General features: G+C 43.8%; 3 protein-coding genes across 15 annotated transcripts; 1 reads left to right on the top strand and 2 right to left on the bottom strand.

Moving 5' to 3' along the window:
* Positions 1–328: 328 nt before the first annotated feature.
* Positions 329–18,767, bottom strand: NME5 (NME/NM23 family member 5). 4 transcript variants are annotated; one of them, XM_064458391.1, is made up of 6 exons: positions 16,143–18,767; positions 8,577–8,743; positions 6,742–6,947; positions 6,281–6,381; positions 5,129–5,247; positions 329–2,025 (listed from the first exon to the last, which is right to left on the bottom strand). In XM_064458391.1, exons 1-6 carry the CDS (start codon positions 16,252–16,254, stop codon positions 1,939–1,941), a joined length of 792 nt encoding a protein of 263 aa, XP_064314461.1. In that variant the 5' UTR covers positions 16,255–18,767; the 3' UTR covers positions 329–1,938. The 4 variants fall into 4 exon arrangements, with proteins under 4 accessions (XP_064314461.1, XP_064314462.1, XP_064314460.1 ...); XM_064458392.1 differs by having other exon boundaries at positions 13,146–16,260; XM_064458390.1 differs by lacking the exon at positions 16,143–18,767 and adding an exon at positions 10,005–10,211.
* A 159-nt stretch (positions 18,768–18,926) lies between these two features.
* Positions 18,927–50,318, top strand: HNRNPAB (heterogeneous nuclear ribonucleoprotein A/B). 9 transcript variants are annotated; one of them, XM_064458384.1, is made up of 9 exons: positions 18,927–19,080; positions 19,209–19,509; positions 22,621–22,789; positions 22,874–23,032; positions 23,481–23,612; positions 25,609–25,717; positions 25,811–25,963; positions 26,042–26,126; positions 49,751–50,318. In XM_064458384.1, the coding sequence occupies exons 2-8, from the start codon at positions 19,247–19,249 to the stop codon at positions 26,110–26,112; spliced, it is 1,056 nt and encodes a 351-aa protein (XP_064314454.1). In that variant the 5' UTR covers positions 18,927–19,080; positions 19,209–19,246; the 3' UTR covers positions 26,113–26,126; positions 49,751–50,318. The 9 variants fall into 9 exon arrangements, with proteins under 9 accessions (XP_064314454.1, XP_064314453.1, XP_064314451.1 ...); XM_064458383.1 differs by having other exon boundaries at positions 49,854–50,318; XM_064458381.1 differs by lacking the exon at positions 49,751–50,318 and adding an exon at positions 45,442–48,260.
* On the bottom strand, positions 28,762–37,978 carry PHYKPL (5-phosphohydroxy-L-lysine phospho-lyase). Of its 2 annotated transcripts, none has more exons than XM_064458378.1 (13): positions 37,877–37,978; positions 35,956–36,074; positions 34,957–35,116; positions 34,166–34,240; positions 33,228–33,315; positions 33,019–33,135; positions 32,712–32,794; positions 32,200–32,425; positions 31,809–31,963; positions 31,211–31,300; positions 30,862–30,992; positions 30,381–30,433; positions 28,762–28,943 (listed from the first exon to the last, which is right to left on the bottom strand). In XM_064458378.1, the coding sequence occupies exons 1-12, from the start codon at positions 37,933–37,935 to the stop codon at positions 30,381–30,383; spliced, it is 1,356 nt and encodes a 451-aa protein (XP_064314448.1). In that variant the 5' UTR covers positions 37,936–37,978; the 3' UTR covers positions 28,762–28,943. The 2 variants fall into 2 exon arrangements, with proteins under 2 accessions (XP_064314448.1, XP_064314449.1); XM_064458379.1 differs by having other exon boundaries at positions 30,377–30,433.
* Positions 50,319–70,677: the final 20,359 nt, after the last annotated feature.

The raw sequence follows: 70,677 nt of genomic DNA on the forward strand, positions 1-70,677 counted from the left end.
GCTGGACATGTACAGGTAGAGTCAGGACAGTGCCCCACAGACGAAGGTATCTTCTCTCTTTCTACCTTTCCCTTAGAAAAACAGAAGTGAGCACCACTCAGCAACTGAAGGTGTTAGCTCTAGTATTAGAGAATAAATCCATGACTGGATTTATGGAAACACACACTTGAATGACTGAAGCTTTATGGGTTATAAAGGTGACATTTGCAACATCAGCAACTTTTGCCCTCTCCTGGTAAGGACCCACGTACTCTTTGTAGAAGTTATGGGCTTTTATAGGTACAATATAACAGGTCTGTCACAAAAGCAAAACTGAAAACTCCAGCAGTAACATATAGGAGATATTTATTGTCAGGCACTATCACATCAAAATAAGTAAGCAAATGCCATAGTAACTAACAAAACACAGGAGAATGTCTTGTGAATTCACTGGATTTTAGTTTCTGCCATCTTCAAAGAAGAAATTTTTGGGGTTTGGCTGACAGGAAACCACAAAGCACAACTGTCCTGTAATTGGAGCAATCAGACACGTACAGAAACAACAATTATAGGCAAAGTAAATCTGTTGTAAACAGATCTGTTTACTGTGTTTCTAACCACCTCACATATTTTTCTGAATATTTGAGGGTATAAGCTTGTGGGTTTTTTTCTTCTGCTAAAAGTCCCAAGATTTTTAGGACTCAGTACTATAAAGATCAGTTTTCTAAATGCTTATTCTCTGGGCTGGCAATAGTGGTTTATTCCACTGAGAAGATAAACAATTAGTTTAAAGTTTAATGTTACAGACAAATGACTTAGGTTTCTGGTAATTACTGAAGTTGGGGGAGCAAGTTTTTTGATGAAAAATTATGAAATTGTTTGTTTAGTATTAGTCAAGCATATTAATATTTCAGAGTTGTGAGAATGACATTGTTTTCTCCATCCTAGCCAGTCAAACCATAAGATACAAAGCTTGAAGTTAACAGTGCAAATACAGCTCTTAAGAAAATTAAAAAGCTGCACCCCCCATAAAAAACCAGTCCCAGTAACTTTAGGAAAGGTAATAGTGTGGGATTAACTCATTGCCTGTTGAATAGCATGGACCCTAACCCATTCTCTTGAAATTCTCAAACAGAACACATTGAAGTTCAAGGGTAAACAACAATACAGGGAAAACAACAGAAACCAGCATACTTTTAAGAGCAGGAGAATACAGAAAACACCCCTAAGGCACCTTTCTTTCAAACAAATGTTGGAAGACAGCATTAGTCCTTGACTAAAATACACCTTCTTGTGTCTTCTAATGGAAATCAAAGACTGATTTATAATCAGTGTGCCTTTTGCCCCTGAGATGGGAAAGGTACATTCAATGTACCTTCAAATAAATCCTTCAGATTACATTCTGAAAAAATACATTAGGCTCAGGTGAATCCTCTTCAAAAGTGACCTCAGCTGGATGACGTAATCAGCAATTAAAATTCTACAGATGCTAATAGGCCTCCAGTAATCGTTTTCTAAGTTACATCCAAGTACCTCCCTTCATAATGGAATCTGTGTCTGCTAAAAAAATGCTGAAACACCACTCTCAGTTTCACAAAGCAGAGCCCAGCTATACTTCATTTCGGAATCTGCATTGGCATAAGTAATTTTGCTCTCCCCAGACAGCCAAGCCAAGATAAATGGGGAAAATAGCAGTTAAATCACACCTGTTGAGAATTTTGTCTTTTCCTGATCAACTGACACCATAAATTCATCATGTGATTCTACATTCACTTTGTCAGTAGAAAAGTTACTAGAACTGTTACATCCTGGTTAAGTGTAGGGTTATTTATCCCATGAAGACACAGGTAGTTATGACAATAACATTTACTTCAGATAATAGTGATTACATAGCCAAGGCACACACTGAAAATTGTAGATCTGTAGCTTGGAATGCTTGAGATGGTTTCCACTGAGCTCTCACCCCTGATGCTCTTCCTCAGTGATCTGATGTTGTAGCCTAGGTTTATTAGGATTGTGTTCAATCAACCAGTCAGCAAGCCAAGTCTGTGGAACACAAAACCACAAACATTTTCAGTTTTCTGTTGTTTTCTATTAAGTGTATGGGAGAATATTAAAAGCATTACTTGAAACGTCTGATACAGACACTCTCCTGCTGTGCTGAGAAATAAAGATCTTTCAGAAGAAACGGACATATGAATAACCTGTTTTTTAGAAAGGTTCTTTTAAATCTTCACAGCTTATATTGCTTCTGAACAATTCACACTGACCTTTAGAGGACAATTTTTCCTGGCAATGTCTATCTCTCTGTCTGTCTAAGAACATTTGAGCCATGCTTCAAATAATCCAGACAACTCTATCTTGGAATGAGGATGTACAATATGCATGAAACTGCTGAATGAAATATTATTCCTGACAACACCTACAGATACTTTATCTAGTAATCACTCATTAGAAGTATCAGTCTTCTGCACTGAAATCACCTGTCAGTTCCTAAAACTTAAAAACAAAGCATGGTTACTTTTTGAAATTAATCTTGTAAGTTTTCCAGCAAATTATATTTAAATAAGAACGTGGGAGGTAGGAATGCCTTGAGTCCTAACTTAATCTGCCAATGTCTCAGCCTGGCCTTAGGCAAAATAACCCTCTGCCTCAGTTTCTCCACTTCTAAAGAGAAGTTTTTAACACATCTTTATTTACTTCACAAGGCTGTTGACGATTAGTTTCTGGAATGCTAAGTACAACAAACTTGATACCATACTGTGAAGTGAAAGAATTCATAGAATAGTAGACCAGTAAGGTAGGCAACACTCTCCTTTTATTACCAGGCACAAAAAGATTGGTTTGCAAAGAAAGAGACAACAAGCAGAGCACTATGACAATCCTCACAGGTTAGTCAGCAATAGCATAAGAACAGTAAGAACTCAAGACAGAAACGGAAGACAAACAAAAAAAACCCCTAAATCCCAAAATGCAAAAGCCCTTAAAAAGACTACTTGGGAAAAAGACATTTTAAAATCATTTGAGCCTGACTAAATTTATCCTGTGTTACTCAGAGAATCAGCTGAAGCAACCTCTGTGGTGCTAGCAAGTATTTCTGAGTCTACAGATAGTTTTTGATGTCATCTTCAAAAAGAAAAAGGTGGGGGGGAAGGGGGGAAAGGAAGAGACAAATCACGGCAACCTAAGTTATTCAGTTCCTGGAAGGATATTAGGGGGAAGAAAAAAAATTCATCAATCTCCCTGTAAGTCACCTGGCAAATAACAAACTGAAAAGCAAGAGCCAACATATATTTCTGAAAAAAAACCAAAAGTAGTAACAAATCAACATCATTATCCTTCTGTTACAAGGTCACAGACATTCTGGACAGGGAAGAGGAGCAAACGTCATGTTTTCATTTTAGTACGGTTATTGACACTGCTTCATACAGCTGTTTTACAAGCAAGGAAGGCATAAATGGTTTCGATGAGTTACTATTAGTTACCACATAACTGGATAGAAAATTGTCCTCAGAATGCAGAGATTAATTGGAAGCAAAAACAAACAATGAGCTAAAGAAATGTGACTTCTAAGGTAAGAGGAAAAAGGTCAGTTTTTAATATAGTGAAGAGATGACCAAAAGGAAAAATAAAAGATGGTAGCGCTCTTCAAGTATGCAATAGGTTGCTGCAAAAAAAAGAGACATTACATTGTTTCCAATGTCCTCTGGGGATAGTAAAAAGGAAGGAAAAAAAAAGTAACGGGCTTAAGATTGGAGCACGGGAGATTTAGGCTAACTTTTAGTGAAAGCTTTTTAACTAAGTATAATTAAGCACTGAAACAGACTGTCTAGGGAGACTGTAGATTCTCCATCATTTGGAGTGCTAAAGAACAGGCCAGACAAACATTTGTTAGGAATGGTTAGATACAATTGGTCTGACCTTTGGGCAAAGGGATGGATGAAAAGGCTTCTTCATTTCTGTTTTCTAGATTTCTATAGTAACAGTGCCAGACATACAGATAAAGAGAACAGGTTATAAAGCTGGAGCAGTCAAAGTATTTTTAATCTGACCTCATCTATACCACATAGTTCATAGCAACACCCCTGAATTATTTTCAGTCTTTTTTTCTGAAACGTATCTTTTAGAAAAATGCAATGTTGATTAAAAACCTGATAGTGATGTAGAATCCACCGCAACTGCCAGTAAGTTGTCACAGTGATTAATTATTTGCATTCTTGAAGAAGTACTAGTGTGAATGACTTGAACTTTAAGAATACAAGAAACATTTACCATATTTTTCTAGATGAAAGCAAGCTAATTTTGCTTAGGGACTCAAAAAAAAAAAAACAACCGAGCCACCACCACTAAAAAAAAAAAATCAGGAAATTAACTCTAGTCTTTCCATGAAGAACTGTAATTTGAATGACATCCGTGGTTAAAAGGAACAATATGTGAGAGGAGGGCAAGAGGCGTCAGCCTGATAACTAGAAAGGGGTCACAAGAAGACCGAAAAATTTTCTGTAGGTCAGTTTGACTATTCAAGACAGGTTTCACTCAAAAGAATCATAGTTAATTTTCCTGGTGAACGTGGAACAACCCAAGTAAATGCTAATCAATGCTGTGCAGTCAAAATAATAGCTTGTCCTAAAGAAGGATTCATAATATTAATCTAAATAAACACAACAATGACAAAATATAGACGGCCTTGTTAAGAACTCTACAGTATTTTACTCAACTGTGTAACTACTACCAGTGTGGTTAGCATCTAATCTCACTTAGTGCCTATTTTATGAGAGCTGTTTCATCTCAAACTCACCTCAGAAAGAGTAAATAAAGTAAAAACTTATACTTGACAACATATGATAGTACCCATTTACCTTTCTAGCCATCTGTAACAACTACTTGTTAGAAAGAGTTTTACAGAAGTCACCTAAACCCACTGTCATTTCATCAAGGCTGATTTCATTTAGGCCTGGCCCTCATTTCGTCTGTTAACAAACCAATCACCTTCTTGAAAGGCAAATGTTATTTGATCAGTTCGTTAGCAGGTAGCTAAAACAGCACAGGTCCTTAAAAAAAGAGTAGCTTTCCTATACACAAAGACTTCACTAATGAAAAGTAAATGTATCACAAAGCATGCAACACAGTACTGACAAACTGTACGTACCATTGGATCTGCTGGCTTCTCTTTACACAGTGCAGTGAGCCCAGCGAGTAACGTAGGCTTTACATAAAGGTTCAGGTAATCCCTAGCTCTTTGTCCAGTCGGAATTGGCTCCAGAATCGCTGTAAAGAGTAACCACAAGTGTTGGAAAGCAGCTTGTAGAGTCATTTTAAAAAGCATTCTTTCAAAGGTTGATTATATATGAGAGCTGCTGTTTTCCTTAGTAAGTTAATAATACATAATGGTTTTTACAGCTTCTTCCACAACAAACTGCAAAGAAACTACCTGAACCCCTTTACAATGACCCTGAGGTCATTTTACTAATTATAGACAATTATGAAAGGGGAACAAATCACACCACCTGGGGGAAACCTATATCCTTGAAGATGCATTAGGGCATGAAAGAAACTACATCCCATGCTTAGTGCTTCCTTCTTGCAGTATGAAGCTTGCTTCCAAGACCCTAAAAATCTCACCTTAAGTCCAACTTTGTTGTTAGGGTGAGGAGAAAAGACAGATTACAATGGGTAAGGTTTGTAGGGAAGTGCATCATCTTTTATTAAACTAACTGATACAGTTGACAGAAACAGACAAGTTTTTCTAGCAGTTTCCCTTGCACCTTTCTGTCAGAGAGCAAAGCCACCTTTCAACTGTTACATTACAAACAAGAGACCTTCTCCCAGCTTTTCCAGGTTCTACGGCCCATTCCTCTGGCACTTAACTTCGGAATTGCGCCAACATGTGAGCATCCAGCTGCGTGGAACTGGAATTACTCAACCTGAGCGCAAGAAGAAAGTCCGTATTCTCAAGCCAACAGGAGTCTCCAGGACTGACAGTGCCAGAAAGACATGCTGGAGTGTAATAGCTTCCCATTTTCTCTTCTTTAGCACCTTTGTCTGCTCCAATTCCCAGACCACAGATTTTGAAAAGTAGAAGCAATCCCTGTAACTATAATGGCTCTTTAGATACATTTTGATATGCCTTTCATAACAGAAAATCTCAGCTTGTACATAAAGAGACTCATATTCTCATAAAGCAAACAAACCCAACCCCTTTTAAATCCAATTTTATCTAGAGTCTGGACAGAGACAAGTAATAACAGAGAAGGTCACCTTCCTCCCAAAGACTGGCAATGTATTATTTGCACTATTTTACCTTCTGGAAACATGAATCGAATTTCTCTTTCCGCTGAGGAAATGCTGAGACTGCCGTGAAGCGCATTCCTCAGATCATCAGTCCCATAGATTGCTCTTAAACTAAAAACAAGATAAAAAGCTGCTTGGTAGGCAACTGCAAATCCCTTCCAAGTCTCTGCAGTCTGAGAGCATATAAAAGCAATATATATGGACTAATTAACAAGGCATTGGCTTGATTTTGTTTTTTTTAAGAAAATATGTGGCTACCTAAAATTTATGTTCATAAGCTCAGCATTCTCCGTATTATTAAAAATCAAAGGTGAAAAGCTATGTTAGACAAAACTGAAGAGATAACAGGCCACCCCAAATCTCAATCTCTATTGCAAAAGAGAAAAAAAAATACAAAGGAGCAAAATTCTGGTCTCAGTTAAGAGAAAGACAAAATCCAACTGACTTCACCAAGGCCAGTCAGTGAGTTACCTGTGAGGGTGAGTTCTCCTAGCTCTTATGCTGTTTGATGGTCCAAGCAATTCCTTCCAGTATGAGACTGCGCAATGTCTGGCAAGCACCATAGCAACTAAAGGTCCAGAACTCATATAGGCTGTTAAATTAGGAAAAAACACTTTTCCATATTGGTCTGCATAAAAGTTGCTACATTGCTCTGGGCTTAACTGGAGCTTCCGTTTCTATAGAGTGTAAAAGAAAAAAAAAGAATGAAAAAAGCTTCCCAAATTAAGATAGCTTGCTACCTCAGGTAGGACACAGTCCTCTGATGCAGACATATCTTCAAGTGCAGAACAGAGTAAGGTCCCAGCCTAATCTGATTCTCCCAGCTCTGATCCTCTTTGAGATACAGAGTAACAAAAAGCAAGAGTTTTCCAAGTTAATTAAGCAGACAAACAGGTCATTTGAGTAAGATGTAATTTTAGCCTAAGCAAACTACAGCATTTTAAAACTGCTGGATGACTTAAGGTACAGTCAGGGCACATAACAGAGAAAGTGAAGAGCATTACAAGGGCAGGATTTAATTACTCAGCTGCTCCAGCATAACGTTTTACTTTAAAACAATTTTCTCTTCAGCCCACACCGTTATTATGCAATTGTTCTATTTTTCATTCAGTTCTCATGCTGTACGATTGTCAGGATAACTGCCTAGCCTGCAGGTGCCTAGGATTAGGACAAGTCTGGGAGGTTATCAGAAGGCATAACACTCACAAAAAGAGAATATTTTTTTTTATTTTTTTTAAAAAGTGCATTCTTTGAGCCTGAACTTACGCGACACAAGAGTATCGCAAATTCAGATTCCTAATAATAAGCGCAGCCGAGGCTCACGCCGTGCCACAGAGCCGGATACCACGGCCAAGGGTGCCGCCGGGGGGAGGGGGGGGAGGGGGGGGGGGGAGGAGGGGGAGGAGGGGGAGGAGGGGGAGGAGGGGGAGGAGGGGGAGGAGGGGGAGGAGGGGGAGGAGGGGGAGGAGGAGGCGGCGCCGCCGGCGGCAGGCGCGAGCGCAGAGCGCCCCCCAGCGGCCGCCGCCGCCCGGTGAGGCGGGAGGGGGCCCTGCCGTGGCACGGCCCGGCCCGGCTGCGAGCGGCACTGAAGAAGGAGGGAAAAGGCCCCGCCAGGCACGGCTGGCGCCGGCCGAGGACCCTGCCGTACCCCTCCCTTCAAGCGATCTAGTTTTATTTCCCAGATTCTGGCTTATGATTCTTTTCCCAAGTGCTCGTGTAGAGCGAGTCTATAAGGAGCCCCATAGAAGAGGGCTGAGAGATTACATTTCTTACTAGCTAACAGCAAATCTCCCCTCAACGCAACCTCTGCTGAAAGTCACGCTCTAGAGCCTTTCCCAGCATCACAGGGTCTGACTCCCGTGCCTGCATGTCAGGTTCCATTAAAAACAGAGGAAACAAAAAATAAGTCAGAGCGCAACTAGCCAGCTATCTGATTCAACTAATTCTCTAAGTATCCACTTGGCAAACGCATGTGTATGAAACCTTGTGATGCCAGAACATATGCTCTCCAAAGAGTTACTTCGGAGAGTCCAAATAACTGCTACATATGTCTGCTAAATCAGAGTTTATTAACAAAGTCTGTGCTTCCCTGTGGTCAGCAAAAGTTGGTCTGTTCTGTTCCATTCCATCCCATGCACCAACAAAATGTATCCCTACAGAATCTGGCAGCCGTGGTTGATGACATGAAAAATACAGATTGATTTTGGGGCACACTATCTTTTAGTTACTGGCTTGAGTACTGAAAGTTAAGATAAATCTTGTTCTGACTTACAAACTGTTTTCTTTTCTGGAACACAGCCTATTACCTGAATGATCAGGAATCCTGATTTGAGAATGAGATCCTCTATTTCTTCTTCTTTATCAACAACATCTGGTTTGATGAGGGCCAGAGTTCTTTCCACAAAAATCTGAGGTTCCGGCATTAACATCTGCATCTTGGCTTCTAAACTGGAATTCATGTGCTCCTTTCGTACTGCAATGACACCAGTTCATGATATTTGGAGTCTGTTCAGCACACAGTCACCTGCAGTGACATTTTCCGTGTACTCGAGGAACAGAGACGGTCGCCCCCATTTTACAACAGCCACCTGAGATTTTCTCTGGACTAGTTCAGCACTCTGTAGTTCACGCTCTCTTTTTCAGTGCAGTAACATTTTGTGGAAAAGAAGCCAAAATGTTGTTAGCCAGTCATAAAATGTAAACTATTCTATTTCTAAAATGTCACTAATTAACTCAAACGATGCATGAGAGAGAAAAGCGTTATCATATACTTTGCTACGTGCCAGAATAAGCCAGGCTCACTGTGCTCTCACATCCTCCATCCACCAACCACGTGTTCCACCAAATCCAAAATCTATATTCGCACACATGAAGACTGTGCTGTGGGACTTACTACTTGGAGCTAGTCCATCTCTAAGCCTCAGGGTATTTCTCAATTGTTATTTCATTCTTACATTTATGGACTTAAGACAAAGTGCAGGTTTTCTAACTGATGGGATCAGGCCATTAGCAAGCCATTACAATACAAAATTGTTCTGTGAGTAGAGGAACTAGTGCAGGCAGGTGTCTGACAGACTTGTGACTGCTGTCCTTTTCCCCACCTCCATGCTCACAGCCCTAGGTCTCTCTCCATCTGCACTGGACAAGACACAGGTACGCAGCCGACGGGCCAGCACACTGCTGCAAAAATCGTACATAAATGCTCGGTTACACCTGCCTTCTCAGATGGGATGATCTTTTCCACACCTATACCTTTGAGGCTTCTCATTCGCTTTCAAGTTTGGTGGAACAGGCCATGTATGGCCTCCATCGAGCCAGCCGCCTGCGCCCCCAGGGGAGGAAAGATGGGAGAGCTGAGAGGGGGACGGCTGGGGGCTGCCTTTGCCTAGGAACCAGGCGGAAAGTACACACACCCCGAGCAGCCAGCCCGGAGCTGGAACACCCCGCCACAAGCAGCCCAACAGGCCCAGGGCTCGATGGAGGCCCGAGGAGACAGGCGACTCCCTCCTCTCCTCAGGCCCCTTCCCGCCGCCCGACCCGGAGGGCTCAGCCCCGCCTACCCTGAGGGACACGCCGCCACGCCAGCAGCTCTGCCTGCTTCTGCCCCCACAGCGGCTGCCACCGCTCCCCCCGCCCAGCCCGGCTCGGCTCGGCTCGGCTCCGCTCGGCTTGGCCGGGCCCGGCCCAGCGCGCCGCTGCTGAGCCCTTCCCGCCGGCAGCGCCATGCCACGCACCTTCCCGCTCCGCCGCCGTTGCTAGGCGACAGCGGGGCCGGCTCGCCGGGTGGAGCGGCCACAAGATGGCCTCCGCGCCCCTCGGCTGTTCGCTAAGCGGGGGCGGAGGGCGGGGATCAAAAATGGCGGCCGGGGAGCGGCGGGAGCGGCGCTGTGCTGGCAGCCAGAGGCCGCCGCCCTCGGAACGCGCCTCGCCGCCCGGGACAGCCGCGGCCTCCGGGCAAATTACCGAGGGCCACATCTACCGGTTTATGGGCACCTTGGCAGTAACGAGAATAAGGAAGGGAGCAGCGTGATCTGGAGGGGAGCTATCAAAAATCTCACTTCTCCTTGACAATAAAAAGCTTTATGTCAGTTTTACCTCAGACTCGGGACTGCTGAGAGAGGCGTGATCTCACAGCAGACGTTCATAAACTTGAGGTAACTTGGAAAAAGAATAAGCACACAAGCCCTTCTTCAGGTTATTTAAATACCACTATTTATTGTGGGAGCAGGCACGAGGTTTCCTGTTTATGTGCCTGATCAACATCAGCAGGATCGGGAGCTTACAGTCCGCAGCCTTCTGGCATACCGGACGTACTGACCTGAATCTACAGCTCTCTAATATTGTTATTCAGCATTTTTTATTTAATTACAGAGTCTACCCAGTGCTACCTCACCTTTATCACAAAAAGAAACATGTAATGGGTAAGAAACGGTCACTGTTTTCCAAGTTAAACTGTAATGAGGTGAGCCATAAACAGAGCTGGGGAAGCCACATTCCCTGGGGATTTTTACCAGGTTTTCACCACCATCATGCCAATAACCTCACTCCCTGCACACTCCCTATTTCCCTCACTCTCTGGGGCTACTCCCGCTTGGAGCAGTCACAGTACAGCCATCATGGGTCCGACACGACCCTCCATGCCATAGCCTGGCCTATGAGCTAGAAGCCAAAGCATTGGGTGCTGGCAGCCTCCGGCCCCGGTATCGCCTCCCCGTCTGCCCTGTTTACCCCGGGCAGGGCTGCACGTGCTGCCGCTGGCTCCCCGGGCTGAACGTGGGCCAGCAGGCCCGGCACTATCAGGGTGTGGGCCAGCCAACGGCGCTGATAACTGCTGAGCTCACTCTGCAGCCCTGCCTCTCCTCATCTGGGCCTTATCCCCTCTTCTCACCTATTTCTCAAAAATTGTGGGAGCCGAGGTGCTGTTAAGACCCCTGGCCTGCTGGCAAATTCAGCTGAAACTGGCCATTGCATTTGAGTCCTCAAGGTGACACTGACAAAGGGACAGAGAGAAAACACAGGTATATAGGCTTCAATTTTTTAATGAAATCAGACTGAAAGTAGATGCAAAGGAGAAAAGACAAAAAAAAACCAAACCCACTTTAAGAGCCATAGATGCTGACACTGTGTATTCTGGTTACAGAGGAAATAGCAAATTAACTGCAAAAGCTCTTTTTAGTGTAAGAAAAATCCACTTTGCCTTAATCTTTTTTATGAGTAATGTAAATAATGTAAAAATAGAAACAAGAAACAAAACTATGCAATTAATTCCTTGCAGCCAGTGTGCAATATGTTTAAAAATTAAAGACTAAGGTTTTTATTCACATACTTTAAAAAATAAAGGTTCCAAGTACCCAAGACTGAGTAATTCAAATACAGGCTTTCCTTTACTGGTGCAGCCATATGGTATTTGGTTCTTTAACAGAGATACCTTCTCCAATATTTAATTTGAAGACATTGTAAACATTGCAACTACACAGACATAATGGATAAACATGTTTTATTAAAAAAAAAAAAAGATGACAGAAAGAGTTCACCAGGTTTTTTTAGTTTAGTTCAGAGTTAATTTGGCAAGAATAGTTTCTTTCCAAAGACAATGAACACAAGTCTGACAGCCCTAGCTTAGGTTTAGCAGTTCAAAGGCTTCCTCAGCCTGGATGAATATTCAGAATTATTATTACACAAGTAATGTTGAATTTAATATCAATGTAAAACACTGCTAACAATCTCTTGCGATTTCTTTATTATGTGCTTTTTTTTTTTTTAGCTAACCAAGTTTAAAAAAAAAAAAGGTATGTTTCTGTGCATCCTTATATGCTGCAGTTTCGCCAGGAGCAGGGCCCTGTGCACTTCGCTCCCCACCACGGGCCCTCGGTCTGTATCAGAATCTCTCCTCCTTGCTGTCTCCAGAAGCATTTCTGGAGGGCGGAGATTGTCTAATTTTAGTACCTCGCAGAACCCTCCGCTCTCCAATGAAAGGGTGGCTGCATCCGGAGCTGCAGCCAATTACCCCGGGCTTCCTCCTGCTACGCTTCCCACGACGGTTTAATAATGCAGACTTACACATTTAAAGTGGCCCCACATGTTAAGAGAAAATAATATTACGTGTTCCCTATCAAAGACATATCTTTTTACAGTAGTAGAATCTCAAAGGTTTCTTTTAAAGCTTCGGATTCCATAAATCTGACCTTACAACCATTAATATAATTCTCTTATATATTATCTTTATAGTGCTTGAAAAAATATTTCTAATAACTAAAAGGCTGGTCTGAAGCATCTTCCCCAACTTCTGTACGCCAGGGATGTGATTTTAAGAAAAGAAACAAAAAAAAGTAAAATTATAATTACAATGTAATGAACAGTTACAATTCTGAATAGTTCTCTGGGCATAGCTTTGCTGCTGTCTCTTAGCTGTTAAGCGGTTTAACGAGCCTTAGTTGTCTCACTTATTTTTAGCTGGCATGGAATACAGCAACACTGAGAGATTGTGGCTGCAGTTGCATTTGCATTCTAGTAACAACAGATAAGTAACTTCTTAAGGGAAAATATTATTTCAGAGCTTTGTACTCCAATACTGCAAAAAGGTGGAAAAAGTAATGTCTTGCAGACTGTTAAGGAAAGAAAAACGGAATGATGAAAATAACAGGGTGAGGATAAACTAAAGGAATAATACCGACTAGTTGCATTGATTAAAAATGAAGCTTGCCTGTCTTTAGCTTTATTTGCATTTTGACATTAAGCACAGAAAAATGTATTTGCTTTAGTAGTAATTTGCTAGCTATACATTTACCACACTTACAACTTTCGTCCACCACTGGCTTTTTTATGCGTCTGTCTCTCATGATAAACTGTCATACCTACCCACAGTACCGGCTTACCTTCAGCACTTGCTTCATCCATGCTTGCTTTTGCAGTGCAAAGTGTCTATGACGGAAATCCTGCGATCAAGCTAACTTCCTCTCCCACAAGCCTGCTCTCTCCCCCATTTCTGCCTCTTACAGCTAAACAATTCTACCTCTGCAGCTTATCTGCACGCCTGTAATCCCAGCTAGCTTTTCATTGCTGCTGGCTAACCCTTGTCAAGCATTCCTTGCTGCTCTCCTCTATTCCTACCATACTCTTTAAAGATAAAATTAACAAGGTATTCTCTTGATGCTTCCCCTTTCTACAAGGCTGCAAGTGGCAATAACAAAAACCTTATCTACACATCTGCAACTCCATCACTTGCCCTATTAACCTCACCCTATTTCATTTCCTGATCTTCCCCACACGCACTCCTTCATTTGCTCACAGCTTTAGTCATTCAGCCTGCTCTGACTCCCCAGCACCCACACAGATATGCTTGTCTCTTTTACATTAAAAAAAAAAAAAAAAAAAAAGCCTTTGGTAGAAGTGCTTGTTGTCATCTCACTTTTACAAGTCTTCCAGTTGCATCTCTTATCCGGTTCTACCCTAAATCCCCTTCAGACTTGGTGTTGCTTCCTTTCGCCATCCAAAAGCTTCTGAATCCATCTTAAACCAATCTCCTCTTTTGCCTTCAGTCATGTTTAGCACAGCTAGCTAGTGTCCTATCTTAACTTTCACAATTATTCTCACCTACTGCCTCTCCAATCACTGTTTCAGCTTGGCTTGTCAGTACCTTCCCTTGCATTTCCTTCCCTTTTCTGCAAGAGCAGTGGTGAGTGCTCTTCTTGACTCTCCTCCCTTCCCTTCTAGCTCATAGCTCAACATCCTAACAGGTAGATATAGATGTGTCATTACTGTCTCCTTTCAAACTTCAGGTGTCTCTCTTGCAATTTAAAGTTTTGTTAATGAGCGTGGGTTAGACAAACCATCAGCCTGCAAACCAACCACTTTTCTACTGAGTTATTTTACAGCCAGCTGTGCAAAGGTGCAGGTGGAACCTTATGGCCAGGAACGTGCGGTTTGGGCTCAGATTGGTCTAAACTGCTGTGGAGATGTCAACCAAGACATGATCTTTGTTATTTATTGACATGGCTGGTAATCTTGCACAAGCTCTCCTCATCTCAGTTATTGTTGACTTCCTTTTCTCTGGCCTCAATAAAGATTCACTTCCATTCAGAAAGCTCTGCAACACCATTTTCTTAGTTCTCCAGTTAACTACGTTAGTTCTCCACATCTTTCCAAACAGACTCCTCCCTATCCCACACAAAACTCTTAGTCTTCAATTGCAAACCCATCCACACACTGATCTGGCCCTACGTACCTTCTGCTTGACACTCTAAGGATATCTCCTGTTTCCTCCCAGCCTGTACAACTGAATTCCACTAGGCAGTTTCAAATAAAGACCTTTCTTCCTTATCCCATGATGAGCTCCTCTTGAACACTTGTAGAGGTTGGCATCGACAACTTATTTTCTATAAAGCTCCTACTCAACTGTATATAGACATTGTATATAGATACTGCGTATAGGTATTAGGCTTTTACCGAACGTTTTGGAGCAGAAACAATTGCCTGCGTTCGCTCTTTCATCATTCTACATAATGTTTAACATAATACTGGCTTGGATTATCCCTGAGGCCACTAAACTCAAAGATAAGTATTGAGTGGGGATAAATAAATAATGAAAATAAATAACTAAATAAAGAAATAAAACAAATAAATAAATGTATGAATAAACCAATACCGATCTTTTATTTGGCAAATTACAAGAGGCAAACAGTTAAATAAGGCTTTTTTAAAAGTTATATTGTCAATGCTTCCTTAAATGCATCTACTCTTCATCTTAAGTCCATGTAGCATAAGGCATCCTTTTTGCTGTTCTTATTTTGAGTACTTCCTTTCCACCATAACATTAAAATCAATGGGATTGGTTGCACAGAGTTATTATTAAATTTATTTATTTATACTGTGCATAAAGACTAACTCAGACAGAAGCTTCCTATAGCAAGTATTTTGTGTATAGCAGGCAGTCTGAGATGCTTACAATCAATTTAGACAAGACAGACATAGGGTGTGGGAAAGGCCCAAGATCAGAAAGTCCACACACAAGTAAAATTCAATTGAATTTCTGTCAACACCATGAATAATCATAGGAATTACAGGATTAAAAGAAAATGGCAAACAGAATGAGTTTTTTTCTCAGCAGTAAAAGTGTCATGTAAGGAGGATTAGCACCCAAGCAGGTATGTGTATATTTTTCTATCATTAACCGCAAGCTTTGAGCAGGGGGTGAAATGCAAGACCAAAACCCAACTCACAACCCAGAGGAATACCTTAAAATTACCTGTGGCATGATTGGGCCTGGTGAGACAAGTAATAATCATAACAACCCATAACATCAAATCATAACATATGCTTATGTTTCTCAGTCTTTGATGCCTAGATATGTAAAGACTGACACTGTTAATCATGCCAGTCACAGTTCTCAAACTGGGCTGCTTGGCCAGTCTGCAACCACATTGCTATCCTGCTGCTGGATATGGAACATATAAGGCATCAAATAGCTATTAAAATGGCGCAACTGGAAATCACTGAGAGCCTTGCCAGTTGGGAACTGCTGTTTGGAATTGCCAAGATGAGACTGAGATGGACCTGACCAGGAGAACTTGGCAGTTGGAAAAGAGTACAGCTTTAAAGAGAGCACTGCTAAGTGGGAGAAGGATAACACGTGCCAAAGTACCAGTGCAAGGACTATGAAGGGAAAGATGAGACAGGTTCAGCAAAGTAAGAAAAAAAAATAAAGAGGAAAGAAAAAAAAGTCCAAATGAAATGACAATCGTTCAAGTCCTTAGCAAGGCTTGATGACATACAAAGGAGATGTTCGGGGCAGTGAATCTTGCAAGGAAATTAAGGAAAAAATATATCATCAAAAGCACTCAGAGGTTATATCCACCACCTGAGTCTAAACTTACATGACAGGTGTATATAAACTGCCAATTTCAGTTTAGTCTTGCGTGCTGGTCTACAAACTTGTGACTTCAGCAGAGATGTACTTCTGCAGTCAGCTGCCACATCTGCAGACATAAAAACCTGCAAAAAGAAGGTGGACAGGGCATTGAGGTGGTAGCATTCACCACGTCAGCCATCCCGGTCAGGTCACCCTGCAAACATCAGTTTGGCCCTAGTCCCCTGGAGTGACTTAAGCAAAGGCGTGGTATTTTCCAAGTGAAGCAGGCTAACAGCGCTGTACAAATGAATGCAGTCAGCTGACAGACAGTGGCTTAGTTGTTTTTAATCACAAACCAGACCTTTTTGGACCAGACTTGACAGGTTTACAATCTAAGCCAAAGCTGCCTTAAAAAAATCAAAAGTTGTTCTCTTGCTGGATGTGGGGTAAGTTCCTCTGAGATGGTATACACTAGGATAAAGAATATCTTATGAAAAATGTCTTTGCTTCTAACATTTTAAGTTCAATACAACAGAAACAATTTAAAAATATATTCTCATAAAGATGAGTATCTTTATCAGATAACATATACAACCTGTCCTGCAGACATTACAATTTTTATAAGTGCTGGTTAGGTACACGCTGTACTGTCTTTATTAGACCTGACCTCATATAACATAACTTCACAAACTTTAGCCTGAAGACCTGGTTGTAGAGCTTGTCCATAGCGTACCCTGTCAGCAGACTAGTCTGAGATAAACATCTCTAAAGATGAAATTCTGAGCTATTGTAACTTGGGCTTAAAGTGTGGCAGAATACTTACAGGTTAATACCCCTTGCTGACAGAGCACCTGGCTGACAAATCGCACATATAACACTTCCTTGTGTGTTCTTGAAATTACTCGTGTTGGGCACTTATTTCTAGATTGCTTTGATACTTTTCCATTTGTAAGCAGCAAAAATTGGGGGGGAGGGGGGTAAGATTTACAAGAGCAACTAGCCACCATGGCCGAGGATTTTAAATCCAGAAATCATACGAAAATCAGCTGCAATTCTAGTAACAAATCTGAGGCAGTCTTGCTGCACGTGTGCACGGGTACCAAAGCAGAAAGCTCAGCTTGGACCCGTTAAAGCGATGCTCACGGCAAATACCACAAGCACCAAAGCAAGAGTGGCTTGAAATTCTCGGATGTAGTGAGGGGCTGTTTTTCATATGATTTCCCAATACTAAGCACAATTTCCTTTTTTCCTCTTCCCCTTAAGAGGTCTGGCTTATAGCCTGAAGCTATGGAATGCTTATTTAAAAAAACAAACAAAACAAAACAAAAAAACCCCACCGAACACGTATCAGGCCCTTACTCTCTGTTGATTTTATTTCGTGGTCACTGCTACAAAACCAAACCTGATCTCCCATTTTACCAAGACCCTACTTCAGCAAATGGATCCTGTAGAGGATAAAAAGTTCTCTAAAAGCAGTTCACTGAAGGACACCCTGGATCCTAGACCAGGTTACTTAACAACAAAATGTATCACCACTATTTATTTTTATTGAGGAGTAGTTAGGCGCACTCTTTCCGAGTTGTAATAGCAGATAAAAATATGCAAGTTGAGCCAGAGGAGATATTTGGCAGAGGGTGGAGCAAGCATGTAAAAACATATGCATTCATTACTACAGAAAGTTCAGTAATAATTGTTCTTTTGCCCACAAGCAAAGGGCTTAACTCCTTTTTTTTTTTTTTTTTTTAAGATGTGGCAGTAAGCTTTGGCTGTCTGTCCAAAAGCCAAACTCTGTCCCTTTGACACAGACAAATGGGGTATCAGGCATGGTATACTGTACAAGAATCTGAAGTACGATTACAAGGAGCAATTGTCTTCCACACTTTTCGCACACAACTTTGTCAACAAGGCTGATATATCCTTAGGCAAAAGGAATTACGGCCTAGGCACATGCTCAGGGCTCCAGCTCCCAGAGTTATGTAATACCCAAATCTATGTTTCCATTAAAAACAACAGATTCTGGCCGTCTCGGTTGCAAAACCAGCAGAGCTGGAAACATTAAGTAAACGTTTTGCACTGGAGTAACTGACTCAGTGGACATACCCCATCTTAAGTTAAACCAGTGCAACAGCGCAAGTAAACACTGCCCTCAGGTTTCGCCGTTTCCGTAACTTCACCGGGCGGGACCCGCGGCCACCCCGGCAGGGGTCCGGCGGGCCCGGTGCGGCGGGAAGGGCCCTTCGCCGCGCCGCCGCCACCGAACAACGGAAGAGCGTTGGAGAGCGCCGAACCTGACCATCCGGGCCCCACGCCCTCAGGGCTTGGGCTTCCTCCCTGTCACGCCTGCGGCTTTCGCGAAGCGCCTGGCGAGGAAGGCAGCACTCGCCAGGGCGATGGGGGCGGCCGCCGCCAGAGCGGGCCCTTCCCCGCCCGCCTCACGGGGACAACACGCCGGGACCCGCGGGCCCCGGGGGAGGCGATGCTCCCCGGGCGCCTCCTGGGCCGTCCTAGCAGTAATAGCACGACGGCCGCCGCCCTATTCTTCCTCTTCCTCTTCCTCCTCCTCGCCGGCAGTGAGCGGCGCCCTCAGCACTGAGGCGAGAGGCCGCCGCGCGCGCTTTCCCTTCCCTCCCAGCCTAGTCCCGCGGGCCGCCATTCGCCTCACCCCGCGCGCCCCACCCGCCCTCCGCGGCAGAACCAACAGAAGCCGTCGAATAGCCTGAATGACAGACAGCGGTGGCCAACGAGGAAGCTCCTTATTGCTGTGTGGCTGAGGCTCCGGCGGTATAAAAGCGGCCACGCGTTAAGGCTCCGGGCCGGAGAGTACGTGTCTCAGGGGGAGGAGAAGGTGGCGGCGGGGCCGGTGCGGAGCAGCCGAGCGCCGCGGGGAGGGTGTCCGCTGCAGCGCGTGAGGGATTTTAATCCGATTCCGGCCGGCCCGGATTTTATTGGGAGCGGATTTTAAAGTGAGTATGAGTGGTGGGATGGCGGCAGCGGAAAAGGGGGGGGGGGAGGGGCGCGAGCGGACCGGATCAGACCGGCCCGGCGGGGGGAGCCGCCTCGCTGACCCGCGGGCCGCCCTCGTCTCTTGCAGGCGCCTGTCGTCCCTCTCGCCTCAGCGGACGGGGCAGCATGTCCGAAGCGGAGCAGCAGTTGGCGGCCGCCGCCGGCGCCACCCAGAACGGGCACGAAGCGGCCGAAAGCACCGGAGAGCAGCAGGCCGAGACCGGCGGGGCTCCGGCGGCGGCGGCAGCGGCGGGCGCAGCAACGGCGGCGGCGGGAACGGCGGCGGCAGGAGCCGGACCGGCGGCGGCGGGGACAGCGGGGGCGGCCGCCAGCCAGAACGGAGCCGAAGGCGACCAGATCAACGCCAGCAAGAACGAGGAGGACGCGGGGTAAGCGCCGCGCCGCGCCTCCCTCGGCTGGCTGAGGCGGGAGCGAGGCCGCCACCGCCCGCCCCCCCCCCCCCCCCCCCCTCCCCGGACGCCATGTGCGGCGGCGGAGCGCGGCCCTCCGGCGGGAGCGGGGCGCGATGGGATGGGCGGGCGGCTGGCGCGGTCCGCCGGCCCCGGGCCCCGCTCCGCCCGGCGGGGGAGGGCGGCGGGCGGCCCCGCTGCGGAGGGATCGGGCGGGCGGTGAGCCGGCGGCCCTGCAGCACCAGCGCTTCCTTTGTTCTGGAGCTGCCTTTTGTTGGCGCCATGTGGTGGCTGGGGGAGGGGCGGGGAGCGCGTTCGGTGCCTTCTCAGGCTGTAAAATGGAAGGGGATTTACCTCGGCTCGCTTCGCATCCCGCGTTTTCCTCATCCTTTTCCTTTTTAACGAAAGGAGCGGATGGAAGGAGTTGTTTTTGGCCGGCGGGGGGGCGGTGGGCTGGTTCAAACTTTCTGGGGGATTGCGTGACCGATTGCCACCAGAGTCGGTGTAAACGCGGACATGTTTTGTGTAACGCACGTTAAAAAATAATGCTAGCTTTGGAAGCTAGTCGGGCTAAGCTTAGTATTTTTGGAGGGAGTGAAGGAAAAACAGCATGATTGAGGCGATGCGCCGTGTGTTTAAACCAGTAAGAGCGATTTTGGTGTACTTCTTCGCAGCATTGTCAGAAAACGGCTTATCTCTTGCGAGTGATTTCTGGAGGAGTCGTTGTAGTTTCGCTGTATTTTGGCAGTGGCATCCTTGTGTCCAAAGGAGTAATTTCTTTCCTATCATAGTTGCTGTGTTTATGAATATAGATGCTTGACTTGAAAATTACCTTCCTGTTTCTCACGTGGGTCTTTGTGATTCAAGCTACCCCGTGTATTTAACTGGAACTTCCTTTGTTATCCCTGGCCCCTGAACCAGAGGGTTGTTGGTTCCCTCAGGTTGAAGAGGGTTGCAGCCACAGTAGCGTAATAGATTTTGGATGTAAGGGAAGGAGTAAGACTTGCACAAGTTTCCTATAAGCTGGGGCCGGATGTACCTTGTACAGGCACTGGAAGGATTGAGAACCAGACCTTTTAGCGGTATGCGAATTTTCTTTTTTTAGTATTCTGCCCTGAAAAGTGGGTTATACTCCTTCCCTTTCTTGCATGGGAGGTGACAATTTTCAACCCCAGATCCCAAATCTAAGAAAAGCAGTTTAGATGGATTGACCTATGTGAAAAAACTTAGCTCTGTACTAAAACCAAGAGCTGTCCAAGGAGTAGTTCACGGTGCTGACACTGAAGTATTGTGTTCAGAGTTGAAACATGCTTCGATTGAGCTGCACTAATACACTCAGGAGGAAAAAAAGAGGCTACATGTTAGAGTGCGGTTGGCCAGTTCATGTGGCCTCTGAAGGCGAAGCCAAATACTAGGAATTTGGCCTTAATTTCAAAAGCTCTGTATTGTGTTATTTAAATATATGTAGGTGTCAGTAACTCCAATCACAAAACAAAGGACTGTAAATTACAAAGTGTAATATCTGCTGCTGTGGTTAAGAGGTGAATTTAGCATGTAGCAATATCTGTGCACGTACCACAACCCCAGCCTGATGGCATAAAGCAGCTAAAGCTGCCTCCAGACAAATTCCTGTCACCCTCAACCACTGAATTTGTCTTGATTGCTCTTTAAATGTAGTCGATGGTGACAGGGTATGTTATGGAAAACCACTGTCTGTACAGATTATAGTTGTAATGCTTGGTCAGTAAGCTGTTGTGATGAGAGGGAATCCATCAAGTTACTTTTCTTTCACCTGTTATTGAAAGGCTTAGTAAACTTTGTAAGGCTTTTTCTGTAAGGCTGTATTTTAATGGCTGTAAGCACACAGGCTGTACTTGGACCCTATCATGCTGTACTTGTCAGCTAAGAATGCACAGCTTGATCTTCTGGAAAAAATAAGGGTTTAGCCTACAAAGGATATGGTTTCATCCTGTTTAAGGAAAAAAGAGGCAAAAAACCCCATAGCACGTTCTTCTTCATGTTGCCTTTTGAACATAGATGGATGCTAATTCTAGCAAATCAAAATTACGTGTAAACAACAAAAGCCAATTTTATTTAAACAGTCTAGTTTCTAAAGTGCTGTTAGCTTCTAGTGCCAGATCTAGGTTGCCTCTAAACAGAGTAATGACAACTTAAATTGCTTTAGTCTATAGTTAGATAAAAACGCTTGAATGCTTTTTAAAAGCTTAGTTTGTTACCTTGGAAACCCTGAAAATAGAAAATACATCCATGTTACTAATGTTTTCATTTGGAAAGTGGCTTATTGACTGACCTGAGTTTTGTTCGTGAGCTTCAGTTCTGTACTGTGCTTTGAGATACTGTACATTCTTTGAGATACTTTGGGTGGGGAAGTGGGCAGGGAGGTACTGTATTGGCCTTTCATGAAAGTGAAGACTAATAGTGGAGATACTCCTGTAGTACTGCTGGAGATAGAACTAGGTTCAGTAACTAAGCAGGAAGAAGTGCACAACAGAGTAGCTAAGGCAGGTCCAAAGTCCCATCTGTTGTATGTGACTGTTCTTGGAGGTCATAGATACCTGGTTTAAATTTTGCAATTTATTCTTAAGACTAACATTTTTCTGGCCATTTGTCCAAACCCTAAAAGAGCTCAAGTCCTTTGCTTTTGACACCTTATTCTATCCTGAATGCTTTCAAAGCAGTAGGAATGATACTAGGTTCTTTCAAAAAAACGGGGTTGGCAGTACTTGACAATCAATACTGCTTTGTTGCAAATACCAGAATACTGTTGAAAGAATGTAGGTTACCAGCAATTAATATTTTAGGCGATTTTTACTGTTTCTTATAGCCTGTAAGAAACTTCAGGGTGCATTGCGTCATTCCCTCAAAAAAAAAAAAGGGGGAGGCAGCCCACCCTTGTGCACTCCAGTAGTATCACTGGCTTTTGACAAGACGCAAAAGTGTTTAACTTGCAACGTTGGTCCTGTTTCTGACAATGCTGCTGAGGTGTGTACCACTGCGAGTATCTTGCTGCACGTGCTTCTCTGTAGCACTTCCTGAATCTAAATAGCTCTTATCTCTTTGAAATTTCAGGAAGATGTTCGTTGGCGGCCTCAGTTGGGATACAAGCAAAAAAGACTTGAAAGATTACTTCACCAAATTCGGTGAGGTAACCGACTGTACGATAAAGATGGACCCTAACACAGGAAGATCCAGAGGCTTTGGATTTATTCTCTTCAAAGAACCTGGGAGTGTTGAAAAGGTGAATTTAAGCTTCATATTTCAGATTCTTAACTTCTAGGGAAAACTTTTCAGCCTGGGTTAATCCTATCAAACTATCTTTCAGGTTCTGGAACAGAAAGAACACAGGCTAGATGGACGACTAATTGACCCCAAGAAGGCCATGGCAATGAAAAAGGATCCAGTGAAGAAAATATTTGTTGGTGGACTAAACCCAGAAGCCACAGAAGAGAAAATCAGGGAATACTTCGGAGAGTTTGGAGAGGTGTGTAAAGTTATCTTAGTAAAACTGAAACATATAGTCTCCAGTTGCTGTTTAGTTTACTAATAATTTGCAAATTAAATTAAACTAAATTAAAATAAGTTGCCAGTTAAATTAACTGCAGCTGTGTCAAGTCTTCTGTAACTGATCCAGAGGCTTCCCATCTTGACAGCAAGGAAGGCACGTACTACACTGCATGCTTCCATTGCTAGTTAGATACCCTTGTCTTTAACTCAAAACCATTTTATCTAATATTAAAATTGTTTTTAAGACTTGTCAAATTGAAACCTCTGGTCTGAAAGCCAGTGTTAGTACAGAAAGAGTATTGCAACTTTGGTGTTGCATAATATGCATACATAGGAAACTTACTTTCTGTTCTGCTATCCCAAATGCCATGCACTTAACTGTTCTGCTAAAATACAAGTCTGAAAATAGTATTTAATGTCTTCAGATTGAAGCAATTGAACTTCCAATGGATCCGAAGACCAACAAAAGGAGGGGGTTTGTGTTCATCACTTTCAAGGAAGAGGATCCAGTGAAGAAGGTTTTGGAGAAGAAATTCCATAACGTCAGTGGAAGCAAGGTAGAAACTTTGACTTTTGAATCTTTGTCCAAGTTATTGAGTATAATAGCACTACATCTATAATCTGAAAAGGATTTTATAGACCTCTGATTTCAAGGTACCAAATTACAATAAGGACAGTTTTCAGTTTACCACAGGGTTTGATTTTTTTCCTTTGCAATAAGTTCAGTCGCAGAGGCTACCAAGGTTCTTTGCCAATACTTGTGGCTTTAATACTTGCTGTATTCTAGGGACTTTTGTATGAAAGTATTTAAATTGCATTCATTAAATACATGTGGAAAAACTGGCTTATCTATCAGTCTAGCAGTATAAGCCATTGCAACAGATACATCCCTATTTCCAGCATAGAGCACTTGCATAAATTGAAGGCTTACAGATGCTAACTTAGTAAGCAGCTGGCTGAAACCGGCTCTGTCTGACATGGGGGCAGCTTTGGGTGTTTTGTCTCAGAAGCACTCCCCCTGCCCCTGCAGCCCTCTCTGCTACCAAAGCCTTGTCATGTAAACCCAATACAAGGATCCAGAGAGTAAATGTATGCTTATGGCAACTTGTACCTGGTCAGCTGGTTAAGTGAACTACTGTTAAAGTGGTGTGAGATGCTCTGAACAGCTGACAGTGCTAATCTGTGGGAACAGCTAACAGAGGCTCATGCGTTAAAGAGGACTGGAGGCAAATGATGTGTGCTGGCTGGAGGTGCCTGCCCTTTGCTCCATGGCCGGTGCTGCCTATAAGTGAACTTTAAAGCCCTGTTAGTTCTGGGCATACTATCTGACACAGTGACTTAGATCGTTGTTAAAGAAAGACTGGTCTTGACAGCTGAGAATAAACTTTGGCAAACCTAATGCACTGGTAGCTGTCAAGACACTGTTAAAGTTTGTTTTCAGGAGAGATGAATGCTGGTGTGTGAAGGGAGCTGAGCGATCATATCTGGGTCTCATAACTATGGCTTGTTTTAGTGTCATAGATTATAAAAAGAGCAGGTTACCTTAAAGCTCTTGTGGTGAAGAATTCCAAGCCAGGCTTGCTCAGGTGCTGCTATCGTAGGGAATTGTTCCTTTCACAGCAGTAGTAGCTTTCATCTCAGACTGTGCATAGATCTGGGAACTAGGAAGCTAGCTGACAGCTTGAACTGCAGCTTAGGAACCTGTTTTAAAAATGTCAATTCTGGTTGATTTTAGCTGTTCTTAGTATTTGAGTAATGATTTCAAGTGTTGGTAGGTGTACTGTACAGTCCAACACAGATGCCTGGTATATGAACTGTACAAAGGTTGCCAGGAAAACTCCTTATGGTGAATTTCTCAGAGGTTTGGTCTCTGTGCAGCTCAGGGAAGTGTGGTCCAGTAGCAACAGCCTTGTCTTGGAGGTTGTGCCAGGATAAAGGGCAGCAGCCTTGTGGCTCCTACAGGAGTGGTGGCTATGCTGAGGTGGCCTCAGCACCTGTTCCATGGGAGAGACGATAGCAGAGTAGGTAGTATTAAAACACTCTGAAAGCAGTGGCCTACTTTGTATGGGCAATAATGACCAACCTTTCTCTTCCATGGGGAAGTTGGTGGCAGGGAAGTAGCACTATAAAAATCCTCTGAAAGCAGTGGCCTACTTTGTATGGGCAATAATGACCAACCTTTCTCTTCCATGGGGAAGTTGGTGGCAGGGAAGTAGCACTATAAAAATCCTCTGAAAGCAGTGGCCTGCTTTGAATGGCCATTAATGACTAACCTTTCTCTTCCACGGGGAAGTTGGTGGTTAGGGAATACACAGTATGAAGTTCTCTGAAAGCAGTGGCCTGCTTTGAATGGGCAGCAGTGGCTTACCTTTGCCCAGGTGGCACAATAAATCAGATGCTTCTGGATATGCATTAGTCCTGCTCATGTGACTGAACACAGCATGTATACCTCCTTTGCCTCAAGAGTAACCTCTGGCTTTCCTAAGTGAATAGTTTGGGTGCTGCTGCTATAAGATAGTATACACACACTCTTCCTTGTTTTCTTATTTTCAGTGCGAGATTAAGGTAGCACAGCCAAAAGAAGTATACCAGCAGCAACAGTTCAGTAGTGGTGGAGGAAGAGGTAGCTATGGAGGAAGAGGCAGAGGTGGAAGAGGCGGCGGTAAGTACTACACACACTACTTTAGTATGGACACATTCTAAATAAGTTGTGTGTACTAAAATGGGATTTTGTGGATGGTTTTCCCTTCTATAGCTCAAAGTCAAAATTGGAATCAAGGTTATGGCAATTACTGGAACCAGGGTTATGGGAATCAAGGATACGGCTATCAGCAAGGTTATGGTGGCTATGGAGGCTATGATTATTCAGGATATGGGTATTATGGATATGGACCAGGCTATGATTACAGTAAGTAAAGAGAACTGTATTGGGTATAAGCAAGCGTAACTAATTAGCAGTTTAATGCATTTGTTTTCTTGTTCATAGGTCAAGGCAGTGCAAATTATGGGAAGACACCAAGACGTGGTGGTCATCAGAATAACTACAAGCCATATTGATCAAACTTATTCAGGTATGCAGTGGCACGGTCTCTTTTGGAAAATGACTGCATAGGTTTTGTATACAATGCTGTAGATGGATATTTCAGTTCTGTACCAAATTTAACTTTACAATAAATTTCTATGGCCTGTTAAATGTGCATCTTACTTGGAAGAGCTCCCTGGAAATGTTTTACATGTTTAATACTTACAGATAACTAGTTGTCTAGACAGTGTGGTGTGTAAATTTCAGCCTTGCTGAAGATATTAATTAATGATTTTATTAATAGGTTAAACTGAAACTGATTTTGAGGGTCTGCTTAAAGCTGCAGCTCTGCATCTAGGGACTGCCTCTTGGAGTTAACTATGGACTCTGCATTACTCCAGTTGTACAGAATGAGATGCATCTTAGGGAACCAGTGTCACTTTCCACCTTTTTATTTTGTATTGTTTTTGTGTCATACATTTCCTGTAATGGAAGTGTTAATTTTACTGTACTTTTTGGTACCTTTTTGGAATCTAATGTATTGTAAGGTATTTTACATGTGTTCTGATTCACCATGACATGGATATTGAAGCTATCCTAGCTTTTGAAATAAAAAAGGCGTAATCTAGTGTCTTGTGCCATTCTTCAGCTTATGTATTAGTAAAATGCCAGTATACTGTTTCCAGAAATTAGTTCGTGGCAGTACCTTGATAGATGAAGAGTTGTGATAAAATGTGTTTTTAATCTAAAAACTAGAAGGCTGTATTGGTAGTTGTGCTCACTTGCAGTTAAGTGGCAGCTAAAAACTGCAGTCACTTCTGCCTGGAGGTTATAGAAGAGAACTCAGGTGGAAAGCCCCAGCTGTTGTGGAGGCTGTGCTGGTGGCTCATGTTCTGGACAAGTACTGAGGCTCAGCATAACTGTTTGTCCACATTGTAGGGCTCTGCTAGGAGGAGCCAGAGGCATAGGTTTCAGGTAGGTCTTGGGAGCCTAGATAGCATTGCAGGAGGAAGCTAAAAGGTGTAGCTGCTCTTCCTTCATGTTTCATCGTCTTGAGTCTGAGACTTTTCTACAAGTTCATAACAGTATGTATACCTGCCTTGAAAGTCAGGTTAGACATTGAGTTACCAATGCAGTCTGAATTTTTGCAGCCTTTTTGTGTATCAAAAAAGGCTAAAGAACTTCCACTAAAGTGGGAGGAAAAACAACAAAACTGCCTCTAAAGAGGCAGCTCTTCCTGTAGAGATGAGTGACCAGCTAGAAATATGGTCTCCTTTTTTGACTAGCATACCACTATTCTAAGGCAATGACTATAATGTGATTTGCCTGTCCTGCTGCAGCATAATCCCAATCTCAGGTTTATAAATAAGTAGCAAGTGCTGCTGCACAAAGTAGACTTCTAATCTTTGTTGCAGTAATCAATTTGATTTTTATTTTCCTTTTAAAGCTAACAATCTGACAATTCTTTTCTTGTAATAAATTCTGTTTGAACAAATGGGAAACAGAAGTGGAATCAAACCAGGTAACTAAGACAAGATGTAAACAAATGTTAGTGGTGACTTTTTCACTTTTTTTAATAAGGGGTGCAGCTATTCCTGCAGGGACTATAATATGCTGCTCCCTGCTGGCTGTCCTTGGAAAGAAAAACATGCTGTAAAGTTAGAAGTCTGTAAGACCTTCCTGAGATTACGTGGAGATCTTGAGGATAAAAAAGATGCAGCAGACTTTAAATCTGGTAGTTGACATGATGACTTTACAGCTGGAATATGTAACCTAATGCCCAGCTTGCAAATTAAAAAAAAAAATTCAGACTGCTGAAACAGGAGCACAGTATTTAAGTATTACTGTCTCAAGATTTAAACTTGAAATGCTTTACTCTATTGTAGCCTTTTACTTGTTTTCTTATGAAGTAAGGGGTAGCAGAATATTTTTCTAGCAAACAGTTTGCCCTCCCAGTAGGGAGTTTGCATAGTATCAGGACCATACTGCTGCAGTATTTCTGGCTAGTGTGTTAGCAATAGTTCGTCAGCTGGCTGTTACGTTGGTGCTTTTAGGAAGTGGGTTCTCAGGTAATGCTTCCTTGACAGGTGATGTGGCCTTAAGGAGAAATTGAGGATACTGGAACTTAAATGCAGAGCTGTTTTCCCTTTTTTCTTTGCATGAGAAGTTTGTGATACAAAGAACATGCAGTTGCCTGGTGAAAGCCAAGGGCATGTATGCAAGGTTGTTGCTTATGGCTGTAATGTACTCTTAATTTACTAATCCTACTTGGATATTTCTTGAGGACAGAATATTTTGTAAGAACTGGTTTGGGAGCTGTGGCCCTCAGCTGGCTGTTCCTCGTGCATTTGATGTTATGAACCTGGGACTGAAGTTTTTGACTTAATCTGGTCACTGAGATGGTTGGTTGGATATAGTGCTACTAGGGACTGTGTTACAAAACTGGCTACTGAAACTGGTCAGAGGACCCTGGGGTAGGACTGTGTGTACTGGCAGCTAGAATGGCGTTTGCATTGGTAGCAGCAGATATTAAAAAAAACCCAACCCATTGGCTCATCTGATCTTTCAAAAAGTCATAATCTGAAGGAGCATGAACTTAGACGTAGTTTATAATAGCTACTAGAAATATATTCCTTTATATTCAGTTTTAGATATGCTGTTTTAAATAAAAGCCACACTTCTGCCAGAGTTGAAACAAGCTCTTGTAAAATTTATTTCTCCTAAAGCTTTTACCAATAACAAGATAATTGAAAACAGTAAAATCAAAGGTAATTTATCTGGTCTAAGGCATGTTAGGATGAAGATTAAATGTGCATTATTTTAGTAGAAGAATGTTTCGTAGTAGATCCTGAACATTGTTTAAAACCTATGAAAAGAAATAATGTTATGGTTTTTTTGTAAAAGCATCATTAAAAGGAATCTACTTCATTGGCTCATTTTCGCTTACATTATATGTAAGTGTCATGCTAGTACTCTGCTTAGTAAGAAGCTTTTTGCATTCTTGGTTTCCTGTAGAAAATAAAGGCATTTTTCTTGCTTAGTTTAGATTGCAGACAAGCACATTAAGTCATTAGGCCTCTGAGTTAAACTGGCACTGTTGAGTAATCATTCTGTTCTCAAGAATAAGTAGTACAAGCAGCTGTATGTCTTTCCATTAACTTGCTAAATAAAATATTAACACATTTTTCTCATGCCTGCTAGACTAATGTTGCACTGAACTAAAAGCATGTTTCTCCTTAGCTCAGGGCCATAGCACTGTGAATCCAGCATCGTGGCTGAGGCCACCACTGATTACGTGAGCTATGTTCCTGTCCAGGTGCCTAGAGTTTTACTGGGCCCTTTGTTAAAAAGCAAACCAATCCACCCACCTGGTTGTCTTATAGTCAGAGTAGGTTGAAGAAGGGCTAAGTGTACCAAAGGGTGTTGTTACTGAGGTGTTAACTGTAAGTGTACACTGTACTCATGAGTATGTGGCAAAATAAGCTGCAGCTAGATGTTCTCTGTAAGCAAGCTGTAAGAGGACCTCAACAGATACAGAGATCTACAAGGCTTGGGAGACTTAACAAGACTCAGTCTTACTGAATGTCCACAAACTTCTGAGTATCGGGGTAAACTGATGCTTAAGCATGAGGTAACAGCCATGAACCTAAAGTGATCCTACAAAGTAGTGAAAAATGCTCAAGATAAGATAAGGCAATACTACTTCAAAGCCAGCTGTTAGGTAAAACTGGAGCTATAGTAGTGAAAGTCCTGTTTTGCTTACAGCTCTTCATAAAGCTGTTAGCGTTAATTGGAGGTTCCCAAATTGTGGCATGTAGTATACAGGGTTCCTGCCCTTAAGGGCAGGTAAGGGGAGGCTTGCTGAGAAGTAGTTATGCAGCTGGGACAGCTTCTGTCTAGAGACCTAAGGCACTGAGCAGCTAGCATTAAAGCTATGTTTTTGTCTTGGCGTGCAAGTCATTTGTATGCCAAGGGTTAAAACCAGTCACTCTTAAAGCTTCTGAGACAAGCTTAGCATGCTCTAAAGGTAGGCATTTCTGGGACATGCTGGACCTAGACTCCAAACAAATGAACACACAGTGTTACTGGAAGTGTCAGACTGAGAAGAAGGTAGCTGTGAATGCCAGATGTACACGACTCTGGTCCATGCTTCCAGACTGCCAGAAATTCCTGCAAACTAATTTCAAGCAAAAGCATCTCAGGAAACTTGGTCCTGCTCTACTGCCGGTGACAATGTTTGTAAAGTTGTATTTAGAAACCATGCCTCTTAAATAGTAAAGGAGGAATATAGAGAAATACCTACTCAGGTAGAACAAGTGGATGTTTTCTCTTCGTTCAGACATTCTTTTTCCATAGCTGGAGAGAAAATAAGTAACAATTTAGCAAACCCATGACTTTGAGACAAGTTTTTGGACTAACTTGGTTAATATTGAGTGTGTAGAAGGTGTGTAAAAAGCCAAAGTGGCAAACGCGCACAGATTATGGTGGTCAAGAATGACATTGATAGTGTTTACCAGTTCCCCTTATTCAGATGGGTAAATACTTCAACCTCTGCCAAAGCAAAACTATTTTAAAAAGCATATGCACCTGTGGAGTAAATAGTTTTGTTAGAGAACTTCAAAACAGGACAATTCAGAACTGAAGGCTAAACTTGCATTAACTAAGACTCATTTTCCTATGGGCTCAGCATCTACCATCTTGACTCTGTTTTAGCGCTTCTGAGAAGGAGGCTCAGCATTGACTTTAAGGCAGTTCAGCAGCAAGACAGTTTCCATCTGTACTACCTGTTAGTAGTTTGTCAATTGTGTCCACAACTAATTTTGCATCCTCCATACTGAAGCACATTGGAGGCTTGAATTTAAGCACATTTCTTCCTGGCCCATCAGTACTCAGTAGAATATATTCTTCCTTAAGTCTGGAAAGAGCAATTCAAAGAATTATGTTTACCTTTGCGTGTAGTTCAGAAAAACTTAAAAGCATCAGCATGCAGGCTGTCAAGACAATGCCTTTCTAAACTGACTGATTTATTTTTCTGCCAGTTTGCTATATTTTAACAACTATTGAGTGGTGAGGCTACTTTGTAATTGTGCGCTTGCCTCGCACATTGAGGGACTACATGATTGTCCCTTGTACCTTGTTACCAGATACTCTGCTTCTGCTGTAGCTGGGGTCCTTTCTGCTTGATCCTTGATTAAGTCCACTCCAATGAATAAGCCAGAACCCCTTTAAAAGAAATAAAAACAGTAATTCTGTGTCAGAGGAAGGAACTGCAAGTGAACTAAAAAATTGAGAAAGGTTTTTGTGAGACCAAACCTTTACTGCATGAGAACTACCTGATGCTTGGCTACTGACAGAAAAGGTATGGCTGTTCAGAAGAAATGTAATAATAAAGTACAGACTTGTCTGCTCAGAATGCCAGCATGGGACTGATGTTAAACATATATTTCCATCCAGCTCATTAACAATGTTCTTTGTGCACTTGAAGTAAGAGTTTAAACAGGAAAGTGAATTCCTTTAGCAACTAATTAATCAATAAAGTAGTATTGGCCTAGAGTGGCAGAATATATCAGACTGCAAGCTCAAGTTTGTTTTAATTTGATGTACAGCAGGCTGTTGATTTTTGCTGAAAACAGATTTAATGTATTTCTTAAAACCACATCAGCTGGACTGAGTTGTCTGACTGTCTGAACCAAACATAAAGCAGCTGAAAATGTAAATAAGGCACTGATACCTGACATCACCAATGATGGGATGCTTGATTTTCTGCTCCTTGAGTAGCTTCATCAAGAAGTTTCCTACTTCAGTGGCGTGAGCCTGAAGGTGTTCCTTCTCAATCACATCTAACACAGCTAATCCAATTGCACATGAAACAGGGTTTCCTCCAAACTGAGTTCAGGAAAAGAACACACATAGCCAGGAAAAGGGAAGAAATATGTAATTTTGTCACTGAAAGTGACATGAGCATAATGCCATGTATATCAGTTGGAGCCAGTAAAGTTATGTACTAGAAAGATTAAAAATAATATGAACAGTAACTGTGTAGGTGATAAAGATTAATAAAAATGCTGCGCTTGGGCTCCTCTAGAGGAGCCTAAAGAGTTTGGTCAACTTTTAATACTTACTGTATTAAAATATTCTACTCCTGTGGCTGCAAATGCTTCTGCAATTTCTTTTGTTGTTGCTACACAGGCAATAGGGTGCCCATTTCCTATTGGTTTCCCCATAGTGACAATATCAGGTATAAAATCTTCTCCTTGAAGCTGGAATGCCCAAAAGTGCTTGCCAACCCTGCCAAAGCCAACTTGAATTTCGTCAGCAATAAATACACCTCCTGCCTTGTGCACGTGCCTGTAACACAATAGATTTTGTTGTCTCTTAAGGGGAAAAATAACGTAATAGTTAATGTTTAAGAAGGTGCCAAAACTGTCCAGGAAACAAACTTGTACAGGCCTATATTCTATATCATGTGTTTAAAAGCAGGTCTTTACCATAGAAAATTTATGTTCTAACATGAAAGCATAGGCCGTTTCCTGCCTATCAAGCTATGTGCTGCAGCAGACAGAGAAATTCTTTATTATCTCTATTAAGCAAGTATGTCAAATTTAAAAAGTTAAGATAACAAATGACCACTTACTCTGCAACCTTCTGAAAGTAGCCTGCTGGTGGAATGATTTGACCACCCACGCTTGGCAGAGATTCAACAATAAATGCACCAATCTGAAACATATATAGCATGTAATGTTTTGAAACCAATACAGAAAGTTGTAGAAATTCTGTTAACAACTGGGAAGCTCTTTGTCTTTAGGGGGTTCTTGCGTGATTATGTGATACTTGCTTTTTGATAAGTCTGTACCACTTAGCTCAGTAATGCTGAATGGCACTGACAGTCAGCCATGCTCATTTCTAAGGCAAAACAAGTGGGTAAGGAAATCACGTTTTACCTTTCTGCCTCTATTATGTGCTTGCTCAATAATATTCTTCACTTCATTAGCATAGGCTGTTACTGAATCTTCATGGTCTTCTCTATAAAGTCCTCGATAAGTGTCTGGAACAGGAGCCTATGCAAAGGAGCAGTATTCTGTATTCAGTATATATTAAATAAGACCATTAAATTGACTAGTAGTTGATAGTTACAGGCTGGAGTACATACCACGTGGACCCATTCCTTTTGTCCTTCTAGATTTCTGAATTTATATGGGCTTATGTCAATCAAGGATGTCAGATGTCCATGGTAAGCACTTAAAAAACAATTAGCAAAACTAAACAGTAATTTCCTCAGTATCAAGAGTTCTTTAGGATTAGCTTTACTGATAGCTAAAGAGCAGCTAGGCTCTGGCACTTGGTGGGAATACAGTCTCACCTAAGTTGAGAAAAGCCCTGAGATTTCTGTTAGTCAGCTTAGTTGTATTGGGATTTTTTTGTACATCTGAATATAGGGGGTGCAGAGGCATAGTACTTCTTGTCACTGGTTTGCCAGGGCCACCAACTAGAATCGCAGTCATGCAGGTCACGAGCAGTGTTACAAAACTGCAGAACAACTGAAGGGATGTGTCTGGCCTATTTCTCAATACCCTCCAACAACAGTTTCCAGTCTCTCTGGGCACCCCATTCTAATATTTGATCACCTTCATGGTAAAAAGTGTTTTTTCCCTATGTCTCATCAGAATTCCTCAGGTCTCAACTTACATCCATTGTCTTTTTTCCTGTCACTGTATGCCTTCAGGCCTGGCTCCATCTTTTTCACTCCTTACCACTAGACAGCTGTAGTTAAGAGTAAGATCTCCCTCTAGCTGTCTCTTACAGCCGAACAAATCCGATTTTCCTAACCTCTTGCGGCTCCCTACCCATCGTGGCAGGCCACTGCTGGCCTCCTTCCAGTATGTTAATGTCTGTTGGGTACTAGAGAGCCCAACCTGAACACAGTTTTCTGGCCTGGTGTCATAAATACTGACCAGAGGGGAAAAAAAATACTTCCCTCAACTTCCTGGTTAGAGTCTTTCTACCTCAACAGGTTTTCAGGAATGCTCTGACACAGACCAAAACTGAGCTTTGTTACCCCACAGTAGATAAAATTGCCAATATACTTACTGGTCTAAAACTATAACATCTTCATGTTTTGTATATTGTCGTGCCAATCTTAGGGCAAGGTCATTAGCTTCAGATCTACAATTGAAAAATTCATTAAGTGTTTAATTGTGGATGTCTTGAGTTTTGAAATTCTGACCTCCCCTGCAACGCTGTTTGTGTCTGCAGCAGACAGGCAGCACTTCATGCATGTTACTCACAGATCCCTTAGTGATCAGCACCCATTAGGTGGGACTGACTGTTCACCAGAACAGAATCAATCTTAAAAAGCTAGAGTACAGAAACTACTTTGGAAACAGGTTGTGGGGGTGGTGGTGTTGTGTGTTGGTGTTGTTTTTTTTTTTTTTGTGTGTGTATGTGGTCGTCCCCCCCCCAAAAGCTGTAGTTGCTTGGGAACACCCCCCCTCCACCCCCCACCAGCAGAAATATGCATTGTTATATTTAATTTTTGTAATAGAAGTAATTCCCAAATCAGAAGACAAGTCAGATCAGGACCCAATAATGCAAATATTTACTTTAATATTTTGTAGTCCAAGCCCTTATAAACAGACTAAAACCCTTAAAGTGCAAGTTTATTTTCCCTGACAGAGCGCTTGCTAAATGTGAACCTAAGAGTCACTGAAATTCTAAAAGAGACCATAGTTTCTTCAAAAACAAAGCCCGCAAATGATGTTTTCTGTCAGTACCTAGTCATCTGCACCAGATCATGCAGTTGGCTGTAGATAACGAAGTATTTTACTTGCCTGTGTGTAACCAGTAAAAACAGAGCATCCATTCTAATATACTTCACTTACCCTGAATTCAAAAAGTAAAAGATGCATAACTTCTCAGGTAGTGTTTTTGAAAGTCTCTCTGCATAATCGACCAAGTTGTCATGAAGATAACGAGAATTTGTATTCAACACCTGATTTTGTTCATGGGCTGCTTTTACTATATCAGGGTGACAGTGTCCAACTGCAAGAGAGTGTGGAGAGTGGTTTGAGAGTCCTTCCATGTTACGCATGGTGTTCGTTAACAAACGCTTATGGACTTAACACTTAGCTTGCTCTGTTAGTACAGAGCTGTCATCGCTGATGACTGTATTTCATCAGTGGGGCTTTACTGATATTGTCATTAGAAGACGATGTCGGCACGGCATGAAAGCTTTCACTTAAAACTTTTTTTTGTTCAGAAAGTTTGAAATTACTGTATTTCCTGGTTTATAGTTGAATATTGGCAATTGATATGCTAAAACAAGTAGCATCTAATTTGGTATTTGGATTTAGACATTTGAATAATTTGGGTAGGGGTTTGGGTAGGTGCAGGTAAGCTTTACCAGCAAAGAACTATTACCCTGCTGCGGTGCTAGGGACAACACTGACTGTTCAGAGAGATTCCAAACACTAAGAAAGAAACAGCTACTGCCTAATATACAAATAAGGCACCACACTGAGCAGCACCCGTAGCAGTAACTTCTACAACTACAACAAATTGTCAAGCCATTTGTTAGTGCTTTAATTGAGTTAGGTGCTTTACTTGAGCTTTCACGGAAAAAAAAAACCCAAACATGTAAATTTTAGATAAATATGTTTCTAGGGAGACGGAAGAGGAAGCAAGTCTGGAAAGCACATTTATGCACACAGAAATTCAAACATGAACCATAATTTCCCAAACAATAAGTTCAAGAGAGGTTTTTTCCACTTCACAATTAATCAACCCCTCCCCCAACATAATGCAACAATGGTAAAAAGTACCAATTGTTCCTTGTTCTGGTTAGAAAAACACGGTATCAAATAACGTGACTTTTAACTTACCGTGAGCAACATTATTTATGCAGTCAAGGTACCGTCTTCCATTTTCATCATACATATACTGGCCTTTTGCCTTCACGATCTTCACCGGATCGTTAGAAAAAAACAGCTTGCAAGAAGAGCTAAGGCAAGCACCAGAAAGCAAAATAAATATTAGTGAATTCTAAAAGTTGCATAGTTTATTCTGCTGGTAATATTTTCATGTCAGTTAATCAAGAGAAAGACATTTCCCGTTTGCCAGCACATGTAGTCATACTAGTTCTGGGTCCTAAACCAAAGCCTGGGAACAGACCTTATGCTCTACATCGGGTCTGATTTTGTTAGACTGTCAGGGGAAAAATACACTCCAGAACTGAAAAATCCTTCACTAGGAATCTAACTGCAGCATACAGACAGGACTGACTTAACCTCTAGTTCCATCCAATCTTAACTACAGCCTCTTGCTGTCTATCCCTCGTGTTCTTGAAACCCTCTTTGGTGCCTTTCTCTCACCTTGTGATCGTGTTTTTTTTTTTATATTCTTGCTAAGATCCTGATTTTTCCAGATGGCACAGTGTGGGTGATGGTTACATCGAATAGAGCTTCCCTGATCTTAGCTGAAACTGCGAGTGATTTTATAAGGCTGGGTCCACTTAAGTGTGTTTGTTTTGTTTCACCTGTTGTTAAGTAAATTGCCAAAGAAGTAGAAGATGTGAAATGTGTGTCTGCCTAAGTAGGACTTGAAGAGATTTGACTCTGAAGGGCAATGCTGAACTTTCATGCTTCATTTAGTAAAAGACTGCTTATATAAAAATAAAATATTTTGACCATAAATACAAAATCATTGTCAAATAAACAACAAAAGACAATAAATAAAATGAGAAATGATTTTTTAAATTTCTCATTTTCTCATAAAATGAGGAATCCTACGCTTTCTGCGTGAGCTGGCAGTAGAATAGTAAAACAGTCAGGTTTTTGGTAAGCTTATCCTGGCTCCTCACCAGATGCTACGCCAGCACTTGCGGAGGCTGGGTCTTTGGTCCCAGTGGCACAGCACATCGGTCAGTTAGTTACAAAAAGATTAAATACAAAGTGGTATTCCTTAGGTTTGTGCAAGTTCTGGATTCATAAAACAGGAAGATTAAAGTAGCCTAGTAGCCTTGGTTTTGCAGATATACATACACACACGTGTGTATATATATGTTAGGCTATGAAAGCAGTCCATAGTTAACTATAACAGTTCTGCTACCATTCCGGGCAGCTATCTACAGAAGTAAGAATTTTTTCAGGTCAGCTGAAGCAACACCAGTAGTAGGCAGTCTGGAATTGAGTCTCGTACTCTGCTGTCAAACTGGGCAGACACATGTTACTTCTGTCACATTTTTGGTGCAACAAGAAGCCTCTCCGAGACAGGCCGTGCCACGAGGTCAGGCGGCGCCGCTGCCCCGCCCAGCAGGGCCCGGCCGCCCCCTGCTGAGCCTCGGGCACCTCCCCAGGTGCGCTAGTCCCGCTCCAGCTCGTGCGCTCGGCTAAGCTGGTCGGAAATGCTGGCTAAGCAGTTTAAAGTTCAAACAGCCACGCTAGGCATCATGCAGGTCTTCTACTTTAGGTTCATACTTCCTAAGGAGGCGGGGGTTATAATTACCCCAGCGAACCCAGGCTCTGCACGCTAACAGCGCCGACTTTTCCCCGCGATGTTGCTAGTTTAAACCTAATATTCCGGCGCGGCAGGAACTCGGTTGCTTCAGCCCCGGGCTCAGTCGCGGTGCCCGAGCGCCGGGCTCGGAGCCGCCAGAACCCGCCGAGGTGCGGGGAGAGGCCCCGGGCCAGGCCGAGGCCGGGGCCGGCGGGACGCGGCCCTCCAGACGCCCGGCGGCGGGGCTCTCCCGGCCCCGGGGGGCGGCGGCGGCGCCGCCTCCTCCTCCTTCCCGGCCGCAGCACTTACCCGATGAGCTGCCGCCGCAGGGCCAGGGTCTCCTGCCGGGAGCGCTGCGCCGGCCTCATGGCCGCTCTCACCGCCGCCGAGGCGCCCTCGGAGGGCGGCCCGGCCGGGCCGGGGCGGGGGCGGGGACGGGGTGGGCCGGGACGGCCGGGCCCGCCCCGCCCCGCCCCGCCAGCGCGGCTCCCCCTGCGGGCAGCGGCGGGCTGCCGCGCTGCCCCGGCACCGCCTCCCCGCGGGCAGCAAGTGCGGCGGTACCGGCTGCCCCGCAGCTGCGGGGGAACCGGCCTTGCCGTGGCATTTAGCAGAAGCTGCGCAGGGATGCAGGCATCACACGGGTGTCTGTGTACTGTCACAGCGCTGCGTGCACCTCCTTCATCCTAGGAGCCTGGCTCCTGACCTCCCAGCTGCTCCCAGTCAACATCCAAAACATAGCTTTAGGCAAGCTATGTTCACAAGGGGTAGGACAGTAACTCACCAGTGCTTTCAGGCTCCTCTGGCTGTGAGGCTGGACTCTTAAGTGGTGACTTAGTCGCCGAGGTCCCATAGCACAAACGGGGGAGAGGCTGCATCCGCTGGGGTTCTGCAAAGTTGCTGGCAGAAAAATACCTCCTGGTGGTGGCATACAGCCCCAGATCACAGTTACCAGGTGCATCAAAGGTAATGGCATGTTTTTGAGGGCTCTTCCAGATCATTATTGTTACAGCTGTATCATAACACTCTCTTGTGAAATACTTGCATCTTGAGGAAGTTTATTTTACAGTTGAAAATGATATGATGTGGTAGCCTTAGTGTTACAACTGTATTAATCGCTCAACACGTACTTCACTGTTTACTTAAAGCAAAGCATTTATATTGTTGTACTCTCATGTTCAGTCGGTGACAGCTAGGTAGACCTGACTGACTACCAGGTCAGTCCTGGGATAGGCAATAGTTAGGAGCAGAAGAGGAAATGCTATCATCAGATTAGAATGTCATTCCTCCATTCCTGTTTGATTAGAATTACTTGAAGAAAAATAGGAAGATAAAGAACAAGACAGGATGTTCTGGGATGGGTTGAGTCCTCAGCCACTGGGGGTGTTGTATTCCATAACTGAGTTAATAAATTTGTCAGGCTTCATTCTAAAATACACCAGATTTTTTTTCCTTCCAGGTACATGTTCACATTCTTTTGTTTTAAACTGACAACATCCATTAAAATGACTCTAGAAAATGGAGCAGACCCTTACAAAACTACCTACCTGGTGAACTTTGTTGCTAAGTAGATATACCCATGAATAATCATCTCTGGTTGCGGTATTTGATAAACACAGGCACAATTTAAGTTTTGGGTAATACGGAGAATCCAAGACCAAATTGCTATGCACTTTAAGTTAAATTGAATTTAGAAAGTCAGACTCAGTTGTTTCATAATAGTCAGGTTTTAAGTAACAAAAGACAGTAGAAGGAAAATTAATAATGGCTGTTAATCTTTATTTGAACTCTTGTCTGGTTAAGATATTTAGTAGCTATTTATAACAACAACCTGAACATTTACAGTTTGGAAAGTTTATTCTTGGTTACAAATGCAGAGTTCATTATACATATTCACACAATTGTAAAAGCAATCTGTACAGAGAGACCATTTTTAAAAAATCTAGTCATTGCTTTTATTACAGAAAGCACAAGAAAAAGTATTTTTGGAGGTCTTAAGCTAATATACGCTCCATGACAGCTTTAAACTAGAAATACATGATGCTGTACTAATTAATACCATTTTTAACATGTTAAAACAATGGATAAGAAATACTGTTATTAATGCCTTCATTTTAAAAGTAGTTGTTCCCCAAGGAAATTAGTAAATAGAATACCTTTCATGGCACGTACACGATTAAAAATCACAGAGTTTGCAAATAGAGTTAAGTACATTTTCTGTATTTTTAATATCTATGGATATTTCTTTTTAAAGGTGATACATTTTACAGAGATTTAGTCAGCTTTGTATAAAATACCATGTAAATACATTCCAAACAAAACTAATTTTCGCAAGGTGTCCAAGCTGCACACATGCGCGAATAGCCCTTTCTCCTCTGAACAACCTTAGTGGAGTGATGCAACCACTCACATAAATAAGGGACACTTGCATAACATGGTAGAGGATTAAGCCCTATCGGCATAATTTCGAAACAAATACGGACAGATAAAGCACACATTGCATGTATTTTTCTAAAACTGTATAAAAATAAGTGAGTTCTTAATTTAGATTGTAAATACCAGCAGGTATAGTTTCTCAAATTATGTTGTTTCAGAAATGCTACCATAAAAAGCCAGTTTGAAAATATTTCTATATCAGTAATTTAATGCATCAGAGCAGGTGGCTTTCAGCTTTGACTGTGGTATTTTGTGCTCAATATTCATCATATGGAGTATTTTTGATTGTTTTTTAAGATACCAGAAAAAAGAACCCCAAGTAGTAGCACAAAAAGTTGCTACCTTATGAAATCGTCTATAAAACTGCGCTCTGTCTAGGAAACTAATCAGCAAACACAGCAGGGCTCCAGCTCTCATTCTAGCTGATGGCAATTCGCTACCTCTTTTGCTTAATTTGGAAATTCAGTGGGTAATGTGGGTGCTTTTGCTTTGCAAAACCAGGTCCTAATTTTTTTATGTAATTGCAGAAATACAAGTTTGATATGCACCCATGGATGTACTTAATAACATCCACGTAAAATGCACTTTTCAAAGTTAAGCATACAATGCAGCGTTTAACAGCATATAAAAAAGCAGCAAGTGCTATTAGTGTCGTTTACAGTTGGCACACATGCATTTTAACTTGCTCTTCATTAATACCTACATTATATAAGAAACCACACACAGACACACAAGCGAGCCAACTGTTCCACGAAACTACGCAACTATGAGGCAACTTCTACCAGAACTTAGCGAACAGGGATTGATTGTTGTCCTAAGACATAGGAAAACCGCAAATGTTAATAATGTATTTCTTATTCAGCTCTGTTGTCAATAATGCCACTGCTTATGTATTGAAAACTCATGTTTCCCAGCTTTCCTGTGGTTTCCCCCCCGGCTTTCTACAGTAGTACAGAGCCATACGATCTATTAAGTCCTTCTTCCATTCATTTCTAAGTGACAGGTTTTCGGCACTTACTTTATCTGTAGATTACACAACAGTTAGACATCCCTTTTGTTGTGCCATCTAATGGTACACAAGCATACGGAAAAGTTGCTGTAGTTCACCTGGGGACGTGAAAACACTAGAAGTAATTTTTAGCTTACAAATGTTAACAATAATCGAGGAAAACAAAGTTTAGGAAGTGGATTTTTTACTCACTGGTTTGCTTCAGTCTGCAACAGATTTCCCAAAGTGGAGCTGTGAAGTATTTCAAGCTGTACTAATTACGGTCAGGTTCACTGCAGTGCCAGGGACGCAATTAAAAGGCAGGTGACTCCAGTAAGTGAGACTGGACTAACTGGAGCAACCAGATGTTCCCCCCCACCCCTTTTTTAGTCACTATTGCAAAAGGGTCCAAGAAATATTCTTACATAAATGCTGCCCTGTAAGGGTGCCAAGGTCAGTATATGCCACAGGGATTGCACTGGCAAGCTGAAGTGTCTTAGGCCTCTTGAAATCTATCCAAATACGTCACCTCTTGGTTGAAAATTTTCCTGGTTAAACAACAGGAAGGCTGGATGTGCTACTTATACTAAGTATGTCAGCAGATACTTATCAGGTAAAACTTAGGAGCTTCAAATGAAATAAAGCAGTACCAAGCTTCTACGCCTCCCTTGGATACCTCCTGAGGACACTCCTAGCTATGCTAGTGCAAACTCACTGAATTCAGCTGGATACATACAGTATTTGCCCAGGATAAGTGGTTCGGGAACATTTGAATTCTCATATTTTTATTGTTTGTTGTTATTAATATTTTTTGCATATCTTAAATAGAAATCTGTTGTCAGTAAAGAAAATAAATCTTCCATGCTCTGAAATTTAAAAATGGAAACTTGACAGGTTAATGGAAAACGGTCAAGTTTTGGTTAATGGAAACTACCACAGGAAGATTTTATTTGTATAACGCTTTAAGTTGCTGGGCAACAATGGGACTAAAAAAAACCAAAAGAAGAGAGAATGATCGTATTTCCCAAGAAAGAAATACCAGATTTGGAAAAATATTAAAATTTTTATCTAGGTGCTCCTGTTTGACAAATATGTATTCAAACCATACAGTTATGCAAAAGGGGTCTGGTGTGCTCATCCCTATGTGTGCCATCAATTAAGGGACAGTATCGTGGCATAAAATTGGCATAAAATTTGTCCTAGCATAAAATTTTTCTATTAAAAAAAGATCTCCTCTAGAGGGCAGCATTGAATCAGTATTCAATGACCAGGAAACCTAAGCTCTACTCCTTTATAATGCGTGCTAAATTTACAGGCTAATAAGGCACAGTTACATTGACCGAGGATGGTTATTTACCATTACGATAAAGCTGGCAATTTCTGGCATCTTAATATTTTAATTAAGCTATGCATTAAAAATGGGTGAGTTCTGTCATTATGGCCCAAGAGTCCACTATATTTGGCTGATTGCAAAGCCATGTGCTACGTATAAAAAGTCACAGATTCATTCTGAGCTGTGGGCTGGCGAGGTAGTAAACACTGCAGACTGAAATCTTTGCTGGTGTAATCTAGTTCTGCGCTACTACAGCCAACGCAGTTGTGCTGAGTAACAGCAGCTGAATGGGGACACCGAGCTTGCACGTGGTGGGAAGAGAAGAAAGTAGCAAACTAGAGCACAGGCTTTCTGGCATGAAAGCCTTGGTCATTACAAACATGCTTCCCCGGTAGTGAGTTACTATAACAGTCCTAAAACCATGAGTAATAACCTGTGTCATTCTCCACGGATTACTTTTCATCGTTGCATAGGATGTCTTGAACTGCTGAAACCTCACACGTTTTGCTGGTTTGCTTAAGGATTTCAGATGCTAAATTTATGAAATTACAGAAGACTAAAATTCACCTAAATATTTCATCTATTAGTTTTCTAAAAAGAAAACACATCAGAAAGTCTCTTATTGTTAGAAGAAACACTCTTATTTTTAAATATAGAGGAGAAAATTCCATACGGAAATAAATTCATCACCATTATATATACAGCAAGTGTTAGAAGCAGTGTGTACAAGAAAGGCGACTCCCTCCATGAGAATAAACCAAAGCATGTGGCAATGTCTTGATTAAAAAAAAACACAAAACAAAACAAAAAAAACCCCCAAAACTAAAATCCAATGTATTAAGGCTTGGACACAGTTTCAGTTTGGAGTCAGACCAGGTCTTCTCTGCCACCTGTTTCATAACCCAGAGAAATATTCCTGAATTCACTGGCCAAGCCCACAATTCAGCTGCAAAACTCTAATTAATCTCACCTGCCCCATCAGCACAGGCCAAATCATCAGGCTCACACTCTGGCAAGGGGCCTCTTGAGCTGCCAGCACTCTTTCAGCACTGAACTGGAGTTGGACATGGGTGTGATTTGGCCATGTTCCCTTCCCCCCAAAGTCCATTCCCCCCCCAAGCTTTAGGGAGCGCTCCCCCTGCGTACAGCCGGTGCAGCATCACCGCTGTGGGAGCACTAGGGGCCAGGACCGCCGCAACCACAGCAACCAGCAGCTCTAGCGTTAGTCACACGTGATGCATTTGCCACATCTTGTGGCAGTTTAGCTCTGCCTGCAGAGCTTTGTGGCTGAAAAACTTTTTAGGGATTTTAAGTGAGTTCTTAGGACTCAGTTTGGGAACTTTACTTCCCAGACTGTTCAGGGTACAGTATGTTAGAGAGAGGATGCTGGTAGTTACTGAAAAGATGGTGGTTAGCTACAATTTTGAATAGAACAAGCCTTGAAGAAAGTTGCTTCTCCTCTGCTCCTGGGCAGCAAGCAGATGTGGTTATGTTAACATAATGGAAATCACCATGCTTTCATGGTCAGTGAAATTAAACTAAGGAATTGTGTTTTGTAAACTAGAAAACAAAGATAAAACATAAATTTGGCTGGGCTTCAGATTCCCCTAAGATCAGTAACTTGTGTTATCCAAAATGTCTACTGATGAATCCATGACGCTAACATGCTACATATTTTAGTGATCAAGATAAATCAATTCCTCAGTCTCAGACTGACCTACATTTCATAAGCATTAGCAGCCTCCGTGTCAATTGTCTTTATTGCTACTGACATCTAGTGGTAACTTATAGCTGCATTTCTGAATTAATGTAAAGCAATCTTACATTCTCTCAAACCAGAAAAAAATCAGAGCGGTTTCGTAGGGGGAAAAAATGCACGGTGCTTTGTGAGCGGCTGAGTTTTGAGCGAGACTGCCAATACTACCTAAAAGTAAAATTTATCTTCATGGGCTATTTGCAAACTCAAGGTATTCAAAAAGCCCCACATAAACATTTTCATATGGAAAGATAAAATAATCAACTGATCTGGCATGAATTTGCTGAGCAAAGCACATCTTTCTTTAACTCTTCCCAATAAGATCATGACTGCTCTGAAACAACTTCAGATTTAACAACCTACTCTTCTAAATGCACGTGTGTGGAAAGCACATGGAAGTCTAAACAGATTTTCCTTTAGACGCTGTGCAATCAATAAAAAAAATCAACAGTTCCTCTATTACAGGCTGTTGATCTGCATGAAACGATCAATGAGGAACGCTGAGTTCAGAATATAAAGGCCAAATACACTTGGCGAGATAAAATCGATAAGGAACACTGAGTTCAGAATATAAAGACCAAATGCACTGATCTCTGTGGGGGACCAGGAAGGACTTCAGGTGCCGATCACAACCACAGCCCCCTCCAGCAGCCGTGCCCGGGGAGCCGTACCTCGCTCTGTTCCTGGGAGCTCTGCTTTCCATAGGTCTCAGCTGCTCTGGTGACGGAAGGGGTTGGTACAGTACACATACCACCAGCAGATCCATGGAGCTCTACCGGTCAGTTCCTCGCAGCCAGAGTGGCAATAGGTGCTGTATACAGCAGGATCCATACCCGCCAGCATTTCTAATGGAAATGAGAGCGGCAGAAGTCCAGAGAAGCTACTGCACACAGGCTGCTGATCCGTACGTGTGCAGTAAGTCGGGCATCCTGAACATACCAGACTTGCTACAGGTGCATAGATGGATCTCCTGTGTATGTGCTGGACTCGCCATGTTCAGGATGCAGAATAAAACTATGTGGAGAGGACATTTGCCTAGGAATTTTCAAAGATGATCACTAAAAGGTTTGGCAGCTGAGGTGGTAGCGCTGATGGGTGTGGATACCAGCTACGGCCCTGTGCTAGGAAGATAATTCTAGCCTTCCTCCTTGACCGGCATGGAAATGCGGCGACTGGTCAGGCTGCGCCTCGGGATGGTTTAAGAGGTTTAGTCAACTCAAAATGAGCTCTCTTCCTCCGTTACGAGCAAATGTCTTGGGTTCTGTGGCAACAGAGGCTCTGTTGGGAGGGGGAAGGCTGCCATGTGGAGCGATTAGAGCAATAGGTAAAGCACTATTCTGGTATTCTGTATCAATGTTTTGCAGGCCTGGCAGTGGTCACAGTTGATGCCTACAAGCACTGGATATTCCACAAGTTGAAGACGGAATACTGACTTGTTTACCTGAAGATAATAGGACTTCGGGGTATTTCCTCAGAGAAAATATAAATTTTAATATAATTTCATAAGCTTTGGAGGTTAGCTTGTCTTGTAGCTTCAGTGATACCAAACTTCAAGTAGGAGCTAGATAGAAAGCTGTTTAGTTTTTGCCAGCGTATGTAAAACGAGACTTTTCTATCTGCATTGTAGATTGTTTGTGGACACTTCCAGATTCTTGTGCTTTCTGCAGTCATTCTGGGGACTGAACTCTCATTGATAGCAGTAGAGGTTCCATGAACAGGGCACGTGCAGGATTTTGAGCGTAGAAGCCCACAGTGTGGTTTGGAGTAGTGAACTGCTTTTAGTTTGGAGATGACTGGGGGAGATGGGAAGAGCAACTGTACATTAAGGGAACAATTACAGATCTTCTTCCCAGTGACATCAATGAGAGATATGCCTTCAACCTTCCACAGAAGAATTTTAGCTTTAATTTGGGACAGTAAAGGGGTTTTTCAAAAGCACTAAAAGCCACTGGGAGCTTGTTCAACTGCTCCTTATGCCTTTAAAAACCCCTACACAAAAAGTGATAGCTAACAACATGAAATGGAAGTAAATAAAATGCATTTTCATTGCTGTTTTGAGTTACATAATTCGTGTTTCTTGATTTGTTAGTTGATCTGAATTTACATGGATTTAATCTATATGGTGACCAAGAAAATGGTCAATAACTGGTAAAGATGCAGAGTATAGCCACAAAGCAAGTGATGTGTAGGTGTAGACCCTAAGCAGCTAACAAAGACAGGTAACAAAAGTTCACTGCCTACAGCCATAAGTCTTCTGCGTCCACACCTACCAAGCTAGGTGGCCATTTCAGCATTTACCAGCAGATAACAAATGCTCCCAGTGACTAAAAGGATAAGCTCAAGGACAACTGGGACCCAGTCAGAGATAAGAACTCACAGACATCAGTCAAACGTCACCCTACCTGCCTGGAGCACTGAGCATGTTCCTACTGTTCTTCAGAATACTGGAGCAAGAACTACCTTAGCGCTAGGTCAGCTTGTACAGGACAGATTGCCCCCGGACGGTCGCATCCCTCTCTCAAGTCCTCTCTGGCAGTAGCTGCCATAAGAAATGCAGTGGAACAAGGACCTAACAGAGTTCAGATCTACGCAATACACCACAAATGACTCCCTTCTGTAGTCTCTAAGATTAAGGCCAGAAAGAGCCCTTGTATCATCTGGTTTGATATCATGGTCAGGCTCTTAATTTCACCTAAGACTCCTACACAGCCGAGCACCTTGTATTGGGCCAAAGTATTTCCTCCAGAAATGATCTGTTAAATCAAAAAGGCATTGAGAAGTGATGGTGGTTGCATCACTGGTCTGGTTAGGATTAACCAGTCTCACCATTAAAAATCCATGGCTTGCTTTATTTGATTTTGTGTAGCTTCAGCTTCCACCCGTTGGATGGATATTTGTACATCTTTCGCTGTCCAATTTAAAAACTTGTTAATATAAAGCATCTCCTCCCTGTAAAGGAATCTGATTGCCTCTTGATCTCCATTGTAAGCTGAACAGACTTGGCTGTAAGCCTGAAATAATTTTTTAAGGGCTTTTTTACTGCACAATCTCTATTTTTTCAACATCTTTAAAAACGGGAACAGTGGAATAGTTTGAAAATTTTTAATTTTAATTGACCTCCCTTAATGCCATATGCAGATATCAAAATCATAATCCTCCTTTTATTCATTACCCTGCTCTGCATGGGATGTGCCTGAGATGAGATAATTTAAAGAAAGAGACCAAAATGGGGGAGAGAAGGAAGAGGACAAGAGGCGTGTGCAGTGTTACAGAATTTACAATGAAAACCACATAAACCAAGAAAAATCAAATGCAAATGAACGCTACAAACCAAGACAATTAAATACTCCAAACTCCCAAGTTTTGGGAAACCCAACAGCAACATTATGTGCTCTGTTGTTTAAGAAAAGACTTCAGCAGAGCCCTCCCTGTTCTGCAGCTCTCTACTCAAAGTATTTTACTAGGTTTTTGTGTTCTGAAATTCTGCAGTGGAGGTTTCTTGGGGAATTGGGGTTCGACAGTAACAAAACGCTTGCACATCTTCAGCCACAGACCCCAGAACAGGACCCAGAGGTGCTTCCTCTTCAGAAAAAAAAAAAAGCTTTTCTTGATAGTAGTAGAAATAACCACAGGTAGTCAAGGTTGTTCTGTTTAGCCAAAGAACTGCTATTTCCATCATATCGACAGCAGGTAGCAATGAATGGAGCTTGGCTTTGTTTCCTCTGCAAGTTGCAAGTCTTTCTCTTGTTTGACCAGATGGTATACAGCAGCTTCTTTCAGTTCTAGGGCTGCATCCTTTTCTTCTTTGTTTTCAGCCAGTTTTTTTCACCCTTTTAATGTGCATGTGCAATGCAAATACAGAGTTGAGAGCCAAAATAGGATAGGGATTTTTCCCTCCTTCATGCGATAAGGCACACTAGGCAACACGCTGTCTCAGTACTGTTAGTTCATGCAGCAACATCAGCAGTGAACACTGTTCATTCCCCGTTACTGTCATTGGTACCTTTATCAAATCCTGATGTTATCATGCGTGTCTTACGGGTTTGGGAGCTTTACAGTATTTTCAAAGTCCGTAAATGACAGAATCCAGTATAAAAAAAGGTCAATATATTACTGTTGAAAGTTTTTTTTTCCTTTTTTTATACAAAAATTAAAAAGATCAAAATATATAACATTATTTACACATTGTGCTTCATGCTTAGAGATCACTGAAAAAGAACACACAAACAAACATTTTAATCAGAGAAATGCTCCATTCATTACACTTACTAATCTTACTGTTAATATTAAAGGATTGGCATTCAGGTTTCTTTTAATATTAACACGACATCCAAACGACCTACCACAGAATTAAAAACTTTTATATGCTATGGGTGCGCTCACATTCTAACTGAGGGTTTGCAACCGGTTAGTAACATGCTTGCTATTAACCGTGTCTACATACCACGTGTTTGAAACTGGGTTAGTAATTCCACTCAGCTTCAGTGTCGTACCCGTGTCGGAGAATGAGGTTACAGCATCCTCTGACAAGTCTGGATCAAATGCTCTTCTTACGGGGGGACACGTCTCTCCTCATTCTCCTGGCACAGCTGCCTCTAGCACTTAACAACCCCTGGCTGTTCAGGGTGCGTGAGACAGGACGAATTACCTGACCACGTGCACCCTGATTTACTGTTTCGAGCACCAAAGCAGCGCAGCGGTTGTGGATTATAGTTGCAATGGCAGATAAGTCTTTGTTTGGAAACAAACATTTTGTAACTCTGTGACAAAGAGGTAACCCACTGTAGAACTGTCAGCTAGAGGGTACGGCCTGAGCCGCACCAGCACATTTTGCGGGGTGGTGCAAGTCTTTGTGTGAGTGGTTCCTAAACTACCTGGGCCATAATAGCAGCCGAGATGGAGCAAGCCTGAAAAAAAGGCATTGCTACCGACAATATTGAGAAAGATTTTTCACGCTTAGCAAGTTTTTGGAGCGGTGTTCCTAGCACCAATCTACAGCCGTGGGGAACAAGACAGGAGGCTAGGTGGAATCCTGCTCTCCCAAGGCATGGCGTTATGTCTGCCAGGCATATAGCCTGTTGCTTAAAGGAAGTGCAGCAGTACGAACAATCACCATGCAGCAAAAAAAAAATTACTCAGGGTCTGCTCAAGGATATACAATTATTATTACTGTACCTTATGCCAACATCCTGCTACTGGCAGTCCGTCTGGTCCCTGCAAAATTGAATTTACAGATTTAATTTCTATTGACAGCAACTTAAGTGTCAGACCAAAAAACCTGAAGCTCAGTCTTCACAACGATGAAAAGTTTAGCAGCACCGTTAATTACCATGCAAAATCCGTTTACTATGTATGCACAAAAATAAATACACAGGCAATATAATCCGTGCGTCACGCACAACACAAAATTGAATGCACCCCAGGGTAAAAAAATCTACACTTTCTTTTCCCTTTAAACCAAAAGAGAAATGTGAACAAATATAAAAATTAGGAACCACAGTTAATTTACTTTATAATCTGCTTTATAAGGTAGTGTTTTTTGCAATCAGACATACCTATGGAAAGCATGCTGTGGAAATGTGTCTTTTGTCAATATGCTTTTCAGTTTGGGGGCGTTGATGTACTATTTTTTTTCCGGATGATAGCCTAATCGTGTTAAATTCGATCCTGCAGTGCTTAGTTTCTTTAAGAAATCCTGAGTTGCTGAACTGATTGAAATAGGATGAGTTGTGGACTATGCAAAGGGAGTGAAAATATTTGTCTTTTTCTGATGGAGATACAAGAAACAGAGAAATGAGAAAGCCAGAAGAGCTTACTTACCAGGAGGAAAAAACACTGAAAAGGAAGGAGCCCCTTAGAAGAGGAATGGACTATGTATGACCAACTCTCTCAAGATACTTTAGAAGAAATAGCTGACTTCAGCTGCCTTTTACGATGCTGGATTTTTTTAAGGCTCTTGGATCTCTGATGGCATGAATTTCTGCATGTAGAGCTACAGAGAGCACACATGCACTGACCCTTCCCTCAGAGCCACCTCCAAATTAGCTAGGGGTGGGAAGCCACGAGGATGCGTAAACAGCGGAGATAACTGCTAGTGCAAATATAGGTCAAAATGCATTTTTACATTTTTTACTGTAAATGTCAGTCATCACATTTTTTGTATTCTGTCTTGATTTTATATGTAAAATAGCCTATGCCCAATAAAACAGATGCAGTGAAGTAAGGTTACCCTTTCCAGCTACTCACAGTGTAACAGGTCAACTTATTTTCACATGCCTTCCTATATCGTTGGTTAGAAAACATACATATTTTTCTGCTGACACCAGTAAATATTTTGGTCAATAACTAATCATAAAAAAAAAAGTGCAACTCGTACGTTTGCCAGGCAGAGTTGTTGTGGGGAAAGGGTAAAGGGGACAAGGCGCAGAGCAGTTGTTTGACCTAGAAAGATCCTGATCCACTGTTAAAGCACATCCTAACACTGATGGTCACGGGGTTGGTTTCTGCCCTGGGCTGCTTCTCCTTCCTGTGCAACTCAAAATATTTATTTTGGCCATCATAAAACTCCACGCCTTTCTACCATGTTTCCTCCAGTGATTGCAAAATGAGTTGTCAACTAAAAAAGAGCTTTGCAACCTGCACGTAAGGCTTGTGCTCCTGGACTGAAAGTCATGGCTGGGAACCCAGCAAGCCTCCACTGCACGGTGGGGTGGAGAGCAAAGACAACACTCCCAGCCAACATGCAACTAACCCTCACACACGAGCAGGAAGACGTGCAAGTGCTTTACTAACTAGTCACGTAGTAGTTACATATTGAGAAATCACCTACTGCTGTTTACAATGCCTTCAATACACATAGGGCTTGTGTTTTCTATATAGTTAAGATGGGAACTAGCTGGTAAATATAACTTCTCTAGGGAGTAAATACGAAGAGTTGAAGTGGGCCTGATGCTAGTAATTCGTTTCTTTGACACATATGAAAGTAATTTAACTTTCTGAAAGAGAGACAGCTTACTGCCCTTTTGTTTCTCTGAAGACAACTGCAAATCATCCAGCTTGCAGCATTTTCTGTGGCTAAAAAAATGAAAATAAAACAATGACCTTTTTTAGCGAGTCGTGCAGCGCCCTGTTCGGGGAGCAGAGCACGAACCTTCCTGCATAGTTGTTGGACTTCAACCTGAGCTCTGCGGGGCAAATGCCCCTCTAATGCCCAGGTTGCTGGTGACTCCCTGCAGCCACCGCTCTGCAGAACTGGCCATTCATTTGGGGAAAGCTTTACAAAACCCAGACTCAAAGGGCTGCAGTAGCACAGGCACGAGGGGAACCAAACTGGGCCGTAGATGCTGAGAGAAAGGAGAACTCATTTTTAGCATCCCCTACATGATCTCCCATTGCTTCCACTCCTTATCTAAAGTGATTTCAACTGTGGGAAGAAGGCACAACACACTGGTGTCCTTCCCCGAGTGCCAAAGTGAAACATCTTGTTCCTCTGCTGCCTTGTGTCCTTCCTCTCCCTGGAGGTATTCGCTCCTCAGGACAGGGCTTGGCCACAGCAGAAACACACACAAGCCATGCAAGAAAGAAAGAGAGCAGATACTGTACCAAAGGGCAGGGCACGCTCACCCCGTCCAGGCCTGGTAAACCTGGGTCCCCTTTGCTGCCTGCAATGCTACGATCTCCCTGTTTGAAAAAATAACTGCTTGTTGAGAATGATACAGGAGATGGGAGTTACTCAGACAGACACCCATGTTTCAGCAGAGGAGGACGAGTCCAGAACTTTACACCTCCATTTCTGATGATACAGCAAGTCAGCAGAGTGGTTTTATGGTAGGGAATTCACAGACACGTAGAGCCTGTCATCTGGGAAGGATCTATACACAAACCAGAGATTTGCATTTGTAACAGCGCAGTGAAAAAGATGAGGGTTAAATTATCCAGCATGTTGAGGGAGGAAAGGCAATCATCAGAAACAAAAAAATTAATTGTAGTTCACATTCAATCTCCAAGCAAAATAAAGCATATTGACTGAGGGAGCTTTTTGCTGGTATAGTGGTGCTATACAACAGCTTTGATTGCCATATCTGTGCTGGAGGGGCGAGGAACAAAATCACACATTTAGAAAGGAAATAGGTTTTTTGGAGCATGTTGGAGCAGGTACCTGGTACTACTAGTTAGGTGCCGCTGAACTAGGGGCTAACAGCTACATTTGAGTAGTTAGTTTTATTTAGTTCAATAGTTCATACGAATCACTCTCTCATCCTGCAGCCTCAAAGCATTTTAGAGAAAGAATCTCTCTGGTTTTAGTCATTCTATAAAAAATAGCAGTGAAAAGGAGGTATATTTTACCAGGCCAGATAACTTGCTATAAACCAGTATCGATTTTCTTTTTCTGGGCCCTATCAAAGGAATGAGAGGTTCTGGAAGTGGACTTAGGAGATCCACCTTCCTCAGGCGCAAACACCTTGGAGGCTCCCTGGAAAGCCTCGTTGCGTACGTGCTGCAGGGCGGTGGCCTGGGATGCGCCTGAGAAGGGACAGATCGGAGCCGCGAGCTGCTATCTCATGCAGAGAAACACAGGGAGGTCTCTTCTCCCAGAGGCACTTCTTGGCAGCCTGGGGAGTTCCAGCTCGTACATCGCTTGTCTTTGGCAGTACTAAGATGCTATCAGCTCCAACCTGCTTCCCCGTGCGGAGACCTAGAGCTGGGCTCATCCCTTGCTCAGTTTGCAGAGATGAAGGGATGGAGCTGACCGTGTTGTCAAATCACCTCCCATCCACTGCATCAACTCACTCCCCAATTTCAAACATACTCAAACACCAGGCCGGCAGCTTCACCACGGCACGCTATCTCCCAAAGAGCGTTACTGAGGCCCATTGTTCCTCACTACAATAAGAAGGTCTTTACACAAAGATTCTTTATTTTTACTGCTGTGGCTTGCTCCCATCTGGCCAGAGAGGAGCCCTTACAGCGAGCAGTGAACTTCCAGCAGTGCAGATAAAACAAACCATTAAGAAAAGTGAGAAAACAATAACCATCTGCTCTGATTTACTGCAAAATAAAGAACTACCAAATCCTCCCTCCCTTTCCCTGGCTGCAAAGGAAAAGGGAGGGAGCAACGTTTCAGTCCCAGCAACGCATTCTCAGGATGAGTGAAATAAAAGACTTACCACGGGACAAGGCTGATCCAGTCCGGGAGGGCCTGGTTCCCCCTTCTGCCCTTTGGCTCCTTTTCTCCCCGGTATTCCTCGCTCACCCTGTTGATGCAACAGGAAAATATCAAGAACAGGAGCGGTGACACCTTGGCTTTAACTCGCACAGGGCTTGCAGAGTCCCACACCTCACCCAGAGCAAGGACATTTGCACTAGCATAACCCCAGCTGAGTAATTAATCATGGTGAACATCTTCAATTAAACCTAGGTGGAGATATTTGAATAGACAATTTTATAACATAATGACTGGTTTCTGCTAGAAGCCAGGTTGGTATCGGACAGTAAGTAGGAGCTCCAGCTTCCAGCCACTGGCCTGTGCTCAGCTGCGTTCCTGCCTCCAGCTGGGCACTCCTTTATTTAAGGATCCCTGTAATAAAACCTTTGACTTGGATCCATTTTCAAGTTCTATAAACAAAAACTAGCAGTTCTTTGCGACCTGGAGCTGTCAGGCTGCTCCATTTCCCCACAATGGTTGTGCCGGCAGGGGGACAGGCTTGCAGAAAGCGCTTCCAAGTGGGTAGGAATTAACTGCGCGTTCTGCCCTATACTGGGACCATGCAAATACTTGCACAGAAAAGGCGTTGTAGCAATGGCTCAGGAGGCTGGAGAGGGAACCAGCACCCAGGGCAAGCATCGCCGCCTCCCAAAAAGTGGCCAGTTCAGCCCCGACCCCGCTCACCCCACGAGCATCTCTACAGCCATGTGCCACTCACCTTCTCCCCTCTTTCACTTCTCTCTCCTTTCTCTCCTCTGAGACCTGGGAAACCCTATCATTACAATTTTTAGGTGGAAAAAAAGAGGTTTGTAAGTTCAGTATGTGAATGTCCCGGCATCTCAGTTCAACATAAGCAATCTCCAGCAATCAACCCATCCTCCCGTGGTGAAGACTATGACATTTCTTCCTTTTCCACTTGGTATCAGCAATTTCTTAGGAAAGCTATTGCTTTACCTACCCTGGTAACATCTATTGGAGATTTTTGTTTCACTGAATCCAATACAAATATTCTCAGCTGGAAAGGGAAACCCCCACGTCACCTCTAGCTGAGCAGCAATACACGGTGTGGCACAGTCGCCGCCGTGCGGTCGAAGTGGTCCCGCAACTGGCCTGAATTAAGCCCTTTCCTACAGACAGAGTTCCGTGGGCACTGTGTTTAAGGGGGAGTAGTCTATACAGTATTAGCAACATGTTTTTTCAACAGTCTCAAGCAATTTGATGGCTTTTACATACATGTCGTTCATGGTTCTACATATCACAATGAATGTTCTCCATACTCACATCCAATCCTGGCTCCCCTGGCTTTCCCTGCAGTTGTAAAAATAAAAATTAAGACGTGCCATATTGAGTTTGGTGTTACAGGCAAATATATATCCAGTTTGGTGAAATACTATGGTAGTGACAACACGGGCTTGTCCAACAGCCCCTGGGACTCAAGGGCGCTCCTTGCCATGCGTCGGGATAGTGCTGGTGAGCCCGGCTCTGCAGTTCTGGCTGGACCCACTGCAGCAGGGATTTTACCAACCCCTATTTTAGGATTAGACCACAACATCTCTGCTCCTTTCCCACACCAATGATTACCTTCTCTCCTTTGGTACCGGGTAAACCAATGAGCCCTGGAGCACCGGGGAGACCCTTAAGGAAAAAAGAAACAAGGCATTGGGATAGTTGCTGTAAGGCAGGTTTCTGTCGACGGCCAGAAATGAGACACAGGAAAACAACTCACAGCGGGTCCAGCGTCACCCTGGTCCCCCTTCTCACCGCTGTCACCTTTTTCTCCCTTTGCACCATCCAAGCCCTGCATAAATGAAATGGCATCAACTAATAAAGCCTGGCAGCTCTGCCTGGGACAGCCAGCCTGCGCGTGCACCGCCTCCTCCCACATCTCTGGGATGCTAATATCCACGTTACCATTATTATTTTCCTCTTCACCGGACCATATAAGAAGATAGTTGAAAATACAGGTTTAAGCCTGTGGGTTTGGAAACCCTGATTTGCATGTGCCGCTGGCCCTCAGGGCTCCATGCTGGAGGAGGATTTCAGATTGTAAACGTGTTTGGAAGGAAAAACGGCTTGTTTTCCAAAACGCCAACTGCTGAACAGCACAACCAAGGGATGTGTTGTCACAAACAGTGACGAAAGAATCAGTCCCCAGAGCTGACAGGCCTTTGTGAGCCTGTAAATAATGCACTGGCAGCCTGGAAACAGTGGGTGACATTTAATTTATTGACTTACTTTAGGCCCCTGGATTCCTGGAGGACCCTGCAGGAAAGACAATAGTGCATTTGAAAAAAAGAGGATTTAAAAAAAAACCCTCAAGTTTGCTTCCCAAACCATTTCTTACTCAAATTATGGCTTCACAATGGCCAAATATTTCTTTTCAAGACAGGTGGCAGTTTATTTGGTTCTCCGACGTCAAATCGGGGGGAAGAGGAACTGGAAAGGACCGCTTTGCGTAACACGCAACAATAAAGCTCTGCAACGCGAGCTTTGTGGAGCGACCGCCCCGCAACAGCTTTGCTGAAGCAAGGGAACAGCAAAAGCTCCGGAGGGTGGGACTCTGCCACCATGTTCCTCCAAGCCCAGGCAGGGCTGGAGACACTTCCTGGGTTATAAACATCACCTGGTTCTGATGTGTGGTCTCTCAAGGTGCATCTTGGACATAGCAAAGGCATCCTGACCTTTCTGATGCCTTTGACAGCTCCTCAGCCTTTCAGAGCATCATATATACCAAACACCTTAGATATCTGCATCAAAAACGCTCCCTGTGTTCATCACCTCCCACATCCTCTCCCACTGCAGCTGATGGCAAAAAACTTACCAACCTGGGCAAATTTGTGGGGATACAGACACCATCGTGGGAGGAACAGGTTTTCCCATCCCAAAAGGTTTTATCTTTTCCCCATCCTAATGAATAACTTGATTATTTTCAAAATGTGCCACAAACGCTGATGAACTCTCCTAAATCAGGTGCTTCCGTCTCTCTGAAGACAGCACCCAATGCTGTATGTAGCTCTTCCCTGATTTTTTTTTTTCCCAGATTGACAGCAGCTCAGAATGGCTAAACACAGCAAACCACCCTCGTCCTCAACTAATCACATGCGATAACAAATCTGCAGCAATGCTCAATTGCAGGAAGCTGCTTTCCGGGGTCCTACCGCAGGGCCGGGTAATCCGGGGGGTCCGGGCTCAGGTATGATCTGCAGAAGGGAATTAAACAGCACATTAACGAGGCTGGGCACAGAGAGGACAATTCAGGAATAAAAACCTCACATGGCCCAGAATAATGCTTTAATGCCCTCTGATTTAATGGCTTTAATCAAAGTATCTGCTAATCGAAGAGTTGCTTGTAGGGTTTATAAATAAATTAATTTTAATAAGCACATGAATCAAGTTAGCCTCTGAAATGAGAGGTGTGACCGACGCTGCTCAGTGTATCTGCCAGTTGCAAAATGGATGTATTGGAAAATGATGCAGTTTTCTGTGCAAACTGGAGGAAACCAGTCTCTCTGATTAAAAAAAGCCAGAACAAAATCAGAGCTGTCATATCATTAATAAAAAAAGCTATCACAACCCACCACTTTTTCTTTTAAACAAAAGGCGTGCATAAGGAAAAAACAATGTAGAAGTCCTATAAAACTGCAAGGAGCCCAATATTTTTTTAGAACAAAACATGATTATAACAGCAGCGTCCAATATCTCAACCATCAATGCTAAATCTAAAGTAACTTTTTGGTGCTGAGTGTGCAAAATGTTCTTCCCTAACAAATAAACCCATTTAGACGCCTCTGAATGTTTTTGTAGAACACAGTTGGGTTTTGCTCCCCTCTGCTACGCTGGCGGATGCGGAACCGTCGGCTCCAGCCTCCACACCCCGATTTTGCCTGACACTGTGTTGCGCAAGAGGCTTTATGGTGCCAGGATCTTACATGATTATTCTGCAAACACGGTGACCCGGTGTCGCCTTTTTCTCCTTTGTCTCCTTTTGGCCCCTCTGCTCCCTAAAAGACAGAAGTGTAGCGCTGATGCGGTGCATCTTCCAGGAAAGCAAAAACAAGAGAGAAAAATACATCTGTCTTCCTCTGAACGCCAGCCTTGGCTGAAGCAAAGCTCTTGTTCATCCCCGTGGGATTGTTTGAGAAAAGGAGATTTTCTCCTCCTTGCTACTGGCTTAGATCACCTTCCAAATAAGCTGTTATCACCATTGCTAGCAAAGAAAATTCAAAGCTCCCGCATCCTCCAGCTCTGCAGTAACGCGGTGTGGACAGGCCATTGCTTAGGTCAGCAAACCCGGCCGTATACTGAGCATTTGCAGAAATCAATGCATTGAAGAACCAAGCAGCAGCTGTACAGGGACAGAAAGAGGGACGTACCGGTGGACCCGATAAACCCATTTCTCCTGTCTCTCCTTTCTGTCCCGTGATCCCTGCGCTGCCCTGGTCACCCTTCGCTCCTTTGGGACCCTGGAATTTTACAAAAAACAACTTGCTTAGGAGAAAACCATTAAAAAATCTCCACAACAGCCATTTCTGCCTTGCTGTTGATTCTCTCCATACCACAGCATGAGCTCATGAAAACACATTTTAACGTTAAAACTTACATAACGCCGGTTTTGCAGGCGCAGCAGAATTTGGCTGGGCCGTAGGAGGGATTGCAGCCATTTAGGGATGGGAAGGTTTACAACAGAATTTGAGACAGTGTCTGATGAACCACTTGTAAAAGGAGCCCCTTTAGCTCGGCAGATGTGACCACAAGCAGCATCTGCAGCGCTCCTGGCCGAGCGCAGGGCTGTAAGCAATGGGCGATTAGCTCAAGGCGATGCAGCTGGACGTTATGGGGCAGAGCTCGCTCCTGGCAGGCTGAGATCTGCTTTTCACAGAGGCAGCTCTCACGGACACGCAGTAAAATTTTAACTCGGCTCCTGCAAGGTCTCACTCAATGCAGCCATGCCCCACGCACCTTTTCACCGTCCAGTCCAGGTGGACCCGGCAAGCCCAGCTCTCCCTGAAGCAACACAAACAAAGGGGAGCCCAACATAAGTTAAATCAAGAAATCATCTTAGGAAAGCATTTTGCAAGGAAATGAGTTGTTCATGTGTATCAAATCACTGCAGTTATGGGTTTGGCGATGCCAGGATCAGGAGCAGCAGCAAGGAGGTTTCAGTGATGTGCCAGCATTACTGGCTCATCCGAATTTGGGCGACACAGAGACCTCAAGAGGCACCAAAATCCTGTCCCATCCCGTTCTTCCAAGAGACGCTTTTCTGCAAGTTAAATTCTTTTAAAGGAACTATAGCTGACTGTAGGTTACTGGCTATTGCTTGTGAAGCGGGAGGACAGTGCGGTCCCCGCTTGGACGCGGTCCTGGGGCAGCAAGACGCACACGGGGAGGGCGGGATGGAGGGTGGCTTGGCACAGCTTTTAGGACCACCGGTCCCTCCTCACAACTGCTTCTCCTATTTACTCCCGCCTCCTGCCACATGCAATGAGGAAATCTCAGAGGGCCGGCATTTCACCCATCAGATATAGGATCGGGAGTGGATTTGTTTCTGGGACAGAGTCCTCTGGAAGAGGCTGGAGACCAAAGAAAAGCCAACAGAACTTTGGCTTTTGTGCAAAAACCTCCTTTCTCAGTGCGAGGAAGCGCTAAATAGCATTTCCTTGACCACGTGTAGTCTGAAGCCCAGCAGCCAGCGTCGCCTGCCTTATTTTGGCTTGGGAGACACTTGCTACACGGAGAGCTGCTAACGACCACGCCGCTCATGAAACACTGGCTGCATGGCAGAGGTTGGGCTCACCTTGGGACCTGGAGCGCCCTGGGGGCCCGGTGGCCCTGGGGGACCCGGCGAACCCTGAAACACAGCAAACAAACCAGGCACGAGCATGACTAATACGAATATGGCACACTACCCTTGCGCTGCTGGGGATGAGCTGCGAGCAACCACAATCTACAACAGATACTCGTGTGACCGGGGTTACCCAAACACCACGATGAGCTCAGCTGACAAAGTGATCCGATGGCCCCCCCAGCACAGGGGATGTTTATGCAGAAGAAAACACAACCGGAGCTAGCCGGGTGTACAGGTGCAGCAGTACATGTGTTAAGAGGCAAAATACCTTTAGCCAGAGGTGTGGCCCCAAATCTGGTGGTCTCTTTTTGCATTCTTCCCCCTCCAGCCAGCTGGGCTGGGGAGAAGCATCCTGCTGAAAACAGCGACAACTGGCTGGGGAGGTGCAAATGAAGGAGGAAAAACGAAGGAGTTCATGTGAGCACTAACAGCAGGAAAACCTTGCACACTTAAGGAAGCTATTTCTACTGGGCACTGCTAGGTGGAAAGACCGTGAACCACCTTGGGATGAACAAATATTTGCAACTTGCAAATTATCTCAAGCAGCAAAACTCATGGTCCCGCTCAGCTGAAGAACAAAATTATCCCATCCTCAAGCACCTTTTCCCATGACTGCACACTCAAATACCGTTACATTTAATCACACTGGAAGCTGTGTGAAGCCACCCCTTTCCAAAGCTCTGTCCATGAGACAGGTCAGTGCGCAAACACTGAAAGCAGCTAATAAGCAGGAAAACGGCAAAGTTAGCAAGGTTCAGCGACATGCCCCTCAGCAATCTCCACATGCAGAACACGGGAGAGGGTCTGGGCCCAGCAGATGAAGTCTCCAGATGTTTGATGCAACCACTGCACTCCACAAACTCCGCTGACAAAGCTGCACGCAGTGCAGGCATCTGGCAAATAGTAATTACCATCACTTTGTGAATCCCTGCAGCCTGTCATAAAACAATTAGGAGGGTTCTCAAATAAGTCTGTAATTAAGTATTTATTCTATTCAGCTTCTTTCATCTTAACACAAGTGGCAGGGTGCTGCTGGGTCAGGCAGGTTAGGGCTCGGGCACTGTCTCCCTTCCCCCCGCATCCCAGCTGCTGCCTCCAGAGAAGACCGCTCCAAAGGGTGCGCAATGAAAACCACAGCTCTGCACCACGTGGGAATAACACCCCACAGCCGGCAGTGTTTAAACTGTAATTTGGCTGCTCACACTCATTGCATCAGGTGTTTATATGTCACAGGCTGTGTCAGGTTGCTTTCACCTGCAGAATATTAACTCAAATCCCACAGCTGGATTCTATGAGCCTGGTACCCAGCCTGATTTCTCAGCCTCGAGTTTTGCCACCATTTTTTGCTGGTACATCCTAAATACATTCAGCCCCCAGATGCAATAAGCTCTTCCCTCCCAGCCAGCTCTGTGCTGAAACTGAGGATCTCGGGAAGGAGAAGGACAGGGATAGACACAGTGCCACAAGGTCACCGTGGCAGAGCTCGGCAGTTTGTCCATCCTTTCCCATTAACCCGCAGGAATCGGCATGGCCGTGGTGTGGGGCTTACCTTGAGCGCGTCCAGGATTCGGCCATCGTAGTCGATCACTACGGTGTCGCCCTGTTCCCCTTTCAGGCCAGGGGGACCCTGCAACCGGGGATGAATCCTATTTAGTTTTTGCAGCATCTGAGAAGCAGGTGGTATGAAAGCAAAGACCTGACACCCAGGTGTTTGGGGACCAGCACCTTACAAACACCACCGATTTAATTAATTCTTAGTCTGGCAGCTGTAACTGTGATTCAACCAAACCTCAAAAGAGCAGATTTGTGTAACTGAGAAGTGCATCAAAATCCTCACTTGATTACCCTATTCACAGCTTCCTTCTTGCGAAAGAAAGGGTCAGAGGATGGTCACACCGATAAGAAAATGGGACTTGACTGCATTTCCCAGAGATATCTCCCATAGCAGCATCTGGTACCTACATAATGGTTTGTTTAAACATGCACCATCTCTATTTTCTAGCACTGAACTGATCCTGAAGCGATTCAACCACATACTAGGCAGAAAGAGGTGGTGGGGAGCCACCCATGTCGAGGCAAATACGTGACTCCAAACTGAAAAAGCAAAACCCTGAACATCCATACCCGGGGTCCGATGGAGCCGATTCCTCCCTTCTCACCAGGTTCACCCTGAAAATCAAAATCACATTTTTAGTTCAAAGAGACCAAGGAAAAGATAGGATATTTATCTTAGAAATACTGTAACTACATAAGTTGCCAAGATATGTTTTAGATTAAGAAAAAATATGGCACCAACAAGGAACTGCTTCTAGCAAAAAAAAAAAAAAAAAAGATTTGACTTCAGAGCGAATATATTTTGCAGAAAACAACATTGGTGTGAGCTAGTTGACAGTACGAGAATGTCTCATCGCAGAGGGAGGAGAGTGGCCCGTTTGGGGCGATGTGCCGTGCCGCTCTCCGGCTCCGCTGCCTGCTCGGCGTGTGCCAAGCTCCGGCTCTTTGTGCTGAAGTCTCACATGGCTCCCTCCTCGCTTTAGGCAGAATTTTGCGTGTGGAAAGTTTCAACCAACACATTTAAACCATTTTTGAGGGCGAGTTTAAGGAAAAGGGCTGTGCTAAATTTTTCCCGTTTTTTTTGTCCTCCCCACCCCCAGCTTTTTTTTTTTTTTTTGAAAGTTGGGAAGTTTTGGACAGCAATGGCACTTCCACAGCACTGACCTGAAATTCAGTTCAGGATTCAAAAAAAACATACCTTTTGCCATAAAAATCCATTTTCTGGCCAAACTAAAGCCCTCCAAAAAGGAAAAAATGGTATAAATGCAGTCTCCATAGGAAAACTCAATTCAGCTGATCCCAGGGGGAACAAGCCCAGCACTGCTACTATGGTTTCAGAAAAAAAATGGCTCAGGGTCACCTAAGCCTATGTTTCTTCATCACATACAGTTTCCTGCCCAACAAGGAGCCACAACTGTTTGATACAGAAAACACGACTGGATACAGATCCTCCTAAATATGAAGCAGCTGAGGGGGAAAATTACAGCCCGCAAATGCTGTCCGGGTTTCATCATCACAACTTCACATATCAAGACTGTCTTATTGCACTTCCTGGCAGTTACGAAGGTCAGCGGAACAGGACGGCACATAAGTGCTCCGGGCTTTCAAGTGATTCCGCAGCCATCAATACATCAGATGAAAATGCGAGAGGAGGTTTAGCTCTCTTGGGGAGAAAGAGGCAATTCAATGAAAAACATGCAAGGAGACTATTTTAAAGACTCTTATGCTGATCGCTGCTTGAATCCAGCTTTCACCAAATCACCAGGAAAGGGTAAAATGCTTCTTAACACGCCCCTGTTTTGTTTCAGTTTGGGGATTTTATGAGCCTTTTAGAAGGCAAAGGCCTAAAACACCTACTCAGCTGAAACCCTCTGCATCAGTAGTGCTGCGCCCAGCTTCCCGGCTAATGGACTTTTATTTACCTTGGGTCCTGGCAAGCCATCTGTGCCGTTCTCTCCCTCGGGACCCGCGCTTCCTTTTTCTCCCTGAAAACAAGACGATTTCGACAAAATGCAAAACGGGTAGGACGGAGAACAGATTTCTTCAGGTTATAATTTTCTTGCTTTATCTTGACTTTTACATACACGAGTGAGCAAAGCTCTGCTTTTAGCCTATAATATGTCACGTTGCCTAGGTGCAAAAGGGGAGTTTTTGAGATAAAAACGAAGCTTTCAGGCTTAACAGTTTGGCTGCAGATGGTATGTTCAGCCATAAAGTTAGCCCCAAAGCCACAGCATCCGGAGAGTGCAAACCCACATCCCGAACCCCAGTTCCAGGCCGCTGCCAGCAACACTCTACAGTTTACTTCTGCAAGAGGAGCCTCTGAATGGCAATTTTCTGCCATAGTCAACAAGCTGTGTTTGCAGACAACTTCTGGGCAGAGCTACCATGGCAGAAGTTATGCTTTTTCTGTTCTTTTTCCACGTCGGGAGAAATGTGCTTCTCAACCTGCCCCAACTGTGATACTGTGCCAAGAAACCAGACAGCAGAAGGTGCTGCCAAGCACATACATTAGATGGACACAGAGCAGAACATACCTTAGGGCCCATAAGTCCTGGTTCCCCAGGGATCCCATCATCACCCTGATGAAATAAAATATAAAAAGTTAAATACAAAGAGCTTGTAGGCACTAATCGTTAGGATCCAACACGTCATTTGAACCCACTGAGTGTTGCACAGACCTGAGACCCACTCAGGTTTGCAGGAGGCTGGGGGAAAGCTGCAGCAAGGAGGCCCAGGAGGCTCCAGCATGGACCTCTGCTCCCACCCGGCTCTGCCTCCTCTGCTCCTGATGCAGTGGTGGGCATCTCCCAGAATTTGCTTACAACAGGCCCTGGGGAAGCTGCTCTGCCACCTTTAATAGAAATTAGATATTTAATCCTCTTAGGCTTTTTGGGTACCAAAGACCTCCTGCAAGCTGCCACCCATCCTCATGGACTTCACAAGTCACCAGCATGCCCATCTACTGAAAGGGCATTTCCTTGATTCACTTGTCATGCTTGTTCCTCTCCTGGAGTAAAACCACTTAAGTAGGTGCTGAAGAGGTTAATTTTACTGGCCAGTTATGAAATTTTTAAGCCAAATTCTGACTTGAAAAACACCCACGGCCCTGTCTGTTTTGGGGCAAAGCAGTAAGAGGGAAAGGCTGGGCCCTGTCAGTGCTTTGGCTTCAGCTAAAGGCAGTGATTTATCCAGTACTTGATGGCACCATGAGAAGAAAATGTGGAGAGTTTGGACACATGAATCTCCCACAGTCTTCAGCACCTGACCCAAGCACCGTGCCTGTCCTTAAGAGAGTGGGAAATCCCCACGAGACCGAGGTGCTTCGTGGCCACGTCCATCCAGGAACCTCCAACCCATCACGGGGGTCTGTGGGCAGATAACTGCCTCCAGGCGCTTCTCAGTTCAGCTTGAATTATTGGAGCGAAAGGGCTCAAGACCTACTGCTTTGTTTGGCATTTGCTATTTTATTCTTTGTCTATTTGGGCAGATGTGATTGCAGCTTCTGGCTTGCTTGTGGTAATGAAAACCAGGCTGCAGGCACAGCCGTGCTTTGGGGTTGCATGTGTGAGAAACCCTGGGGAACACAAGGAAGGGCTTGGTATGGGCAGCCACAGCTTCTTTATCAGTCTCTGGCAATGGTTTCATGGTTTCCCTAGTTGAGCACCAAGCAAAACAAGAGGGAAAAAAAGAAGAAAAAAGAAAAATCACCATTTTACCTTTTTCCCTTGGATACCGGGCTCACCCTTCAACAGCAACATACACAGAGAAGAAATAAGTTGAAGGACATAACAGAAAATAAGATCAGTTGCACAGGTACTAAAAATTAATTGTAAAGTTAAAATACTCGGCTTGCATTGACCTTCTTTATCCCCCCAAATGCAAGCAAGCACATTCCTACAGCACACCAACTTTCAGCCCCCCATGGCTCCCTCCACCCCATTTCAAGGTTTTAACATGAGCAGTGGCTGTGCTTTTTGTGCAGGTGACACAGACAGACGTTTGCAGCTCCAAGTCAATGGCTACTTTGATACCTTAGAAATTCTGTATCTGATCAATACAGAGGAGTACAAGTGCAAAATACGTATGTTCGTCTCCACCCCCCCTTATGCAGCAATATTTCAAGAATTCACGTGAAAATTAGATAAGAAATTACTTACTACCCACCTTTGGTCCTGGAGGTCCCCTGGCACCCTGTTGAATGTAAGAGTAGTTGGTATACTGGTTTGAAAATGGAGTATTACAGGATAAAACCATTTCCAAGAGTACTTCAATTCCCATAAAAGAAATTACAGAGACGCCAACTTCTCATCTTCCCTTACAAATGCAGCCGTAAGTTCTCTGTGCCCCCGGTAAATAGTAAATGTTCTTTTACAGCTTGTGTATTTTATGTATAATAAACACCTTCTTATCCAACCTAGACCTTAGTGAATTGGAGTTACAATGCCAGGGGGCTTCAGAGGGGTGGAAGTGGGGATACAGGAGCAGCACATCCCTCCAGAGGAGCCGAGGGGACAAAGACTGGCCTCTTGTCTCCCCAGGACACAGGTACCCCTGGACAAACATCCATTTTATATATACATGGGGATTTTTTGGCCTCCATAAGCAATGACACAAAGCTACTTGCTGCAGCGAGCTGAGGGGTGGTGTAAAGTGAGGGGGGTAAGGGGCACGCACACACGGATGCTTCTGGGCAATACTAACCATGAGGCCATCCTCTCCTGGCTCGCCTTTGAAACCCTGCAAAAATAAAAAGGCCAACATTGAAACTCTTATCCCTCATTCTCCAAAACTCTGAGAGATAATTAGGATGTTCAGTAGCATTATGTTGAAGCCTATTTTTTTACTAAATGAATTGCCAGTGATCTGGAGATTTTCAGCAGGTCACCTGAAGGCTACAGATCAGGGAAGAGAACTCCTCCAGGCTCTCAACCAGCACCCACAAATACATGCTTCAGGTCCAGCTCTTTGCTCCAAAACTAGAGATGGACAAGTCCCATGCCCCAGAATTTTGCTGTATGAGTGGCCATCAGAGCCCAAACGCTGCTCTAGGCTGGGGACCCAGCGATTGGGGTGGCAGCGCTGGTGAAGGGGACACCCTTCACCCTCCTCTCCCTCACTAGGCTGGGGACTGCCCGGCACGAGCTCGCTGCGCATCTCCCGTCCTTACAGGGGGGCCTGGAGGTCCTCTTGGGCCATCTTTTCCCGTGTCACCAGGAGGCCCCCGGGCACCTGGGGGTCCTGGCGGACCAGGGGGGCCAGTGGCTCCATCTCGACCTTGATCACCCTGGAAGAAGTTCACACAGACATGGTGAGATGGAGCAGCATTGGCAAGCGGTGGCCGCGGGGTGCCCGTGACGCATGCACTGCATCCCTGGGCCATCAGCACCCTGGCCTCCGCTGTCCCGGAGGAATTTAATTACAGCTGCCAATCGGGAAGGCTGGGAGCTCATGGCTGCTTCACGCTTTTTGGGTCTGGTTCCTTAACCAGGATTTTGCTCAATGCCTTCCAACGAGGTTTTACCTCATTAAGCCCTTGCCCAGTGACTGTCTGCGTGGAAAGCACCAATTTGACAGCATCCAGAAATAAGCCAGACCCAACAACATGCTGGTATGGAGCATGCACACACTTCCATAGCTTAGTGGACCACACCAAAAAACCCCCCACAAAATTAAAAAAAAAAAGTAGCGCTTAGTAGTATCCTTTAAATACAGCCAGGTCACAAACTAACACCCAGCATAGCTCACACCCTGCATTGCTTGGATGCAAAGGAAAAAATAGCAGCTGTATCTCCGTGTGATTGTGAGGGTTTGGTAGGTGCCCGCTCCGGAGGGGAGCACCCTGCAGGGCTTTGCTGCCCAGTTATCAGCTCCCGACCCACCGCTGGCCACCACAGCCCAGCCCTGGGGGCTGTGGCCAGGCACATCCATGTGGCTGCACAATGGAAAGCCTCATGGAAAGGCCGTCTCATAAATCTTTTAGCAACATCTGGAAGGGTTACCACCGAGGCAGTATGGGGACTGTATTTAATATGTGGTCCACCCTCAAATCAGGGACAAGTGTGGGATTTTCACAAGTCCTTAAGTGACTTAGCAGCACAAATCCCAAGGCCTTTCAACAAGATTTGTGCTCCTAAATCACTTGCATAGTTTTAAAAAAAATCCTATTGCAAATGCTGAACGCTGTGTCCAATTATGTCAGGGTCTCCCACTGAATTTTGCCTAATTAAAACGTCACGTTTAGAGTATGAGGATTTAAACAACTCTAGTTTCAATGCATTTTATTTTACAATACCAGCACTGTTCATATGAACATTTATAGGATTTTGCTGCTTGATTCCCAATTCTCACAAAGGCCCAAATCCTAAAACCCATCAATTTTATGTCTCTCTGCTTCGACAAAACTCCCCCTAAGTTCCAATGGGGTTGTACTCAAGCACACTCCCAGCCAGCGCCTCTGAATGTAGCCACGGTAGCGACAACTTAAAAATAGCAATAGTGCACTTTCAGCCAGAAAGAAGGAACAAAAGCAACTCAGACAATCACAGCAAACCAGCGGCAGCAGATCCGATACGTCTACCTTGAGCACTCGCCGGCTAAAGACAAGCTGATCATTAGCCAGAAATCCGTGATTGAGCCGGGGAAAAACCATCTAGCCAGGTAAAGTAGGAGGCAGAGGAGGAAAGAGCAAGAATTTAAGATGAAAGCACAGGGGAAGAATGAGCTTTAAAGGCTGTAACAATATATAACAATTTTTCTTCGATAATTAATAGATGCATGAGGAGGAAATAATCTATGTAGCCAACAGTGGTTGTTTTAACATTCTGGACACACTGGAGCTTGGTAAGCACTAAACGGGCATAGGGAAACAAGTATCTTTTCATTAGTTTTAATGCACAATAGGACATTCAAAGCAGCTGGGGTACAGAGGATTCCCCTACTGCAGGGCTTTCTGCAGAATAACAAGCATTATTCCAGTAAACCCCACAGGGGATATATCCCAGCATCTCTCCTGAGACCAAATATTATATTTTTTTCAGAGGCTAAAACGAATACCAATGTATTCCCCAGCCTGCAAAATGCAGAGAAATCTCTCAGATTTATATGATGCAAAAACAATGTATTCAGACCATGTCAGTAGTCATTGCTATTGTCTTTTAGCCTTTCCACTTATCTATCTAGGGAGAAGCAGTAAAACATTTCCTTTCTCAGGACACTGCTTGCGTCTCCCTTTCCCCCATCCGTCCCCGCACACGTCCGTAGGAAGACCAAAGGGATGGAGCAAAGCCATGAGAACCCCCGTGGGAGCACACAGCACATCCGCCGTGAGGATTTTGGAAGGTTTCTAAGGAACAGACCTCTTGTTCAAATTGCCCAGGGAGCTTTTAAACCTTTCACACAAATAACAGATAACCCCAAACCTCAAATTCGGGGTAAATATTGCATGGGCAAGCCCACCTCCTGCTAAGTCTCCTAGGACAAGCTTAGAGGCAAGTGTGCACAGATACATTGAGCACGGGTGTTTTAACACAGTCATTTGAAAGGGAAGGAAAAAATAAAGGCAGATAGAAAAAAAACTAATCAACCCTGGAAAATAAACCCCTCCCCAAGAATTTTTTTCAAGCTGTAGAGAGAGGCTTTAGCTCAGCCCTCATTTAAATACAGCCATTTTTGGGAGGGACAATGCTGAAATCCTGAGATTTTGAAAAACCTAGATGATGCCACATCAAAATTAATGAGGACCCAGAGCCCTTGCACTTGGCCAGGCCCTCCAGATACTACAAAAACCACCAGAAAGGCTCTGCTTTGAGCAAAGGGTTATGTGGTAGACCCAAAAGACCAAGCTTTGTGGCTACTTATGTGCATGAAGATAAACAAGAGCATTAACTGGGATTTTCAGAAGAGCCCAAGGAGCAAGACAGGCACTGAAACTTTTTTCTTATCCCTTAGACTGCTGAGCACCATCCAAGTAAACACCTCCCAAAGCCAGCCCTATCTGTTTCCATGTGAAATGACAATCTGCATTTGCTCCATGGCCAAACACACCATATCCCACCAAACCCAGCAATCGCACTTTTCATTTTAAACAATCCCTGCTACAGATGGGCCCTTGAAAGATGAACAGCCCTGAGGGCTATTAAATACAGAGGCACGATCTCTGACCCAAGAAACATCCAGGCCATGGATAACCAAGCTCTGGGAGAGCAGTTAAGTGTGGTGGAGTTACACGTTCCTGCTCCATGCCTACACTCTCCCAGTGCATCTGGTCATGGGACACAGGGCTAACTGGCCTTTGGGTCTGACCCTGTGTAGCAGTGGAGTCTTAGAGCACAGAAGCCTTGAACACTGGCACCTTCCAACTTTAGAGGACCAGATTTAGCCATTTCAACATAACGTTCCAAAGTAAGAAGTGAGGTCAAGTGAAACAAAAGCAAGGAAAAATGAAGTAAATATCCACACATCTCTGTCGACTGTGAGCTCTGCAGGACACTTTCTGTGCTGAGCTTTTATCTGCAACGTGAGATGGCAAGTGCTTATCTTCTTGCAAAAAGTAAGAGAGGAAAAAAAGGCCCTTTTCTATCCGCAGCCTAAACTCCAGCCTGTAGCTATAGAGCCAGTTCAGCCACGTGGCCGGCCAGCGTTTAATCCCACAGCAGCTCAGGATACGGGCGCAGACGTTACTGGTACCATCTCCATCGGTGCTGGCCGTGAGCAGGAGCATGCTGCACATGCCACTGGAGACAAGAACATTTTTTTCACAGGTTGAAGCCCCTTTTCTCCCTCTTGAGAGCAAAACCCTGCAGTGCTGCCACAGGTACTGTGCATCCACTAGCCTTGACCTGCAGAAATTCATCAATCCCATCATCTGTCTAAACATTTGAGTAAGAACATCAATAAGAACAAGATTACCCAAGGTAAGGTAAGAAATCCAGAGTGGTCCTCCCAGTGCCAGCTCAGGGAGCAAGTCTGGCTTATAAAAACAATCCTTTTCAGAGGTGTGGCATTATGTTTGATTTTAAGAGAGAAATAGAAGCACAAATATCAGGGCACAGCAGTCCCAGCCTTGGCAGCATCCCGGTTCGACTCACTCTCTCCTCCCCAGAGCAGAGAGGATCTGTTCTTGGTTTCTCCCTGTAAATACACTAACATGCATTTTGTCAGCATATTTGAGTATGTTTATTCTCCATCCTGGCTAGGTGAGGCTGCGCAACACCCTCCCTGATGACATTAGCAAGAATTAGCTTCAGTGCCTAAGACAACCCAATGCGAACTCCTCCCTCAGCTCTCCAAAAGCACCCTCCAGCATCTGCGTTAGGCACGCTCACACGTGCAATAATCTTTTTTTTTAAATTTATTTACCCACACTGGCGAAAGGTTTTTATTGGAGACAGAAAGAGAAGCAGCACAGACACAAACATACTCAGTAACTAATCCCCCGTTGCCTTCATCTCACTTCCACCGCAGACAGTCCCTCTAAAGCCCCTCTGAGCATTATTCTCTTTTAATCTATCATTCCTAATGATAATATTTTTGTGTTCACTGACACACACTATCGCCACTCCACTGCCCATAGACACGCATATTTATGAGGGAGGCAGCACTGGATGCATTCCTACTTATTTATCCTCCCGTTGATGCGATGACTTGCTGTGACACATCTTTCAAAATCAGCTAAACAAAGCTACCACTGAAACTTGAGAAAGAAGATAGATGAAATTAAGAAATAAAAAATAATCGGGGCCAGATGATATTAAGAAGTTTCATATCCAATCCACAACTCTGAATGTCTGGAGACATAAAGAAAGCTATTTTCAAAGCCAAGCACCAGTTGTTAGACCTTGTTGCATGGCTCTGCCAGACTCGTTTCTCTCCTTTTCCTCATAAATTGTGAGCGTTTTTCTTACTCTTGTGCAAAAAGACATAAATTAATGGAAAAGTAAAGCAAAATCTGGACAAATGCAGGCCAGGAGAAAAAAAAGCACACATTTTATT

The sequence above is a fragment of the Phalacrocorax carbo genome, chromosome 8 (assembly GCF_963921805.1).
Source record: "Phalacrocorax carbo chromosome 8, bPhaCar2.1, whole genome shotgun sequence".
Taxonomy (NCBI): domain Eukaryota; kingdom Metazoa; phylum Chordata; class Aves; order Suliformes; family Phalacrocoracidae; genus Phalacrocorax; species Phalacrocorax carbo.

Bases quoted from the DNA above. Each gene is read 5' to 3' on its own strand.
- HNRNPAB (XM_064458384.1), top strand. From the start codon at position 19,247: ATGTCCGAAGCGGAGCAGCAGTTGGCGGCCGCCGCCGGCGCCACCCAG. The intron at 19,510-22,620 runs GTAAGCGCCGCG...TTGAAATTTCAG, and splicing joins AAGAACGAGGAGGACGCGGG to GAAGATGTTCGTTGGCGGCC. The intron at 23,613-25,608 runs GTAGAAACTTTG...TCTTATTTTCAG, and splicing joins ATAACGTCAGTGGAAGCAAG to TGCGAGATTAAGGTAGCACA.
- NME5 (XM_064458391.1), bottom strand. From the start codon at position 16,254: ATGTCTGCAGATGTGGCAGCTGACTGCAGAAGTACATCTCTGCTGAAG. The intron at 8,744-16,142 runs GTAAGTTTAGAC...GTGTCATTGCAG, and splicing joins AGTTTATATACACCTGTCAT to TACGAAAGGAGCACATGAAT. The intron at 2,026-5,128 runs GTACGTACAGTT...TGTGTTCCACAG, and splicing joins AGAAGCCAGCAGATCCAATG to ACTTGGCTTGCTGACTGGTT.
- PHYKPL (XM_064458378.1), bottom strand. From the start codon at position 37,935: ATGAGGCCGGCGCAGCGCTCCCGGCAGGAGACCCTGGCCCTGCGGCGG. The intron at 33,136-33,227 runs GTATGTACTCCA...TCCTTTGCATAG, and splicing joins AAAAGGAATGGGTCCACGTG to GCTCCTGTTCCAGACACTTA. The intron at 31,964-32,199 runs GTAAGTATTAAA...TCCTGAACTCAG, and splicing joins GAGTAGAATATTTTAATACA to TTTGGAGGAAACCCTGTTTC.